This window comes from Gymnogyps californianus, unplaced genomic scaffold (genome assembly GCF_018139145.2).
Source record: "Gymnogyps californianus isolate 813 unplaced genomic scaffold, ASM1813914v2 HiC_scaffold_158, whole genome shotgun sequence".
NCBI classification, from domain to species: Eukaryota; Metazoa; Chordata; class Aves; order Accipitriformes; family Cathartidae; genus Gymnogyps; species Gymnogyps californianus.
The window spans coordinates 1-68111 of record NW_026114039.1 but is presented as its reverse complement, the minus strand read 5'-3'; the positions used below and the strand labels follow the sequence as shown (position 1 = coordinate 68111).

At 55.2% G+C, this 68111-nt stretch overlaps 3 protein-coding genes across 4 annotated transcripts in view; 2 read left to right on the top strand and 1 right to left on the bottom strand.

Moving 5' to 3' along the window:
* Positions 1-15182, bottom strand: part of ZNF541 (zinc finger protein 541) — a 16683-nt gene extending 1501 nt beyond the window's left edge. Inside the window, exons 1-16 of one of the 2 annotated variants that reach the window (XM_050913885.1) lie at positions 15082-15182; positions 14603-14984; positions 13119-13353; positions 10224-11901; positions 8769-8827; positions 7039-7198; positions 6296-6463; positions 5467-5794; positions 4530-4596; positions 3675-3817; positions 3085-3188; positions 2193-2268; positions 1601-1689; positions 972-1112; positions 346-362; positions 1-122 (exon numbers count right to left, since the gene is read on the bottom strand). The exon at positions 1-122 is cut by the window's left edge and continues 40 nt beyond it. In XM_050913885.1, coding sequence (XP_050769842.1) covers positions 1-122; positions 346-362; positions 972-1112; positions 1601-1689; positions 2193-2268; positions 3085-3188; positions 3675-3817; positions 4530-4596; positions 5467-5794; positions 6296-6463; positions 7039-7198; positions 8769-8827; positions 10224-11901; positions 13119-13353; positions 14603-14900 — 3685 coding nt within the window. In that variant the 5' untranslated portion in view covers positions 14901-14984; positions 15082-15182. Of the gene's footprint in view, positions 143-345; positions 363-971; positions 1113-1600; positions 1690-2192; positions 2269-3084; positions 3189-3674; positions 3818-4529; positions 4597-5466; positions 5795-6295; positions 6464-7038; positions 7199-8768; positions 8828-10223; positions 11902-13118; positions 13354-14602; positions 14985-15081 lie in introns of both variants that reach the window. The other variant, XM_050913887.1, reaches the window with a different exon arrangement.
* A 25155-nt stretch (positions 15183-40337) lies between these two features.
* Positions 40338-55525, top strand: BICRA (BRD4 interacting chromatin remodeling complex associated protein). The gene is made up of 12 exons (XM_050913882.1): positions 40338-40378; positions 41213-41255; positions 41686-41751; positions 43251-45230; positions 50223-50415; positions 50759-50886; positions 51389-51514; positions 52084-52142; positions 52335-52483; positions 52905-52999; positions 53428-53530; positions 54138-55525. The coding sequence occupies exons 1-12, from the start codon at positions 40338-40340 to the stop codon at positions 55349-55351; spliced, it is 4197 nt and encodes a 1398-aa protein (XP_050769839.1). The 3' UTR covers positions 55352-55525.
* Positions 55526-61220: 5695 nt separating this feature from the next.
* On the top strand, positions 61221-67126 carry LOC127028063 (EH domain-containing protein 2-like; the record flags this gene model as incomplete). The annotated part of the gene is made up of 4 exons (XM_050913888.1): positions 61221-61680; positions 62422-62519; positions 64843-65255; positions 66962-67126. Coding segments are annotated over exons 1-4 (1074 nt in total), but the record flags the coding sequence as incomplete, so codon positions are not given.
* Between the last annotated feature and the right edge of the window lie 985 nt (positions 67127-68111).

Genomic DNA, 68111 nt, shown 5'->3' with positions numbered 1-68111 from the left:
CCTTTCCAGCCCGGTAGGGAGACTCATTCAGACCGCAGGATGGACTGCCTGTGCCGCGGCGCATCTTTTTATAACTCTTCCGCTTTATCTTCATGCTTTCCTTACGCAGAAGACGGCGCCTCCTCTTTGGCCTGCGAACAGCCTGTAAACCAGAGAGCCTTTATTAATTTTTCCTTCTCTTCAGAAAGGTGGATAGCTAAAGTAAAGAACTAGCTTGGAAAAAAAAATCTCTGAATGGCCCAGGCAATTAGAACGCGCTACATCCAGCACAAAAACGTATCAGCCCAGGTGAACTCCTTTGAACGCCACACAGCCAAAAAAACACTTTCATTCGACTGCGAGGACGGGCTGCAAACCCAGACCTTGAGAGAAAAACCCTATTATTTATACTACCCTAAGCGGAACAGCACTTCCCTCTACAAAAGTCTATACGACAGGTTTAAAGGGTAGAATTACTAAGTGCTGGAGACACATGGTTACCTACTTTCTACCACCGGGGAGAAAAAAAAAAAAGACAAAAAAAAAAGTATTTCCATGAACCAAATTCCTGTTTATTGGCAAGGAACGTTTCGGCAAGCCCCGTGCAGAGCCACGTCACCAGCCGTTCCTTTTATGGAGCGCTGGGATGTGACAGAATATCCCCAAAAATCATCAGCATCGAGTTTAATGCGAACAGGATTATTAATGTTAGTAAGCCGTTGGGAATTATCTTATTTAAATCAGCAAGGGTGCCAGCACGTTAAGAACAAATACTGTCTGTAACGAGTAAAAGCACGTTGTAGTAATGGTGCTAACTACGGCATACTGCTTTGTTGTTTCAGAGTTATTCCACTGAATAAGTTTATCAAAGCAGCAGCGGAATAAAACCAGCAGCTCTCCCTGGGCAGCATCTGCTGCACCTTTCCCAGAGCACCAGAAGGTGTTTTCCTTGAGGAGCGGCATCTCGCACAAATCCCCAGCAGTTTTTCTACCTTTTCTTCAGTCTCTTCCACCTCATCCTTGTCTCTCTTGACCTTTTTTCCTATTACTTGAGCTCGACTGCAGCCAAATTTAATTTTTTTTTTCCAGATATAGTAATATTCAACACACTGGGACACATTCTTAGTCTGAATCTATTGTGAGAAAAACAGAAGCAATCTATAATGGAAATACTGTCGTAAAACGTTTAAGGCACAGACACACAACAAATCCATCCAGCACAGTCTTTCTTTCCCCCATTCTCTCCGGTTATTGCACTGCAACGTGCCATGGAAGCTCCAGCATACGTACGGGTGAGATCAGACAGAAAACAAACCTTCCTCTTCCGAAAAGGCTGTAAAGGAGCGCTGGAAGGGCACAACTGTACGTTTCACACAGGCGGTCAGCGTAACGTTTCATTATTATTTTACTCTCTCTGGTATTTTGTACCAGAGATATTAAATATTCTGTTGTAATTACACCTTAGGGCAAATAACGCCTTGTACCCGTGTCTTTTTAGCGTTAAGAAGCAAACACTAGGTTTCAAAGAGCGGGACTCCAACACACAATTCAAAATATGACTTCCCGGGTTAAAACTGTCAACACTAACAGCCCGAGATCCACCTCGCTCCGAGGGCTTTACCTTCTTCTGTATCAGGTAAAAATCCTTCTTGTGTACACAAAAAGCCTTTTTAAACAACTCCTTCTCGAGAGGCGTCCAAGTATCTGAACCTAGCAATAAACAGCAACACACAAATTATTAGATCGCTCACAGCCTAAGGGAAATCGGCACAATTTATTATTCACGTATCGACATCTCTCCTCCTTCAGAAAGCGATTACCAAACACAGCCGTGAATTCGTTAGCAGTAGTCGTGATTACTGCCAGCAGATAAGCCCCGCACGCTGTAAAGCACGGGCACAACCGAAAGGAAGAGCGTACGGCAACGAGTATTTGGCATTGCCACACTGCAGCGTGCTTCTCCCGTTGGGTGTCACTGCAGGGCAGCGCACGTTAAAGCAGCGGGCTGAAACGCAAGAACAAGGCATTCCCCGCGTCAAAAAGCACCGCAAACAGATTCAAACGGAAGTGCTTTGCTACTGCTTTCCCCGCCCCAAAGAACACGACTCGCTGCTCACACGTTTTTTTAGAATAAATTCTTCAAATCAGAACACAGAAATGCAGTGTCTGTCACAGCATTCCAGGTGAAGGAACAAGCTCTACTTCCAGTTTACCTGTGTAATGATAATTAGCCAGAGGATGGGATTCAGATTTCTGAGGCCCCCCAAAAAGCAGCATCTCCAGAGCCTCCTGCAAGATTTAATGTAAAAAGACTTTAGATTTCCCTCCGACGAGGGGCAAAAAGGTAAACTCTTGCTTTCAGCTATTCTGCTACTTCAGTGCTTCAGTCCACTGTAGGAAGATTTTGCCCACAGCGCTGCTGCTAAGCACCGAGCGCTTCGGGATCACCTCAGCCCACTGAAGTTTCGGGAAGTATTTCCTCAATCCCCACCAAAGCGTTTTAAGAAAACAGAACCTCAGGAGATCTCCGGGGACCAAGCTGCGGGACCCCATCTGCCACCACCTCCAGGAGAAGATTTCTCTCTGCTGGAGTCATTTTCGGCTCGTCCCTGCCGCAGCAGACGTGCTCGTAGAGCCTCCTCGTGGAGACGCAGCGTACGCCCAGCCCTCCGCTATATTTGAGTGTTGTTAAACCCCTTCTTCAAAGACGATGGAGCAAAGCAGACCCACTCGGGGCTTAACCGGGACCAGGCTGGAGGCGTCTGCTCAGCAAGGAGCGCCTAGGGATGCTGCAGTTGTCAAGCACAGGACGTTTATCTAGAGCAGACCTCGGGTTTTATCTAATATGGCAATTCCTTCCCTCCTGGCATTCGGGGTAGTAGTACTTCTATTCTCTAAATCGCCACGTAACTTACAAGAGGCAAACAAAGCTCTTATTTATACACCAGGACAGGGTCTGCAACAGGCAGCAAGAACTCTGCACGTTTAGCAAAAAGACCAGACTCCAGCCCGCAGAACAGAAAACTCCGAGCAACTCCCAGCTCACACCGGTAACAAAGGCTGTCCTAGTCCATTATTAATTATGGCCAAATAGCTGCTTCTTACCAGAACATTGCCTCGTGCTTCGTGCAGGCAATGCAAGGCTAGCTCCAGGTTCGTTCCTCCGCCCGGCATGACGCTGGAGCAGGCCATGTTGAGCAGTTCTGTTACTACAAACGCAACGAAAAACAACAGAAAGTCAGTTTCTGTCAGGAGAGGGGAAAAGGCGCGACAGGAGGCAGAGGGAACACAGAACAAGTGCAACAGACAGACTGGAGACCAGGAAAAGGCACAGAAAAAAAAGTCAGATGTCCCAACTATCCGGGTATCGCTGTCTCTACCTTAAGAGCAGCTCTGGGACCGACAACTCCAGAGACAAATCTCCCCTCTTCCAAGGCCGCTGCAGGTGAGGTGGGACAGCTACAAATGCCCCTGACCACTTGGCACGGAAGATGCTACTGAGAGCGTAACAGTTACTACTTGTTCCCTGTTCTACCAGAACCGAGCAATCTCCTGCCCTCTAACGCTAGCACGTGGGAAGGCGGTCAAGAAAAGACGGGAGAGAACCTGAACGCACAAAAAGCTGCTGTGAAAAGGTGGACTTTTTGAACCCTAGTATCTCGGGGGTGGCCTTGGAAGGAAAGCGTTAAAGAAACCTCTGTCCTGTGTTTCCGGGTTAGTGGCGATGTCTCCCCAGGGCTTCCACACCAAGGACGCCGGCTGTTCATCCTTTTCCGAATGCGATCTATCCCGGAGGTTTGGTAGCTCTGCCTGAAACCGACTGCCAACGTTGATGTGTCTAAAGTCGTAAGAAACAGGAGGTGAGGAAGGCAAGTTGTGAACAGATGCATCACGATAGCACGCAGCTGCATGCACACACGCTTAGAAAGAGGGGATATGTCATGAGCTGAAATAAATACGGTACGTATATAACATACATTTCCCAGCAAAGCATTACTAGCCCTCCTCCTCTAACAACTTTCACAGTCACTTCTCAGCACTAACAGCATCACCGCGCCACCCCTGGAATCCTTCTGTCCCCAATCAATCCAGAAAGTTTCTTCTCCCTTCCTCAAAACCTGGCAAAATATGTGAGGTTCGCTTTGAGACTCATAGCGAGCAGCAAAAGAGAAGGCTGCGACAAAAAAGGATGTCCGAACACCGCGTAGAATGAGGAGGGGCAGGCATCTTTCTTTATGACACCAGCCTAATTCATAAATGAAGCCGGTATTTCACCACGACAGCACTGGGCGTCTTGTTGCAACTTCATTCTGGCCAGCACGTGGTACCATCCGGCCAAAAACCGCTATTAATCTCACCAGCAATGCAGGACAGCGAGAGAATCGGCCCAAGCGACAAGGACCGTGGGAGGGAGATGGTCAGTGTCAACCTCGACGGCCTGTACAGCCCAGGCGCTTGAACCAACCACACACCGACTCCCGAACTGCCGTTCCCTCATCACCCGTTTTCCAAACGTTTGCTGTTATTCTAACTGCTATGCCATAACTCACGGCTGAATGCTGATTTTGGCGTTATCCGTCATCAGGCACAATCCAAAGTCCCCGCTGTCCATTCTGCCTGAAAGACATAAAAAACCGCTCGAGATAAAAATCATTCTGCCGAGACCGTCCTTCAGCCTTCCTCCGCATCCTCATCCTCGCAAACTGCTAACTATTCTCTTTGAATTCCCCTCATTCCGGTGAAATTGCTCATTTTGACTTTTTCACTTGCAAGCTCTCGAGATGGACCATCGGGATACGATTTCACAGCTGCATCTGACCACGGGTCAGAAGTCAGCCACGCAGGGATCGAGCAGTTCCGTTTTTTGGAGGTTTTTTTGATAAGCGCAAGCCAGCATCAGAGCAAAACCCTGGCCGGCTGTTTACATCCCCTTGTCCACAACAGGAATCGCTAAGTAGAGGTCACTTACTTCTGTTTTTTAAAGCCTTCTCTGGAAGGCCCGAGCAGCGCTGGGGTCTGCCCGTGTTTGTGGGCACAACCCCTGAACTCGGCCGCGGTTGCCGAGTAACTACAGACGACAAACCCTCGAGCAGAAGCCGAACCCAGAGGAAAACTCCTCTCGGTGGGCTCCTGCCTCCGACGCGCGGGTGCCCGCTGTAGCACCTTCTGCGGTTTTACGACAGGATTGTTATTACGTGGTTTTAATACTTGGACTAAGATAAATTTGTACCGCAAACGCACACAATAAAATCGGGTCAGCAGTTTACAAGTAACTTAAACTGCTACATGTCAGTGTCCGTATGTCCGCTGGCCTCTATATGATGCAGTAATTTATCCTACAGGAAGGTGGATACCATTTTAATTTATAGCCTATCTTGGAGAAAACGACTGCGGGTCAGTTTTCTCTTTCTGTAGTCTGTACGAGAGCCAGCTGGACTCCTTTCCAGTTCTATTATCTGTTGCGTGCAGACATTAGGATTTCATTACCTAACACAGCACTGAACAGCTGGTTGGGATCACCGCTAGCAGAGGAGGAGCAGAGAGTGCTGAAATAGAGGCCTGATCCTTCCCGCACGGGGCTGAGCATCGGAGGCGGCGTGTAAGGAGAGCACTGGAACAAGTCTCTCAGCAGATGATCCACCAGGAACACGGGCGAACGAAGGTTACTCTGGTAACACCCTCCCACCCCCGGCTGGGCTTCAGGGGCCGGCGGAGGTGGGATGAAAAGTGATTTTGGCCGCGTTTGCCTCTTTCTCTTTTTCTGGTGGAAGCTTTCCTTGAGGTCCTTCCCATCCGGGCTTTCCTTTTCAGTAACCTGGACAAATAATTCCAAACAAACCGTCACATCCCTGTTTATCACAGAAAAGCAGCGGAACAAGTTCAAGGCACTGGAAAACGTATAGAAGAAAGCTTGAAATTGCACAGGATTTTTGTCTGGTTTTCCTCTAGACTCTTGGTGTCACGACTTATTATTCCGAGCTCAATAACGAACACCAAATTCCAAAAGTCGCGTGCGGAGTGCAGTCAGAGAACCCTCTGCTCTAGTCCTTACATATTTCCCATGAATTACTCAGACGGACCCTGGAACCTTTACCAAGTCCATTACTGCAGCAATTACCACCAAGTCCATTACTGCAGCGTTATTTGAGATTAATTTGGGGGATTTAAGGCAGCCGTAACGCTAAGCTGCTGGCTAAGCCAGCGAAACTCGCACACTGGTGACCAGTTGCTCAAAGAAGAGATTCCAGCGAAGGCAGCTAACTAAGGTGTTTCTACTAAATCGTTAAAATACTCGAGGAACGCAATCGCCACCCACCTCGTTGCCTGCTTGCGAGTTCGTAGCCATCACCGGTACCGAGACAGGGATCACCAGAGGAGCCACTGTTACGTCCTCTAAAGGCATCGCGGGTTTTGAGGGACAGCTTCCATCTCCTGCTGCCTCGAGCGACAGGTCCTGAGCGTTTACGTCTCCTGCGTCGCACACCTTACCGCAAACACAAACATGAGGTGTATCTTCCGGCATCGGCCATCTGAGGACGTCAAAGCGCTTTGCAAACTATTCTTTCAAGTCGCTTCTGAACTGTTTCTCCCTTACATAAAATAACGATGATAATAAGAGCTGCTACACTGAGTAGGTTTCTCCAAGCACAACATAGCTCAGTGAGAACCCAGAACAGGAATCCTTATCGCACCAATCCCTTACTCTTATCTTTACAAAGCTGAGCTCCCAAGCTCACACTACCAGCTAGAACAGTCAGGCTTACGTTTTTCACTCGCGCTTCACAGCTGTGGAGTAAGAAACATTGCTGGAAATAGCAGCAGCTTGCAAAACAGTACAATTACTCAAGAACGTCCACGACGTAACACCCACTCAAAGGGCTTCAACAGCACCGCGATTCTGGATCCCACTCTTTTATTCACCTGAATTTTCAGGACAGAGCTTAAGTTGCTCCACAGCTTTTACCTCCAGACACTACAGGCAGGTTTTAAAGAATCCTCATGACCTTAATTCAAATTCCTGTTAAATAACAAGCACCGAAGGATTCCGTTTCCCTTTACCTGCTGTCCCTCCTTCCTTTGTGGTGAATGCCATTGTTCACCATGAAAATACCCGTGGCTCTCCAGACCGTTCTCGGTACAAAACAGCCGACCGCAGCTCTTGCGGAGAAAGCCGCTTTCACAGTTGCTGCCATCAGCAGGAGCAGCACCGGTCTTATTGCTAAGTGAAAAGTCGAGATAAAGGGATGGAAAATTAACATGATAAAGTTGAACTGCTTTTTTAAAACAATAATTTAATGACTATCAATGTTAGATCCACGCTCGCATTTCCTGCCGTAGAGCTCACTTCAGGTCTAGCTGGGAAACCTCTGCAGTTCATTTAGCAGCAAAAGATGCTAACTAGAGAAAAATCCCCAGTGGGACATCGATCTGCAGCATTATAGAGACGCAGCTTTCAGGAAGAGATGCAGTTAAGATACCTTCTCTTTTGAGCAGTTACATGAATTGTACCTACTAACGGACACGTACAAATATTATTTTCAAAGTTATACACATCACTTTTTAACTGCGACGCCGAAAAAGAATGCCCTGCGTTAAAAACTCCAGAAGCGTTTTCTTTCAATACCGTGCATTTCGTACGCCCTGGAATTTCACCTTGGGAAAGGTGACGTCGGAAGTCCTTGCACATCGATTTCTTTATCCACATGACGAAGAAAGCAAACGAAGTTAAAGCTTCCCAGCGCACCATACTTACGGCCTTGCCATTCCTATAGCCCGGCTAATCCTCAGAACCTCTTCTGACACGGAAACGGAGGGCCGGGCAGACTACCAAGGCCGGCTGGACCAGGTAATTATTTTCACGTGGCTCACCAGGAACCACGATTTTCATTTGTTGCCGAAGAATGATGAAATTCTCCTTTCTCAATGAGAGACAGCAGCTCCCTTACCTGCGATGGTTAGCAACACGGCAGGAAAGGCACCTCTTCCGAGGCTGTGTGGGGACTTCACTGCTGCTCAGGACGTAGATTATAAAAACCTCTTTTTTGCAGGGAGCAGCTTGCTTTCTCGCTTAGGAAACGGCAAGCTATCTAGGCTGGGCAGTTACTTACAGAGAAAATACCAGAGGCGTGCAGTCCCTGCACCAAAGGAAAGTGGCAATTACCAAAGAAGAGGGAAGTATGTGTATTTTCTTCAGCAGAGGGAACTGAGTCACAAACTCACTCTAAAAAAATAATTAATTGTAAAATTAGCTAATCACTTTTAAAACCTAAATTCAGGGCCTGCCTCCATGATTACAATGCAATAATACTCTTTACAGGCGGACTGCTCACCAGGAATGAGATTGAGAGTGAAGCCCGTGCCCGCCCCCAGTCACCTGGAAACCCTTTGACGAGGTGAATCCCTTAACACCATCCTAGATTTCTGTTTCTTTCCTTCCATGGTGAACTTTCAGTCTTTTATTGTTGTAACGTGTGAAAAGAACAAGCCTGGTCGTTCCTTATCACATCCTTAACAGTCTTCAACATTTCACTCAAGTTACCTCCCTGTCACGCTTCAGCCGCCCCATGATTTTTACGATTGTGAGTTAGAAATGAGGTTGAAAGTCTTGTGGTTCTAATTTAAACACCTATTAATTAGCACAATCTAAAGCTAGCCAAATGAAAAGGCTGTGTTAAATCTCAAACACCGTCCCCCCCCGCCCCGAGGGAAAAGAAATGTGCCTGACTAGGTGCTAAAACGCGCTCCAGAAAACAACCACCGCCCTCAACACTTCAGTGCAACCTGCTTACCACCCAGCTGGCAAGTTTTCTTCCTTTGCTGCGTTAGTGAGGCTGTAGATATTTCCACCCTGCAGGTAAAGAAACAATAATCAAAAGCAGATGTTATTCTGCCTGCAAGTAAAGCTTTAAAATATAGTCATTCCGTCTTTAAAAAAAAAAAAAAAAAAAGAGAAACGGAACGTCTGAGCTGTTTTCTCCGTGAAAATAACACTTTGCACTTGCACAGCAAAGCAACGCTCATTAACCAATCTCATAAATCTTGCCAGTCACTAATAAATACTCCTGGTAACACTTAGATACGTGCGTGCACACGGTAAGCACACGGGCAAACAGGAATCCCCGTCTACACAACGTGGCTATCAAACTGCATTATTGCCATCACAAGCTGTACGCAGGGGCGGCCACGCTCCGATTCCTCGGCCACGCGCGGTTCCCGTGCCGCATGCCCGGCTCCAGAGCTCCAGTGATGCGGGGAGGACGGGATCATCCCGATCCCCAGCTGCCGCAGGCATCGGCTCTGCTAACGCCACGCTGCCGGGTCAACAACAGGAACGTGGGAGCAGGAAGGGGATTTGCTCCTGCCCCACGTTATCATCCAGGGTCCCCAAAACCTCCTGGAGTTAAGAGGAATGCAAATCTAAGACTCCCCTAAGCCATTGGATTTCTCACCTCGACCGCCGAAGGCACAGAGAGCCTTTGTGAGGAGCCAGAAAGGAAACAGGAGGAACACAGACTGGGTTTAACCTCAGCGCGTTAGAAACTCCCTGTCCTGAGGGCTGCCGGTCCCCTTGGCCCGATGCATGAGGCGGCAGCAACCCCCTCGGGACAGGGCAAGGTGTGCGTGTAAGCCTGACACCCAACTAACAACTAAAAAAGCACTTAAACCAACCCCAAACTTTGGGGATATTTAGTCCCCAAAACAGCCGCAGCACATCCATCCGTAACACAAGCTTCCACGACTACCCTCAATTAACGTGTTTTGACCTTGACCTCCAGAGACTGATCTCTAAAGGCGAGAAGTTCGTTTAGGTTGACTCTCGATCTCCCTGCCCTCCCACGAGCAACGAGACGCCAATTATTTCCACTCGAGAAAGCTGTTCCCGTTCCACGGGCACCGAACTCGCTGAACGTTCAGGCGTTCGCAGCTTTGGATTATCACTGACCTGCGCGCAAGCCCGACCAAGAAGCCAGGTGAAAGGCTACGTATCACGTTACTAAATATCCCAAGACTTGATCTCGTTAAATTAGTTCTCAACCTTTGGCACTGGATTAATTAGTTAATGTTTTCAGAGCGCTCTGGATGTGTAAAGTGCCGTGTAAGCGCTAAGTACTGTTATTGGTGAATCTAGAGCTGTCAACACTAATAAAAAGCACTTAAAAGAGGGCAGGAAGACAGCAAACGGCTCCGAGATACGAACTCAAGTAACAGACAGCTAAACGTGAAGAGCCAGCAGGTTGACGTACTTGAATCCTGTTGAAAATGGTCAGCCTGCGCGTCGTCCCGGCCGCAGGAGCCGACGAGAAGGACGCCATGGCCACCTGGCTCGGGGGAGCCGCGCAGCTCAGCCCAAACGTCAGCTTCTCCCTGCGGACGGCAGGCAGACGCCAAGAACGGGCAGCACCCGCCGGCGCTTTCCCGCCTGTCTCCGCGCTACGATCTTTACTCTTCTCTTTTTTAAATGCAGAAGCCTTGTTTTCGAGCTGATTCGGCCTCCCAGAAGAGTGGCTTCCCACGGCACTTCCAGGCACCGCGTACTGGAGCTGACCAGGAACAGAGGAGTCTCTTAATCCCACGTATTCTTTCAAGGGTGCTGGCTGCGGTCCTTGTTTCTTCCCGTCTGATGGAACGCCCTGGAACTGGGGGACGGCCTTTTGGAGGTACGTGGAAGGCCCTCCATACTCCGTCGGCTGCGGGAGCTGGGGAGCCAAGGGGGGCGGCTGCTGCCAAAATCCCGCTTGGAAGGGGTTTGCCGCCAGGTGCTTGGCTTCGGGAGCTGCCAGCGGGGACGGAGCCAGCGCCTGGGCGTGAGACAGGACCTGCTGAGACTTGGCCATCACCTGGAAGAGGTGCTGCTGCATCTGCAGCGGCTCCGGGCACGCAGCAGGCTCCTGGGGTTTCGGGCAGAGCTGCCCGGTCTCGTTCTGCAGCGCACCGCGCTTCCGAACCTCTGGAAAACTCAACTCCCCAGCGTTCTCCCACGGGTGGGAGCGGTGGGTTTTTGCCGACTGAAAGGCTTCCTCGAAACAACCAAGGGCCGACTCGCTCGGCGCGTCCTCTTCCGCTTTAAAAGGTGCAACGGAGAAAGACAAAGCGTCCAGACACTCGTACGTGGGTGAGAACGTGCGGGAAGGTCCAGCTAACCCCTCCGAAACACCCTGCGCTGCGACAGGCGGCTTGAGAGCAAGGCAGACGCTATTCCTTTTGGGATTAGCACAAACCGGCACGTTTCTAATCCACTGAAAGTTACTGCTCGACTGGTTTGCAGGCAGCTTCTGCCCTCTGAAGGCAGGAAAACAAGGCAGGGCGCTGTTGGGACAATACTGCAGCCCCACGGGCTCCGAGGGGAGCTGGGCTTCTGAAATAAAAGACCTACTGGTCAGATTGGTAAGTACGTTCTCGCCCGGCACAATTCCGGAGACGTTGCCGGGGTTTATTACGGCACAGACGTTGGAAGAAGCGGCACTCTTTTGGCACGAGAGGCGATCCTTCGACATATTGTCACCCGCAGCCTCCGAAAGTCCACTGCTGTTAGACGCAAGGCAAGAGGCCTGGCTTGCTGGGGAGGAATCTGTCAAGGCAGCGCCCGCGTGCTCTGCGGAGGGCAAGGCAGCCAAGGGAAGCTTCTGATCTGCAAAGCCGTCCGCAACGCACCTCAGCAGGTCTCTTTTGGGTGGGAAAGAGCCTGACTCCGAGCGCGCAGTCAGTCTGTCCACCAATTTCCCGCTGCCTTGGATATACGGACCGGGAAGAAGCGGGGATTCCTCCCTGGCACGTTCCTTAGGAGCCTCCTTCAAGCCGCACAAGCTGTGCTGCAGTTCGTAATGCCGGCGCAGCGAACGGTGATCGCAGTAGCTCTTATTGCAGTCTCGTTCCGGGCACACGAAAGGTTTTATTTTCTGATGCGTCAACATGTGCCCGCTCCTGCGGTGATCAAGAGAAGAAAACACTGCGTATTAGCGTTGCCAACTGAAAAAGGAAGTTATTTTGCACCTAAGCTACTGCAGCTCTTGCGCTCCTTTTAGTTAGTACAGTTCCACTCAAGGCAGAGACGCTGCACAGGACGTAAATCAAAGCAGCATTTGGCCTCTATTCAGAAGAGGTTCACGAAAGTGCCCTCCAACTGCTTTATCCCACTGGGGCGCAGAACGATCCCGCTTGCTCTATCGCCACCGCTGGTGTCTCTCCAGAAACACAACTCAAAAAGGGATCCGAAATTCTCCCCAAATCCAGGAGGATCTCTGCAGGCTATCAGCCCCCCCCCGCGCTCAGCAAGGATGAAGGAAACCAGAACACAAGTCGAAAGGGATCTCAACCCAAGCTCTACCCGTGAGTGCGCACAGCGATGCCAGTCAGCACAAGCTAAAGGCTGGTTACAATTCTCTTTTGGTTTAGAGTAGAAAACGGCAGAGTAGAAATTGGTAGAGAGACAGAAGAAATCAGGCAGGCGCGTTACCTAAACCAACGGGAAACCGTCAGTAAAACTGCAGATTGTCACTTCGTAAAGGTACATTTTAGGACAGAATAGGTTTGTTGGCAACTGCTCCGGTCCGACACAAAGCAAAACAGTGTTTTACTGAGCCCCGGACTACCACCGCCAAAAGCCGGACCTACGGTAATCTGCCGGTGTTTCGAGAGCTTTTCAGAATGAGTAATAAAAGCTTTACAGCACCGGGAAGCGTAGGATGCCAGGCAGCGGTGGCATCAATAAGCAATCTTTTGCAACAGTTCCTAACAGAGCGGCTGCCAAAAATCAGAAGTTGACTCTCCAGTACAAACACCTTCCCCCACGCCAGTCACCAGACAGGAGAGGAGAAAAAAAAAAAAAAAAAAAAAAGACTAGCTGCTATTGTAGGGCTCGGTGTTACAGATTTTTCTGCAGCTGGACAGAAATACATATTTCTGAGGCTTTTCCTGCACCAGCCCGCTCTGGAAAATTCAAAGCGAATTTGCATCTGCTTGGGAAGTCGTTTTGTAACCTAACTCACCACATTCGCTAGCCTGAAAACACAACAAAGACTAACAAGCACCATAACTTCCGAAACTGGAAAACACAAGTACTGCAGGAGCCAATCTTATTTACATTTGGTAAACAAGGCCGCAGCAACCCTACACATTTGTAACGGCGAATGCCTACGTACAGGTGGTCCGGCCGTTTAAAGGCCTTGCTGCAGACGGTACAGACGTGTTCCCGTTTCTGGCTGTGAGTCAGGCAGTGTTTGCTGAGAGCGCTGGCACTGCCGAACACCTTCCCGCAGCGGCTGCAGCCCGGCAGCGAGGTCCCAGGAGAGCCGAGGGGACGCTTTCCTCTCCCCGCAGATCCGCCGCCGCCTCCTTCAGCCTCCTCCGGTCCCGTCGGCGTGGGAAGCCCCGGTTCTGAAGGGAGGGAGAAAGCGATATCATCCTCAGGTTACTCTTGCGATGACACGCTCCTCACTTATTAGCTCTAATAAAAATGTCTCTTTTTATAACGATGGAGGGCTCAGGCCCGTGGGCTTTGATGACTGAATATGCGCAGAAAAACGAGTATGGAAGTCTCACAAACCTGCTCCACCTCTTAGGATTTGCAGCTCTGGAGCTACTTTATTTCTGGGGTCTCCACAAACACCTAAACCCACGTCCCACCCTCACACAGCTTACAGCCTTTGCCATTTTGAACCTCGTTGTAAGGCTTTTTACCATTTTCCCCTCTTCCTTCGGAAAAGAGGGAGGGAATGAGACAACTCCAAACCGCTTGGTTCAAGGTATTTTATCTGTAGCAATTTGACTAGGTGATAACCCAGGCACTTCCCGCTGGATTGGACTTTGGGAGACAATTCAAGGCTCCCCACCCACGAGTCAGGAATGAGCCTCTACAAGCTGTTATTAATTGGTGAATCAGTAGAAACGCAGGCCTCAATTGTCAGCAGAAAGTCTCATTTTCTCCTCCAAGTGCTGCTAGTTACAGATTTTCACTTGCTTTGTTTTCAAGCCACCCAAACAGGGCGTGCTTTTATATACATTAGCAATTAAGTTATCCATTCCCTCCAGAAGAGCGTTTTACTAAAGGCGCCCTCCTTTCAACGGCAGACCTAGAAAGAGCCCATTCTGCTTAATCCATTTTACAGAGAATTTCAACTGCGGAAAGGATTAAAGAGAATGTCTCTCCTCCGCTTCAGGGAAAGCCAGTAATATAGATGTTTGCAACATATTTAGCAAATCTATCATTTTAATGCCTTCGCATTTTCCGTTTCCAGCTGGAGGGCAGGTTGCAAGGACTCTTGGAAAAAAAAAAACAAACCAAAACACAAACATATTCCCGTCTAGGGTATAATTTTAAGAAAATAGGACAGAAGTGAGATTCCTGTGAAAGAGAAGTGTTATAATTATTATCATCTTCCACAGTCTTATCAATCTGAATGCCATTTTACAGGTAAAAGGCAACAAGAAACATTTTCAAAGCGCTGAACCTTACATGAACCTAAAACTGATTTAAAAAACCCCACATGTATCCACTTCTTTACCCCAAAGATCTTTCCACATAATGGACTCTGCCACCTACATAAAGCTACTAAAGATCTCCGGCTGCTCTGATCTGTGAGACACCCCTTAAAATAAGAGAGAACGCAGAGTCCAGTGCGCTCACCGTGCTGCGAGGGCCGTGAGTCAGGCTCATCGAGGAGCTGAACGGAGTCGCAGTCCTTCGCCGGGTACAGAGGGAGCGTGTTTAAATCGGCCTCCAGAGCGTGGCTGGCCGCATCCACGGCTGGAAGGCCAGTCACCACGTCCAAGCCGCTCAGCCCGGCGTACATCACGTCTTTCGCATTTAGGCACAAATCGTGGTTGAGGACCTCGCTACAGACCAGCCCCTGGCTTTCGGAAAACCCAGGGAGATGCATCTCCAAATGAACCGCGTTCTCGTCGCCGAAGGGGTACTGGTCCATGCCCACCGACAACCTTAGGGCCAGTTAAAGGTGGTCTCCTTCCCACCTAGAGCAAAACTCGAGGGCGTGAGGACAACGAGCCTCCTAAACAAAACGTAACAAGGAAAAGTTAAATAAATAAGATTTGATGCTACTCACCAAACCCTAACCAGTACCGCAACTGGCCCTATATCAACCATACCTTATAGGAGAAGGAGACAGAAGTATCCCGATTCCCGTTGCAAACACAAGGCATGCCCCTGCCTTCTGAAGCAGAGGAGGGCTGCCGAGACGCCGCAGGCAGGTTTGGAGAGCTGGGGAGACGAGGGGTTCTTCTTATAAAAAGCTGCACTAAGAAAAAGGGTTGAAGTGTTTCCCCTACCCTGGAATAGGCTGAGGGGCTGCCCCAGGGCGGAGGGGCAGAAAGAAGGCTGGAAGGAGGGAAAGGCTGCCCCAGGAGCGTCGGGTTGAGGGGGGGCTCTCCCTGAGGGAAACGCTGCTCCCGGCCTTGCAGGAGGCTGTGGGGCTATCCTAGAGCTGGGGTTGGGGGTAAGAGGGGCTCTCCCTGAGGGAAACACTGCTCCCAGCCTTGCAGGAGGCCATGGGGCTATCCTAGAGCTGGGGTTGGGGGTAAGAGGGGCTCTCCCTGAGGGAAATGCTGCTCCTGGCCATGCAGGAGGCTGTGGGGCCATCCTAGAGCTGGGGTTGAGGATGAGAGGGGCTCTCCTTGAGAGAAACGCTGCTCCCGGCCTTGCAGGAGGCTGCAGAGGGCCAGAGCTTGGGGGGGGGGAGGCTCTCCCTGAGGAGAGTGCGTGGGGAGGAGGGAGGCGGAGGCTGCCCCAGGGCCTCGGCCTCTCCTCGAGGGGAAGGAGGGGGGCTCCAGCGGCCCGTGTGGGGCTGCCCGGGAGCCTGAGAGGAGCTGGGGGGGGGGGGGGTCCCCTCACCGCCGCCGGCGCCACCAGCACTACCGCCGCCGCCACCTCACCCGTCGCCTCGCGCCCCGGCCCTTCCCGCCCGCCGGCGGCGGCGCATGCGCGCGCGCCCGCCCTCCTCCCCGGGCAGCTGCGCGCGGCGTCACGTGACGGGGGGGTGGGGGGGGGCTGTGGCGGGAAAAGGCGGGCGGGAGGCAGGAGGGAGGGGCGGCGGCGCCATTTTGTTGGAGGGGAGGGAGAGGGTAAGGGGTGAGAGATGTGTGGGTCAGGGGAAGGACAAGGACGTGCGGGGAAGAGGAGGAAGGAGAAAAGGTGTGTGGAGGGGGGGAATGGTGGGGGTGCGGGAGTGAGCTTGGGGGGGGGTAGTGAGGGGAATGGTGAGGGAGAGGAGGCTTGAAGGGAACATGAGGTGTGTGAGAGAGGCGGCCCCGGAGGGAGGTGAGTGGAAAGGGTTGCCTGTGAAATAAAGGTTTAAAGAAACTAGGGGATGGTAAGAGGGAGGTTTGGGTAGGAAATAAGGGGTTAGGGTGGTGGTGGGCATGGAGGGAGGTGTGTGTGAGTCTGTGGGGAAGGGGCTGGAAACGTGAGCTATGAGGCAAAACTCTGAGAAAGAAAAAGCGTAGGAAAGGGCTAGTCTGAGTATGCAGTTTTAGCTAAGCTTCAAGCAAAGAATGACCAAATGTGCCTCTTGCCTGGACATTTTGCAGGCTGGCTTCGGATAAATTATCTATCCAACTTGATTATTCCCATGTGAAATGGGAATGTTGCTTCATGGGGTAGCTGTTACTCTTCCATAACTGGTGGCCGTAAACCACCAAGAAACCCTGTGTTCAAAGTGAAAAAAGGTAGGGGTGTTGCAGCTCATCAGGATCTCTTTAAGCACCTGCTCCAAGCTATTCTCAGTACCTTTTTATTCCCCCCTGCTATTTCTTTAATGTTATGATTTTAAGGAAATTACTTAGGTTAATTTTAGCAGCATGTCCTGTCCCAGCAGAAGTGCTAGGCCATTCCTGCATCCATAAATTGTAACAATGCTTTAACTGTACCAGTGAAAAAGCTCTGTTATCAGTGTGATGGTCTTGGCCTGGCTGATGAAGCAGCCTTTGGGAGCCACCTGGATCCTAGCAAAGCAATTTGGGAGAGAAAAAAAAAAAAATCACCTGAAAGGAACTAAACGATGTTGTTTTAAACTGGAAGGGTGTCGCAGGGACTCCCGCTACCGCAGTCTAGCGGTTAAAGCAGGAATCGCCTGCAAGGAGATGAACAAACCTTTAAGTGTTTGGGTGTTATTACATAAAAATGGTATGTAATTCTGTTAGTCATCAGCTGTATATTTTAAGCAAACCTAAAAATAGCAGTGTTTGGGGGCTTCGTTTGTTACTATGCTTATGCCAAGTTCCTCTCCAGAGTGAACGTTCATGTCCACGTGGGTATCGTACTAATTAATTAGCGCGCTGCGTGATACGACTGGCGCTTTATTTCGTAAGAAGAGGGGTTTTACCGAACTTTGATTGGTGTGAGTGCGGTAGCGGTGGGTTACTTCGCTCTGCAGAAGGGTTTTGCCTGTGTTAAAGGCTGTCGTCCTGGGGAGGGTTTCTGGCCCTGGGGGAGCGCTGAAATGTGTCTGAACAGGGTGTGGGGGGGGGGTGCGACACCCCAACGCATCGCTGCCGTGAAATTCCTCGTGGATTCCCCTCATCCTTCATCATATTGGCCACGATGAAAGGGTTTGGGGTTGTTTTTTTTTTTTTGCTGTCCAAGGACCGCTTATTTGACTGTAAAGTTGCCGTCGCGAGAGACCAAAAAAAAAAGTCTTCCTTGCGACGACATTGCAGTTAACGCTTCCCGCTTGGAAATCAACCCCGTGTTTTGCGGGTGCTGTCGACAGCAACATCCTTCCAGGGAAGGAGCGCGTCCTGTCCCACGGGTTAGTCGAATTATCGCTTGCAGTGGCTTTCTGCCAAGTGGGGTTTGTTTTTCGTTTGGTTTTCAGTGCTCTGGGACTGGGGGAAAAAAAAAAAAGGAAATAGTCTAGCGCGAGGGTGCGTCGTGTTGCTTAAACGTTTTTCGTAAGCGCTACTGATGGTGGGGTTCATCTTGTTTTTTTCCCCCCCCTCTGATAAAACAGCCCGGAGTCCTGATCCTCTTCCAGCACCGTACCCGGTCGACGGCTCCCGGTGAGGCCCGGCGTTCCGGCAGAGCCACGGCGGCGAAGGAGAGCGGCGATGGACGACGGCGTTCGGCTGGGCTGGCGCCGCACTTTTATAGCGTAATGCACCAAAATAAACCCCCGCGAGGTCCCACCCAGGTACAAACAGAACGTATATCCAATTCAAATCCAGCCAATCCAGGGGTATAAACAAAGCCCCAAGCCCGGCCTCTCGCAGATTAATTACTCGCACTGGTCAATCACATTTAACCCGCCTAATCAGGGCGCGGGCAAGGCGCCTGGCCCTGCCTACCCCTGCCTGCACCTCGCCAATCGCGAGCGGAGCCTCCTCGCCGGCTCAACCAGTTTGTAACTGGGATGTCGAGGACCCTGGGCTGGGCCGAGCGCTGGGCTGCCCGGGCGCGCCGGCGGGGAGGCCGGGCCAGCGCCGCTTAGGGCTTCATCCCAACAAAAATCCAGCCTAAACCCGGCAAATGTGGAGGTTTTTTGGTTGTTTTTTTTCTTTTTTCCCAGCCTGCCTTGAGCAGGAAGCCCGTTTTAAGTGTTGCCTTTCAATACTGACGCTTGTTAAACACAATTTTCTTCTTTTTAAGTGAATATATAGAAAGATAACCCTTCGTCGTGTTTTAATAAGCATTCAGTCCCTGCAGCGCTGCCTCCAAACGCCCCTCTGCGTGCTTCGCTCTGCACCCGTGACTGAAAACACAGGATCAGGCCCGCAGCGGGACAGGGCTGGGACAAATAAGTGACGAGGAGCGGGTGCATCGCGGGCAAACCCGCTCCTCCCTTTCTGGTTTTATTCCAAGCCTTTTTATTTTCTCACCCAGGATTCAAGGAATTAGCTGGAGAAATTTATTTCGCGAAGGCGTGATTTACGCCGGCGGAATCTAAACCACAGATTTTTATGGGAGAAAGTTGTTAACTGACAACGTAAATCGGCTCGGTTACAGCTCCCGCCTCTCCTTTTGCTCCGTCAATAATACTTTTGGTGTCCTGTGCGTGCGTTTTTTGTCCGGGTGACGCAGTCCCGAGTGTATTAAAAGTCGTTGAGAGTGTTTAATTGGTTTATTTATCTATAAGAAAAAATAAAACCACTGGGTCCTCAGAACTGCCTGCGGGTCTTTGCCAGCCCAGTTTTGGGGGGGGTTTCTCTCTGCACCAGCTGTGGCTTTGCCATACTGAGCTTTTGGCAGAGCATCCCTCTAAAAATACTCAAAAAAAAAAAAAAAAAATTAAAAAAAAAAAAAAGAGAAATGGGTGCGTGCTGGCCCTGGGGATTTCTGGAGTCTCGATCCAATCGCGAGCACTGCCGGGTCGTCGTCTTTTTGCTGGGTTCAATCCATAAAACAATTAATCGTGCTTAAACACCTTTTCTCCCAGCAGGGCCCGATTCTGCCGCTAACAAACCATGGTGGGACCTGAGGGGGTGAGCTCCTTCCCCCCCACACACCCCCCCCAAAACGACGGGGCAGCAGACACCCCCCGGGGCGCAAGGCCCAGCAGGTAACCCCCCCCCCCCTCCTTGTTCGGTGGGGTTCACGCGCCAGCCCCCAGAGACCCCCCCCCCGTTAACCCTAAGATTTTTCTCCGTTTGACGCAGAAACGGGAGCGCTGACGCGGGCCCGGATGGGAGAGGATTGGGACGTCGGGGAGGTCTCCCCTCCGCAGCCCCCGGCTGCTGGTGCGTGTCCCCCCCCTCCCCTAAACTCGGTTCCCGGGCCCCAGCGTCCCCACCGGCCTTGCTTTACCCCCGGTCCGGGCTTTGCTGGGCCCGTTCCTAACAAGGCCGGGCCCGGGGCGAAGCTGGGTTTATTCGGGGCGGGGCGTGGGGGGGGGGGGGGCGGGGCGTATGCAAATTCCGGTGGTGGGGGGGGGCTGGCGGGGGTTTGGGGTTGGGGGGGGGGTGGAGGCGGTGTGCGTTTATTTTCGCCCGGGGTGCCCCCGCCGCTGCTGCCTGCCCCCCCCAGCGCTGCCCGCCGGCGGGTCGGTGAGGCCGCGGGCGGCGATCAGGCAGCGCGTTGAACCCCTATGTGTCGGTGCCTGGCGGGGTCCTGCCTCCGGAGCCCGTGCGGGGATGTCTGGGAGACCCCGCGCCGACTGCTGCTCAAACATCACGGTGAGTTTCTTACAATGCAGCAATTTCGCTTTAAATCGCTTAACTCCGCTACCTGCGGCGGCGGGCGGGGGGGGCTGCCCCCTCCCCGGGCACCGGCCCGGCCGCCTCTTTCCCCCTTCTTCTCCGCGCCCCGGCCCCGCCGCCCCCCGACAGCCTCCCGGTGCGGCGGCTGCGGGTCACGTCTCCGGAATACAATGTACCTCCCCAAAAGGAGACGTCGCCCTCCGCCCCCCCCCCACACACACCCCCCTACACCTCCACACACCCCCCCGGCCGAAAAGAGGGGGCGCCGGCAGCCCCCCCCCCCAACCACCACCAACCCCCCCCCCTTCCTCCCTCCGCCGGTTCCCGCTGCCTCCGGGAAGCGCCCTGCTCCTCCCCACCTCCTCCCGGGCGAGGCGGGGTGGGGGGGGGGCTCGGCGAGAGGCCGCCGGTTCGCGCTGCCGTGACTCGGTGTTGCTGTCTCGGTTGCAAAGCTGCCGCCGGCCTGGATGCCCCCCCCCCCCCCCCCCCTCGCCGCCCCGGTCCACTCCTCCTCCTCCTCCTCCTCCTCCTCCTCTTCGCGGGGAAGAGGCAGGGATGCCCTCGGCTGGGTCTGGAAGCGCAGGCACGGAAGGGAAAGCGGAAGGTTTGCGATGTCAGGATTAAAAACCTCCGCCGCCGGTGTCGCGACCGGTGTGAGAGCGAGCCCACGGCTCGGTGAGCCCAGACCTGCCGCCGGCGGCACGTCCTCCCCGGCTCCCCTCCTGGGAACCCGCAAACTTGTGCTCCGGCCTGCTGCTGTTGCGAACCAGAGCTCATCCCCTCGGCACCGATTTATTGAGGGGAAAACGCCGTGCGGGGGGGATGTTCCACTGGGAAAAGTAACTGCGTGGCTTTTGGTATCAAATGGGTGCCTTACGACGCGTTATAGCTCCCAAGTTTTTCCCCAGTGCATTAAAAATACATTAGCTGAATAAACTACAGTTCGTTGCTCTTCAAATTCTCCTCTAGTTTTCATTTGTCTGCCGCTCGCAGCTTAATTTCAAAATGTTATTTACCGTTTATATAGTGCTTTGGCTTTGCCTTTTTGCGTGAGTGATTCCGGGCTTGTGGTCGTGGTTTTGGTTTCTGTGGGCTCTGTAGTATTGATATTCAAATACAGCACAGCGGCTCTCCTCTCGGGGTGGTTTTTCCCTCCGTTTGTTTTTGGTAATTCTGTATATCCTGCCTGCCCTCATTTCTGGTGGATTTTTGGTGCTGTTTTAGCCTCCGGATGCCTGGACGTGCTGTTCACCATCCTAACTTTTCTCATTTCGCTGAAGAGTAGTAGTTGAACTTGGCAGAAGGTGTATTTGACCCAAAGGGAAATTGAGGCTGGAGGGGGGGCTTTGGGGTTTGTCTTTTCCCCCCAAGTTCAGGTGCGGCAGGACTCGATAGCGAGCGTGGACTCGTCCTCTGTGACAGGCTGTGGCCACAGTCGTGCTCTCAAATGGTCTTTCTGGGGCTGCGGTACCCACCGGAGCTGCTTGCGCCGTGCCGGGTGTGCGAGGAGGGTGCTGGGCTGCCGGGGTGCCGTGCCGAGGGGCGCCCCGTCGCTTGGGCTGGGCTCGGGATGAGTGTTTGACCCAATGATGTCATTTTTGTGCTGTTTCCTCATCCCCTGATGTCTGTGATGCTTTCTGTTTACATGTGAACACTAAAATATTTAACTTTTTTGCTGATAGTTCTTTGACACATAAACTAACTGTACTGATCTTTGAATTATTATTATTATTATTAATTATTTCTGGAACGAGAGGACAAGGTAACAGGGGCACCTTTACCCTGATTGTTATCCAAGACCGTTTGTTGTTTCACTTCAGAATGACAGGCAGGTGAACGATCCCGCTCAAAACGGGCGGGCAGCCGGTGTCGCACAGTAACGAATCTGTCGATTTTGACAAATCGCATCCTTTACTACCAGAACCCCCCCAGACCGATGCGACTGCTGGGACTGGTCAGCGTTGAGTTGCTGTCTCTCCATCCCGGGTTTCTTCCCTCCTTTTCTAGAAGGAGTAGTGGGGGGTGAGGAGGGAGAAGCAGCATTCTGGCTCCAGGAGGAAGAGAGGACTTGATCCCTCTTGGCTGTACCTGCAGCTCAGGCCCGGGTGGCATTTCCATGAACGCTCCTCGGCAGCGACCGAGCTCCTGCCTTTTGCCAAGCGCTATTTTGCTGCTTTGGTGCTGATCCACCGCCTTGTGCCAGCTGGGAGCGGGAAGTTCACCGCTGCTTTTCTTTTTTTTTTTTTTTTTTTTTCTTTTTCCTCCTGTGAATGGATTTCTCGTAGCAGGCAGCTAGGAACACTTGGACAAATCGACGCTAAAACATGGTAGCCTCGTTAGTTTATTTGGATCCGAATTATCGTAGCATCCCCTGTCTTAAAGCCAAACACGTTCTTTATTTCAGAGCGCTAGTATGTGAAATTTTAAGTGATGCGCCTGTCTGATCTCTCCCTGTCCCCTGCACACACGTACGCAGCCTGGCCAGGATCCCCCGAGTAAGAGTACGGAGGCTAGAAGTAAAGCCTGCTGTAGGATGTGTACATTTTTTTAGAGCTGGAGCTTTTCCCTAGAAAAAGCTATTTGTAGAGATTCACACTTCCCTCTTCCAAAATAGTCAGCGATTTAGATATTGGGGGAGAGATCCAGTGACCTGAAAGCGCACGATAACTGTTCTCCTCTTTCCCTTCAACAATGTATTTGACCAAGTCCTTTCTTCCCGTCACTTTAACAAAAACCAGAGGGGAAACCAGCTCCAGGGTCCGTCGTGTGCGAAAGAAGTACTTTGCACCAGAAAACCCTTTTTCGACAAATAAAGTAAACATCCTCTGTGCCTGCGAGCTGATGCCTCGCTCCTGGGATGTCTCCTTCTCCCCGAGACTCCTCGGCTTTACTGGGAGTCTCTGCAGACGAAAAGGATTCACTTCTGTGCCTCGCGTTGCAGGGGAAACCCTAAATAATAGCGCATCCGGCAGGGATTTAGTCCTTAAATATCTCGTGAAGTCTTTTTTTTGAGTAGAAAGACTGTTTCTGTAAGTCGCGGGGGGCATAGAGAGAGCGGCAACGTTTTACGTGGAGCTTTGGGGGGGGCTTTATGCCGGTTGTCTTGTGTAACGCGTTTCCCGTTGTGCGGATGAGGCTGGACTTTGAGAGCACTTTCCTCTTTTTTTCCCAAGGAAAACTTGAGGGGAACCGTTTGTGACTCGGCGTTTCTTTCCGCTTGGTTTTTCAGCGTGTGAGAGACTTAATGCTAACTTTAAGTCTCTGTAGGAAAGAGAAACATTCAGAATACAGCCTCAAAATCGTCACGTTAGCAGAGCAGGATTTTTCTCAGTAGTAGCTAAACTTCATTCTGTAGCGGAGTGGAATTTTTGATTTAAGAAATGGGCAGATTGCCATCGCAGGCGTGAGCCGCTCTCTTACCGCACTCTGACTTTTTACAGGTATTTTGGTGCGGAGCTTGATATTTCCCTATAAACCAGTGAGCTTTGAGCACGTGCTCTTCCGCTGTCTCTTTATTTTTATGTTTTTAACACCCTTTTCCTGCTCTTCCATCAGAATGGATGCATTAATGTCAAAACACATGGCTTTAAAATACAGGTGGGAGTGGCTTCGCATCCAGTCTCGGTCCTGTTCCGCTTGCCTTTCCCCTCTGACCATGATTCGGGTACTAAAAACAGGGTGGCTGGAGACTTGTCCCTTGATTCCCGGGCCCCGGGGGCTTGCGGAAGGTGAATCGGGGACTTCAGGGAGACGAGCTGTGAGACCACAGCCAGCTAATTGCGTTCCCTTAGTTGAGTTTATCAGGACTTCTTGATTAACAGCCCCGTAACGCTAAAAGTTAGCCAAGGGTAAGAATAAATGCCGTGTCAGTCCTCAGCGGGGCTGGGAATGGTTTCAGACCTGCTAACGGAGTTTGAGGCACGGGGGAGAGGGGAGGTTTCTGACGTTTTTCTGCCAGAATTCACCGGCAAAATAGCGACACGTGCCAAAAACCTCCGGTGCGAGCAGGGCTTGAGCCGTCCCCGTCGCGAGGACGGCGGCCGCGCGTCGGTAATCTTATTGGTGGTATCGGCAGAGCAAGTGATTGCTATGGAGACTGAGCTATCGTTTCATCTCTTGAGGTGGTCCTTCCAGCCCAGGCCTGTTGGCGAAGCCGAGCAGGGGGGGGAAAAGCTTTTGTTCTTCTTGCCCGTTTCATACCCGCTCCGTAAATAAGCGGAGGGCTGCGGCATCCAGAGCTGTCAGACGAGCACCTCTCGCCCATCCCGGCGTAAGCGGCCTCCACACGCGGCTCCTTCACGTTTCCCCTTTCCCCCAGCGCCGTCTGCCTCTCGCAGAGGGTTCCGTTTCTTCAAGTAATGGGGGAATTACGTTTCTGTTCCGATACGGAGCCTGAGGAGCGTTGTGATAAATCGGCCACGGGTGAGGCTGCGTCTTTCCCTGCTCGATAATAAAAGAAGCGACTTCCAGGAGCAAATTCTTCCCTTCGCCTGGTTGCGCGGGACTCTGCGTGTTCGTTTGAAGTCAGCTTCAGGGGCCACAAAAAGCCCCTCTTTGGAGGGGCTGCCGTGGCATCGAGGCAAACGCTCCCCACCTACGGGGACTTTCGGCTGTCCTCCTTGCCTTTGGGCCCAGACGCCCCGCTGACGTGCAGAAACCGTCGCTGCCTAGATCGTACCGGCACCCCAGCAAACCCCAAAATATCCCTCCGGTTTTATCCTGTTAGCAAAGACGCGGAAACAGCCACCCAAAGTTTCTTAATCGTGCTTGGGTTTTATACGTAGCGTGGAGTTGGGATGCTGTTTCGGTCTCTGTTACGGATTTGTCTTGAATATTGCTATTTGATAGCTGAAATATTTCAAAACCCTCAAACAGGGCCGTCAAAGCCACGGTTGTGCCAGAGCAAGCGCACGTGCGCGCTCCTGGAGCTGGCGGTGGTGCCTTCGTCCGAGCGGCAGCCTCGTCTTCCTCCGTCGGGGCCCTTTTATCCTCCTGACCAGCGGTGGCTGGGCAAGGACTTGCCAAAGCTTGAAAAATTCAGTTGCCTGTTTCCCGTAGGCCTGAGCTTATTAGGGTGGGAGATACCCTTGCTGTTCCTCGCGTTCCCCGTGCAGCGTAAAAACCGGAGCTTAAGAACAGTGAGGTGACTGGCTCCCGATAAATACGAAATGCCAAGGGCCGCCTCTGTTCAGGGCAGCTCTGTCCCCCTGCGAACTTCCTCACGTTTTGCCTTTGAGCCCCGGTTCCTCTGCCCGGCCCTTGCTCCTCGCCTTCTCCGGCAGCAAATTGACCTGATTTGGGTCGTTTTCATTGCTGTCCGGAGAGAACTGAGAATCGGCCGTGAAAACAAGACTCTCCTGTGGCTAATGGGAGCAGCCGCGGAGGCCGTAGGACGGGCTGGCTGCGGGCAGAGGGCGAAAATACTTTAGTTTACATTCAGTGCGTGTTTGAAAGTTGTTTCTGCTACCATAAGTAGTTGAAACATTCATTGTGGTTTTGACGAAAAGGTCATAGATCTGTGCATGATGCTGCATTCACCTGCAAAAAGCTCTTTTTTTTTTTTTTTCTTTTGCTCATTTCGGACAATGATTTCTCGGGCGTTTTTTGAAGAGAACGCTACGAAATCGTTGGAGAACTTAAGAAAACTGTCAATGTTGGGGTTTTTTATCAGTTGTCGTTAAAAGTGGTTGCCACTGAAGGCTTTGCAGTGGGGAGATGCTCCGGGTTCAGACCTGTTTCCTGATAGGACTGTGTGCAGCTGAGTGCCTTTCTCCTTTTTCTCTGATTTCTTTCTGAGAGTTGCTCCCCCTAAAAAGAGAAAACCAGCCAGCACCCCGCTACCCCATTAACTGGCCTGGTTTTGTGCATCTGCTGCTGTCAGAGGCATGGGACTCGTAAATCTGTGTTGTGGAAGAGGCCTTGCCTCCAGGTCGGAGGTGCGTGCAGCCGTGGGGAGGACCTGCCTTCCTCTCTGATTTACCTCTTCTGCGGACCGAGGTCGCACGTCCGCGAGGGCTGTCACACCTTTCCCTAGCAGGAAAATACCTTTGCGACACGCTGGACCGCAAAACGACGAGCGATATCTGTACGTTTGAACCAAAACAACCCGCGACGGCTGCTCGTTGTCTAGGTAAATCGGGAACGGCGTTTCTCCTCCGCACGGCAAGTGTTTGCCGAGCTCCTTTCCCGCATCCTCTTCTCCTCCTCCCTTCAGGCCCGGAAAGTTTCCCCCTCCTTCCCCGAAAAGCAAGCACTTTGCCTCCCATTGTATTCCTCCTCCTCCTCCTCCTCCCGCTGCGGTCGAGGGAATGCGAGTCTGGAAATGATTTCGAGCAAAAAAAGCTCCAAGTAAATCCTGTGCCGCGCAGGGGGAGGGGAGGGCGGGCGGGCGGCCCGGGATGGTGCGAGTCCCCGCCGCCGCGAGGAAAACGGTTCCCTGACCCAGAAATGGGACGTTTTCCGTCGACACCTCGGGACGGGGCGGCGCTGGGAGCGTCCTCAGCGCGGCGTTGTCTCGTCCCTCCTGCCCGTGCGAAGGGAAGAGTCGTCCCGTGCGTAAAAACAGATCGATGATGAACGAGTTACGGTGGTGCGAGATAGGAGGAGAACTTACTTCGGTGGACTTAATCGGGGTGTTTTTGGAGTAATAGTTAACCTAGAAACTGTACGCCGATATTTTTACTTTGTTTTTAACGGTGCTCCCATAGGAAGAAATGTCCGACGCTGTTCTTGAGCAGCCCTCACCTGCAGCTGCCGTCTGTCTGTGACTCGAGGGAGGCCAACAGCCAAAACCTGGGTTTTCCTCCTCTTTCTACCGCTCCCCAGGCAGTCTCGGTGGGGAAGCGGGGAGTCTCGCGCTCTCGGATTCTCCGCCTGTAAAAATGGAAACGGTGATAAAACGCTTCAAGCTTCGGGTGTGCAATTAGGAATCGGCTCTCTGTTGTTGAGGATAATTTCCCAGGGAAGGAGGATGTAAGTGCAAAATCGCTTGTTTGCGAGTCTCTTGCTTTCGCCGCTCAGGAGCGTCTACTAAAGGAGTTAGAAAATTGTTTTCCTTCCACACGTCATCTTTGTAGCTTAAAAAAAAAAGAAGAAATCCCTGAAGGAAGGTGCGTGGACTTTGGTTCCTCCAGGAGTCGGGGCAGGGGCCGTCCGGCTGTTCGTGTCTCGTCCCTGCGGGATGGAGAAGCAGGCACGACGCTCCTGCTATACCCACCCGAAACAGGGCTGGAGAGGAAACAGAAGCTTCTTGAACCTCGGCAGCTTGCCGCTGTGATTTGTTCGTCTTAGCCGTGAGAAATAAGAGACGCAGAGCGCCCCGAAACCGCTCAGAGCATTTAAAGATCGGGCTGACGCGTGGTTCATAGACGCCTGCGTCGCTGTGGTCCCGCATGCTGAAATAAACACAGAGCGTGGTATTTGTGTGGATGTTTGAAAGCTAATCGTAACGGAGACATCCTGAGAAGCGTACAAGAAGGGATTCGGCGGTGCAGCGAGAGACAAGTGTCTCCGGAGTTTCTTGCGAGAATACTTAATGTAAAAAAAGTGTAACCTCAGTCACCTCAAATTTGACTTGTTTACTCGAGATTCGTGGGATTGGAACTCCTGGAGTCTGTTCAAAAATGTGATAGTCACCCCTTATGTAATAAAAGATGGGGTTTTTTTCCCTGTCCGTTTTCAGTGAAGCCTAAGGAAATTGGGCACTCCAATTTCAGGGGAAGTTGGAAACCTAAATTCCTTGTGGGTGGAATTTTAAAAGTGCTGTAATCTCTACAATGGCTATAATATTACCAGTGTACTTCACAGCACAGGAGGAATTTGAGTTTAATTCACTGCAAAATGCTGCAGGCTCTTTAATGCTTCACGTTTCTGTGGTATTTGTCACAGAGCGCCATCGCTTTTTGAATTTTTTGCTAACTTCTAGATTATGGGAAAATGATGACAGGCAAAAACAATTATAACTTGTTTATTGTACTCCTGGGTTTACATTTCTAGATAGTCAGCTGGAATATAAGGTTTATAAATCAATGCCTCAGAAAACTTACAATTTAACTATCAGCTGCCGTAGCTGATAACAGAACTGCTAAAATCGTCAGCACAGTTATTCAGACTAAGCATCAATTTCCAGAATATGCAAACTGGGGTTTTTTTTGTTATAGGAACGGCAGAAGATGTTGCCGGGACCTACGGCCAGAGCGGGTGTGTGAATTAAGCTATATGGGGAGCTAATGTACGCACCCCTCTTTTGAGAACCGCTTGCTCATATTTAGGGCAGCATGCATTAACCGAGGACGGATTAGGCCAAGTAATTTTAGAAGATATAGGCAGGCTCGGTCCATTTCTGGGAAATTCGAAGGATCCTTCTCTGTCCTCTAGGCCCTGTACAATTAGATGCTCGAGATGTTTGAACTCTCTCGCTGCGCTGCAAGAGCTGCTGCTTTTCCTTACACGCAGCAAGCTTTATTGTGGGGAATTCCTGTCTTAACCCTTTAATTGAAAATAAGCGCCTTTCCAATCCTCGTATCGCCACTTTTCCCTGGCAGGGGAAAGTTCAAGTTCTCCTTGAAAGAGAGAGGCCCGCACACGCGTTAAAGCGACGCAGGTTGCTTTTGATGTCATCCGAAACAGTGACGCGGGCGATGACGGGCTATCGGGCACGGTTTGAAAAGAAACGTCGTGGTAGAAAATCAGCAAGGACGGCGATCCGGTAAATGATGAGAAAACCTAAAATCCCTCGGCTTTGAGCTGCGAGGGTTGCTTTGCCATACGACGACGATGCTGTATCGCTAATGCTGCGTATATTAAGAACGCCGCTGTGCGGGGAAGGTGGATTGTTTTCGCTCGCCAGCCCTTCTCTCGTTTACAAACGTGTCGTGATGGGCGGCAGGTCGGATAGGCGGGTCCCGTAACCTTTCAGAAAGCGGTCAGAGATGTTCGTATTCGGATGCGCCCAAAGCTCATTTACTGCTGTCAACTTTCAGGCAACCGAGTTGGCGGTGGGCGCCTGGCGTAGGATCCCTTTTGGTGCTGGAGAACGGCAACCGAGCTATTCCTGGTCTCCCCTCGCTGCGTGTTTCAACACTTCAGAGCAAAACAACGCTCACGCTGCTCCGCTTTTACCTGCTTGTTTTCCATTATGAATTGAAAGAAAACATTTAAACGCATCTCGCCTGGTTCGGTGGCGTGCCGGTGCTGCGGAGAGCTGCGGCGTGGGTGTTCGGAGGAGGGAGGTTTGGCTTCTTTAAGGGGGTCAGTTCTGCATCCCACCAGCCTTGTATCCATGACAGCACGCTGCATCCTCGGTGGCGGCACTCGCAGGCTAAATAATTTACTCGTACCTCACAGGAACAGAGATTAACATCAAGGGGAGATAATGTCCTATCACACAATCTCGGCTTTTGAGGGTTTTAAGGAATTCCAGAATCCAGGAATGCTCGATTTTAGGTGTTGGTTTTGAGCACAGATGATCAACAGTGGCACTCGAGTGCCTGGATTTCTGGTTCCTGGTCGAATTCTGTCTTGTCTTTTAGAACTTGCTCCTTAACACTTCAGATTGACCCGTTGCTGTTAAAAGCCCCACATGTAATGCTTTTTGGGGTTTTTTGGTTAGGTTATTGGGGGAGTTGGTGTAATAGTCCTCCTCTGTTTTGTTTTTTGTTTTTTTTTTTCCTTTACAGTATGACTGCGTAAAGCAAATATGTTCTGTAGCTCATCTCCTAGCCGTAATTGGCACAGAGTTGCTAAAAACAAGAGGTTAGTAAACTACGGGTGCTCTCCCCCTGTCCCTTGTCGTAGGGGGGTCCCTCCGAGGTCGCAGCCACGCGGTGGTAAGGCGAACGAGGGTTATTCGTACGGGGAGTAGTGGGATGGGATGGAAAAACCGGAGGGAAGACCAGGGCTGCTCCCGGGTAGGTCTTGAAGGCTTTTCCTGTTTTTGCTGAGGAATAGCGGTAATAAAAATCTCAACCTGGAGAGATGTGCTCCAAGCAGTGGATTTTGTTTGTGTTGTGGGCCAAAATGGCCTCTTAATTACCTCTTGCGTGGCTGTGGATGCTGTATGGAGCCCTAATTACGATGATTGTGCTAGGGTGTAAGCTGGACCTCGTTCGCTATTGCCCTTATTACTTCAAGCTGCCCATTAGGCATCATCTCCAAAAGTGTTCCAAAGAGAGTTTTCACTACTTGGGGAGACTTTCGTGTATAACCTTATCCTCTACTACGGTGGCGGTTGCCGTATAATTATGGTCGGAGAAGGATTTATGGAATTGCCTGGATCGAGTCAGTGGAAGACGTGTACCAAATGGTGAATATGAACTGCATTGGGTTAAGAAATTATTGGGAGAGTGGCAAAATGTAGGAACGCCAATTCAGAGTTTATCTGTTAAAAATAGACATTTGTCGTTGGTATGTTCAGAATCTGGGCTGTTGCCTTTTTTAAGTTTCTGCTAGGGGGAAAAAAAAAAAGAAATACGCGTAACTGTTTACATTTCAAATATTTATTAGTACCACGAACATCTACGTGTTTTAGTTCCTGTTTGGGGGTTTGTTTGCTTAGAAACATGAGCACCAGCTGGATTTCTGGAGGAATCCTTTCCTTAAATCCTGTCCGCCGCAGAAAGCGCGGCGAAAGCAGCTGGGAGAGGACACGGCATTCCTGCAGGTCCTCTGGCAGAGCCGGCATTGAAATGGAGATTTCCTCGATTCCCGGCAGGATTCTTGCAGACTCTGCAAATCCCTCAATGCAGGCCCTACGGGGAAATTATAATTTCCAGCTTTCTTCCCCGGAAGATGCTTTTGTTGTTGCGAGGTTTGCCCTTCTCACCCACCCAGCGCACCTTCTTTTCTGCATAACAGCTAAAGCTGCCGGGGTGCTGGAAGGAGGATGATACCGGCGAAATCGGGGCAGTTTCCCTTTTTCAGAGGCGTGCTTGTAATTCCTGTTGTTGCTAAGACAATTTATCAATGCGCCTTGAGCTGTCAAAAAATGGGTGGTTTAGGGTTTGGTTTTTTATTTCCTCCCCTTCTGGAGTAGAAGCTGCGTGTCCTCAGAGCTGGAAAAAGTCCAAAAGATCAATTAATGGTGATGTAAAGATAAATAGGGGTTTCCATCAGGAGAGGCCCCTGTGACAGTAAGTGAGCCCATCCTAGAACTTCTTCCAGTGTCTAAAAGCGCCGCAGCTGTGTGTTCCTGATTTAATTTTGGTTTTCATGGTTTACCTCCAGCTCTGGAGTTTATCCTGATATAAATGAAAATATCTCCGTTTCGGTAAAGTCCTGAGTATATCATCCCTCAGCAAGAGGAACTGTTAAAATCGATGGTGATTATTGTGGAGGTTTTCCGAGGGTCGCAGGGATAATTTGGCCACTGAAGCTGGAGGCAAACAAAACCTTACAAAACAAGCGATTCTGGGAATGAGAAACTTCAGCGGGCTCTCGTAGTTTTAGCAAGTTCTTTTCCCAGTTGCTTTCTTTTGCTGCTCTCTCGGGAGGTCGGTGATAAATTAACTATTGATGCCGTGAAAGAGAGCGCCGAGGAAATATTTGGTACTTCCCTCGCTGCCTTTGTTTTATGTAAATTCACTTGCAAGTGGGTTTGGATATCCTCCGCTCGCTCTTCCCTGATCCTTTTCCAGTTTGGTTTTCCTCGCTCAAAAAAACCCTCATGTTGTAAAGCATTGCTGATGTTCTTAGCAGAGCCCGGTCTTCAGCGGCTTCTCGCGTGTTTTTTATCAATGACCCCGGTAAGAGGAAGCCTGAGAAAATTTGAAGGAATAAAAGTAAACGTTAATAAAACCTAAAAACCGAAAAGAAAACATTTAATTGGTGTTGAGGATATAAACTTTGTGCGCTAGGCGTAATTTGATCTTGCTCTGCGGTAAGAGCACGAAACGCGGAGAGAATAAAAGGGGATTCTGTCTGGAAGGAAAAAGCCTTTGCTCAATATGAGCAAAACTTTCTGAAGTGACTGTGCGACTTAAGTAGCTTCTGAAGATTCTGTTTCTCAGAACAGCCAGATCCCCTTGAAAGTTGTTTTTAAGGCTTCTAAGTCACGTACGCGTATTTTAAAATTGGATTTGTTTTGTCTTAAGAGTATGGGTGGGGAAAAACACCCAGCCAAGGTGACTACACCTTAGCGGAGTATTAACGGATGAGGCTGCGACTGTAAGTAACTAATAAAAGCTCGGGCGCTGCTTGTTGAGGGCCTGAGAGCGGTGGCCGGTGTCAGGGATGGAGGGGATGTTTCTGGGTTGCCATCGAGGGACGTCCGGGGCTGCTTTTTCAGCTGGACTCTCTTTCCACGGTCGCATAGTAATCCCTTAGCAGAAGCAGTAGAAGACAATGCCTTGTAACGTAGGGCTTGGATGTCTCGCCACTCCTCCCCATCGGCAGGCGCTCTCTCCAGCACCACCTTGTTGTGAGCTGCGAGCGCTGGCTGCCCGGTGAGCTGAGGATGAGGACGTCCCCGGGTCACGCTACCGAGATGCCTCTGTTTCCCGTTCATCCTGGGGTGCTTCGCGCTGCGGTTCGTTTGCGAGGTCGTTAATAGCTGTGTAAATGAGATGTAAATGCTGCCACTTCATACATCTGGTTTAATAACGTTTACACCTCGCCCTGGTGTAAAAGGCTGCACAGAGTTTAAGACAGCGGAGGATTGGAGCCTGTTGTGGGGGGTTTTTTTGTGCGCTGCCTTATTCGTTTTCTGGTTCCACAGATCCCTTGTGCTCCCTGGTCCTCTTGCCCCATAAGCCAGGAGACATTGGCCTTGTGGGAAGGGGAAGGAACTGTGCAAGAGAACTTAATCATTGACTCGTTTCAGAAAGCTGGAGGAGAAACGCTCTGGCTTGTTGGATGTGGAGCTTCAGCGAAGCCTGTGGAAACCAAATTTCACAAAACTGTTTCTGTGTTTTACCTCGCCTGTCTTTAAATGGTGACTTACTGCTGTTATCCTGTGAACGTTCTCAAGACCTTTTTTTTGCCCCCCCCCCCCAGACCAAAACGGGCTACGAAATACAACAACTGTGTGAACGGAGGTTCACGTGTGTGTCCGTACCTCTCGGTGTCGCTCGGGGTGCCGGCAGGACGTGAGCAGCATTGCACTTGGCCGGGGAAACCTGCCTTCCCAGCCTCCTCCTGCAACAGCTGGGCTCATCGTAATGAACGTTAATTTAACCGAAAGCGGCCCGTTTGCTCAGGCGTTCTGACTACAGCATGCATTCTGTACAGAGATTTGCTATATCTTTGTTAGAACCACGAAAAAATACTTTCCTTGATGTCGATCCAGCTCCTGTTTTAAAGGTCGTAGTTGGTGTCAGAGGGAACCACGGGTAAGTCGCCCGGAGCTGCTTTGTGCTGGAGATTTTCACTGTCTGTCGCCGGGCTATTGCGGGTGTCAGTAAACGCGGAGTATTTATTGTCTCGAAGCAGAGATGAAACGCGGTGGAGCTAAATTCTCCAGACGTGAAAGCGTTTTTGCTTTCACATCGAGAACAGCACGTCAGGCACCGTGCCCTTTTAAACACCTAATGTTTTTGAAGCAAAGGGGCAGAATTGTGGATGCGGCTGGGCTGGAGACGCCGGATCCAGCCCCTCCGGAGGATGTTCTGCTGTCTCGGTCAAGCCCGCAGGTCAGCCCAGGCCAGCTAGGATTGCTTTGTATCAAGCTTTTTTTTGAAGCTTCTTTTAGCTACTGGTGAACCTGTAAAGGAAGAAGAAGGGAAAAGCCTTTCTGCTAGATAGTCTGTTAATTTTTGGCTCGGAAAGCAAGGAGGAAAATGGGTTTTCCAATTATTTTGTCAACCGTTTTCAGCCATGGTTCTGACACTGAGCGAAGCGATACAGGGCTCCGAGTGGAAACGATCTTGTCTGGGTGCCGCTGGAGCGGAGAGGCGGCTGGCCGGTGGGTTTAATTAATTACGATCTTGTGTAGGATGGTTTCCTAACGACGTGGCCAAGGTGCGAGCCGGTCGCTTATGTGTCCTCGATGGTTCTCCTGTGATTTGTAGACGAACGGGGTTAGCTGTTACTTGTGTTTGCCTTTGCAATGCCGTTGATATCTACTTCTAAAAACTGCTGCTGCTCGTTAGTAGGATGAGACCTTTTTTTCACCCGAATACTGTGAACTGAATCACTCCTGGGCTCGGAAGCCTGTTTTCCCCGAGTCATGCAAAGGTAATTTGTGGCTTGAAGCCAACGGCAGCTCCGTTTTGGTGCCAGCCCCGGTGATTTACCTGTGCTGGGGCAGGTCTGAGGCTGGCAGCTGGCAACCTCGTTCAGCTCCTTGTCTTTTGGGCAGTCCGGGGCGTCCTCAGCTTTCCGGAGAGTTATCTCAAACGTTCCTGGTGTAATACAAAATATATTCTAATCATTATCTCTAATTACAAAGGGAAGCTAAATCACAGAGGAATAACGATTGTAGTGTCTTAAATATGATAAAACAAAGAATAATTAACGGTTAAGGAGCAGGCTGCAGATAGGACTCCGAAGGGCCCGTATTCCCGTCACCACGTTCAATTCTTGCCCTGTCGCCCGTTAGCCGTTGCCTCCCTTGGGCGCAGGGCAGCGGCGGTGAAACCGTGCCGGCGATCCTTCTGCTCCGTTACCTCCGCGGAGTCCCTCTCGCCATCCAGGACCGAGCTGTCCCGGCTCGTCCTTCGGCAGACGGGACGGCCGGGCGCGGAGACCGGCGAGGTACGGTCAGGACAAGGCTGGTCAGACTGAAAGCGAAACCGGGCTCTGCGGTCTCCTCCGTGGTGAGGGAAGTGACCCCAGGGCTGCAAGGCGAGGCCGGGCAGTTCTTACCACCGAACGCCCAAAGTTCGGGCACGTACGAGGAGGAAATTGCGCTTTAGAGACGACAAAGGTTCTTCTCTTTCCTGTTTGCAAACAGCGGGCTGGAAGTACTAAACCCCGTTCCCTTTTCTGGTGACCTCGCTCCGCAGGTCCTGCTCGGTCTGTGCCGCCGTCTTTCCTGGGTTTGACGGGGCGGGGGGGTTACTTTTCCTGACGAGACCTCACCGGGATAATCTGGGAATTGAGGGGTGCGGCTTGCCTCTGCTGCGGGAGAAGACAGACTGCTTGTAATCTCTTCAAAGTGCGTTTTCGGTCTCCTTTTCAAGAGCTTACCGGGATGTAAAGTTCGCTGTTTTCCTTCCCGTTACGTTTATGCCGGCGAAAGGCTTTTCCTTACAGCGTGCTACCGTTCCCAGCTTCGCGAGCGTGTGGCGTGCGAGATCTAAAAATAGGCTGACGTCGAGTGTTATCGTGTAATAAAATCAAGTCAGAACTACCGTTGGCACGAAGCATCCCCTGCGCGGAGCGGGGCGAGGATCCGCAGAAGACGCCGCGGCGTCTGATGTTGTTGCCGTCGGTTCGGCACGCAGAGCACAGCTGTTGCTGAAACGCTGAAACGCAGCTTTTGCCAAAAATACGTTCTTCCGCGTTCTCATAAACAAAATGGGGAAAAACGCCATCCAGCGTGAAAGCAAAATGGGGCTGTAAAACATCTCTGTGCGTTAGAAAGTTTCCTTGTGGCCTTTTTGCCGTGTTTTTCACTTGCTGGCAGGCACCGTGCTGCGAAGAGCAGCGATTTCTGGCTGCCTTTCTCCCCCTGCGTGTTTAGTTAGTTCCTGGGACGACGTAATTTTTAATGTCGAAGATTAAAATGCCTGTGGGATGATAACACTGAAGGCAGTTTTTTCCCTGTTGTTTTACAGCATTATACTAGGCTCTTGTAAATGGAAAGAAAAACGCTTCGCCGAAGGTGACTTGTCGGCTTTAGTGAGAGCGCCACGTGTTTTACCGGCTCCCTTTTTTTAAATTATTTACAAAGTGGGAGTAAGCAGAGTTGTAACCACGTACATGCGCGCGCATAAGATCCTAAATCTTCCAGGGGTGACACCAGAAACGTTTGATTGTGGTGTCAAGATGGGATCAAATGCTTAAAACAACTTCGGGGGAAGAGAATGGCAGGAGGGTTCGCGTGAAACACCCGGTCAGGTTGGCGGCTCCCCGGGTTTGAAAGAGGAGTGCATCTCGGAAAATACTTGGAACGTCTGTTGCAGTTTTCGGATGAATTAAATGGCACCGTAGGATTTTAATACGTACGGATACGCGTTTAATGCCATTAAAGAAACGAGCTTGTTTAAGATAGTTTGTCTAAGGATGTTCACCCGCCCAAGCGCGGTTCTGAAGTGCTGCAGTCGTGATTTTGATTTTACAGAGGAGGAAAGGACCCGAGAGCACACGAACGTTAAGTGCCGGGCACGGTCAGTAGTGGGAATAGGTCCAGGGCTTCGGAGTTCTTACCTCGTGACCCGTTTGCTGAATCACATTGTCTCTTCGTCCTACTACCAAATACTCTAAATATATCCACCGTGGACAGTGCTCTCTGTTGTAGAAAACGACCTTCCGCCTTGACAGGAGTGTTACGAGCGTGACTTGGGCATGAAATAATGTCAGTAAGTGCTTACGCTGACATTTGTTGTTGTTTTTTTTCTTTTTTTAAGTATTTTAGATTCCCGAACTTCTCTCAGCTTGCAGGTTTTCAGCTGGGCAACGCTCCTCGCAGAACGATGCAAGGATTTAAGTTTTGAAAGTGTTTCGAAGACTTAAAGCCCTCTGCGGAGTGTGCGTGGGCTGGTCGCTGCCAGGGAAAGTGGCGTCGTGTGTGCCGGCGAAATCATTCGTTTCTGAAGTGGAACGTAGCAAAAACAACAGGGAGAAAAATAAATTCTAGAAGTTTTGGGGGGGGGGGAACAAGGAGATGTGCATTTTTGTAGTCAAAGCAGTTTCATCCAGCTCTTCTGAAGCAAAGTAACGACAGGGTTTTTTTACATTTTAAAGGTGTAAAACCTGGCTCTTCGCAAATAAAATTACGCAAAGCTTGCTATGCGTACGTAGCAAACTGAATTGACTGGAACGCTTGCCGGCCTCGTGTATTTTGCGCTTCGAATTGCTGTGCTCCCTCTGAGCTTCGGCGCTCTCTCCGAAGCGGGGGTTACTTCAGCTTCAGCGTGCAGCTCGCGTGTTGCATGACGAAGGCCGAGGGTTGGGAGCCCGTCCTTCCGCCGGCGGTACGTGTCAGCGTCGTACGTAACTTCCCAGTTAAAGAACAATTCAAACTCATCGTCAGGATGTCAAGGACACCCATTTCTTATTTTCGTTGAAGAGCCTCAAATATGATTTCCCGGCTATAGAGTTACATTAACGCTCCCGTTCCACGGTGATCTCGTATCTCTGCTTACGATTTTAAAAGGGGGAGACCACACCATCTCATATCACGCCCACGAGGTTAAGAACATTTTCCCTCTGCTTCCCAGCTCAGTACTTGCAGAGGCTTAAAACTCTTGCAATATAGGTAAGTGTGTTTTCGGAGGTAGAAATAAATGAAAAATAATATATACCAAGTGCACGAGCCCGTGCTGGAGGCGGCGAGAGGGCGCCGTCCCCCCTGCAGTAAAGCTGCTGGAAGCGGCACGCTTGCTGGAGGTTGCGGGAGTTGATATTTCGAATGAAACCAACCTGGGGATGTTATTTTGTGGGTTAAAAAGGAGTGAAGACGGGCCGTCTCGCGTCACCGATTAATCACCCGTTTGGCGTTACTGGCATATTGTGGTTGCGTTCTACCCCAACAACAGGGGGGATGCGTCAAATCCAGCAGCGAAACGAATCCTTGAGCAAATCGGTTACTTCTCTCTTTCTTTTTGTTTTACTTCAAACGCGTTCTATCAGCTGACATCATAACTTCCCTGCTGTGCCTTCCCCTGCCCCGTGGTGATGCCGCTGCTCGCGGTTCGTGACATCACGCTCGTTCCTTTTCTGTAGCAAGAGAGCGTCGCCCTCAGACGCGGCCGGGGTGATGCTCGCCGTCAGCTCCTCCCTAGCGCCCTTTGCCCGGTGTGTACGGATAAAAGTGAGGCGGTTTCATTGCATATATTTAAGGAATATCACGTATTTGCAGTGGGAATTCAGACCGCTGGGGGTTTCGTCTGCTTTTGAATGCAGCTTTTTTTTTTTTTCATTATTATTTTTAAGATTCAGGCCCCCAGCTCTCCCTCCTGTCCGTCAGTTAGCGATAACGGACCTGATCCGCCTCAGCGCCGCACTGCTTCATAACTGTGGAAAATAATACAGAATATTCCAGGTCTAATTTAATAGCGTCTTGCCCTCGCTCCGCCTGAGTGTAATTCCCGTGCACCCAGCGAGCGCGGTTCAGGGTCAGGGTCCGCTCTTCTCGCAGCGGCGCCCGGCACGGCTGCCGGACATCATCGCTTTAGAAAGCGGTTTTAATTTCCTCCTCCTCGTCTGTAATCAGTATCGCCAAGTGACAAGGCAGAAATCCAGGTAGCAGCAAAGCGTCTCTTGATTCACGAATCCCCCCGAGGCTCCGTTGCAGGAGGGCTGTAGTGGAAAGCCAAAGATGGGAGGAAAACTTTATAAAACAGCAGCGGTTTTGGGATGATTTCTGCGGCGCTGAGCCAGGCTTTCTCGGCCTTCGGAATTACGGCGGTTTGCCCGGTGCGTGGTTAGAAATGCCGGCGTGCGTCCCGAGCCCGGCGGGCGATGCTCTGCTGCCTCCGGGATGCGATGTGTGCGCCCGCCAGGTAGGGGAAGATTTCAGGTGGAACTTGGAGAAAATCTTCTCCGTTTCGGTAGTTGCTTTGTTAAATATTCAGCAGAATGTCTGAAATAGAGGAAAAAAAATCAAACTACACAGTCTCCTTCTGTTCTGCACGTGGAGCGGTGTGCGCTCTTCAGGTTACGGTCTTCTCCGGAGTAATTAGTCGAGTTTCACCGGCGTATTTAGATTATTCATTTGCAGGTCCTGAAAATAGTTACAGCCGACAGACAACTGTTGAAGTCAGATTGTCCGAAACCATGAACTTCAGCCCATTAAAGGTGTGTGTATCCTGCAGTGAGTTTCCCCCTTTTTTTTCTTAATAGTCTACTGAGGTAGCTGACTTTTGGGGGTTTGGGGGTTCTTTTTTTTTCTCTCCTCCTCCTCCTTGATTTTTATTAGCTGAGTCTCGTTAGGGAGTTTCGTACCACTGCGCCTCCAAACCCTGCCCAGACCGCAGCTGTGGAGCAGATCTGAGGAAAAGAGGGGAAACACCAAAAAAACAAACCCGACCCAAACTCCCGCTATTTTCCAGACCCCGTCATAAAAAGGGTTTTGCGAGGAGGTGGCCTGGTGCCGGATCTCAGGTTATCGGCAGAAAAATCCTCAGTTCCACCTTCTGAAGCGAAATGCCTCCCAATGCATTCTGCCACAGTGAAAAGTTTAGGGAGTGAAAATGCATAAATGTGCGATTTGTAAATACGAGTTATTGCCGAGCCGTGCCTGCGGGTACCAGGATCTGGCTCGCGCCGCCTCCCGGTGCTCCCGACGTTGAGGGTCCGGGACCGTCCTACACCGGGCACAGCCGGCTAGGGTCACCGGTCCCCCTCAGTGGGGTGAAAACAAGCCAAAAACCTGCTGGTTTTGGGTTTCGGAGTGAAACCTAACCCCGGTTTGGGAGAACTGCCGGTGAAATCTATCCGGTGGAGGGACGAGCAACCGCGATGGAGGGACGGGAGCGGTGGAGGGTTGAGCGTGGTGGAGGGACAAGGCAGGTCCCTCGGCTGCTGGTTACGGGGCTCGGCTGACCACGCTTTTGGCTTCCCGGTTGTCTCACCCGTAACCGCTGCTCGAGGAACCGCGGTGGAGATGGGTGGTTTTGCCGCCGTCACCTTCTCCGGCAGAGAACGATATTGGAGGGGGCAACGGTTTTCCCGCTGATGGCCGTGACCTTGCACGGTGCTCCGGTCCATCCGGGCGATCCTCCTCCGGCCTCGGTTGGCCCCCGCGGCTGCAGGGCAGGTCGCCGGCCGACGGTGACCTGGGGTCCTCTTCTGCAGAGCTGTTCTCTTGGCTTGGTGGCCCCGGCCCGGCCCGGGCGCGGGATCGCTCCTTCCCACCTGCAGCGCCTTCGTGAACTTCTCGGGGGTTTCTGGCAGCGGGGTTGATGCCCTTCTGGCTGGTGGGCCCTCCTGTTGGGGTGTCCTCTGGTCCGGCCCCCCACCATCAGATAGCAGCAGGGTATCCGTCATCATCATCACTGGGGACAGGGCAGGGAAAAGCAAAGCGCGGTGTTTGGGGTGGAGGGAGCCAGGAGCAGCTCCCGACCCCCCTGCTCTCCTGACGGTAACGTGGTCTCTCTCCGCTCTTTGCAGTTGACATGGATGATGAAGACGGCCGGTGCCTGCTAGATGTAATTTGGTAAGTAGCGCCGCGCCGTGAGCTGGACGCCGCGGCGGTTCGTCGTCTCTCGTGCTGTTTTTGGGGAAGGCGAAGGGGTTTCTGCCACCCTCGGTCTGTAGGCGCAGCCCCGTCGGTCACCGGGGCTTCTCCAGTGCCGAGCTGGGTCCCCCAGAGCCAGAAATCATCCGAGGTGTGCTCCAGAGGGTCTGCAAACTTCCCAAACTTATAAACCCCTCCCGACGTATGTTTTTGTTTCCTCCTGTGAAGCTCGGAGGGCTCTGGGCTTCCCCAGGGCGGTGCCGGAGGAGGTTTTACACGACTTTACGCGAGGAAAGAACAGACTCTGTGCACCCCACGTTTCGCTTGGCCCGCTTATAATGGGAATAAATCCCATCGCTCCGATATTTTGCCAACAGCTATGACTTTTTCTGCGCTCCAACCCTTGCTGGCCGTCAGCGGCACCGGGCTGGGGATGCTCGTTAGCAGGTCCCCCAAATGATTTTTTGACAAACTGCCTGTCAACAGCCAACGCAGGCTGATTTTTCCAAAGGGGTGTAGTGTGGTTCTGAAACTGTTGGGAATTGGGGCTTTGCAGAATTAACAGGGGACAGGGAACAAGGCAGCGTTAGTGACCCAGGAGAAGAAAACTGACCTTCTCCGAGCACCTATACGTTAACTTCTAGCTGTCGTAAAGCATAGCCATTGAAGTATAAATCGGTGTACGTCATTAGTTACTGCGCTTACGAGCATTCAGAGTTATGTTACTGCGTTAATTAGAAACACGCGTTTCACTCCCGACTCAACGCGGGTCACGTGTTGCATCCCTAAACGGTTTCGTGTGTTGTTTTGCAGCGATCCTCAGGCCTTGAACGATTTTTTACATGGATCCGAAAAGGTGAGCGACGACTTGTTTCTATTCACCAAAAACGTTAACGCAAACTTCCTTTTTTCCTTTCCTTTTTTTTTTTTTTTATAACCAATGAGTTTTTCTAAAGAAGGAAACCCCCAAGTTCAGGATCCTTTTAGTTTTTAGGACTTTTTAGGACCCCGGCCAAGCGCACCGGGCAGCTCTCGGACCGGCAGCTCCCGCCGCTGCCCGTGTGGAGCAGCCAGCCAGGGTTTTGGGGCACTTTGAGCCGAAATGGGGTGCCTGCCGGCAGGAGACGGGGACGGGGAGGGACGCTGCCCCACCGCTGCCCCCGGGTGAGAGCGCAGCGCTTTCCAGGGGCTGCCCGTCAGCACTCCGCTCTTTTTGGTTTTTTTTTTTTCTTTTTTTCTTTTTATACTATATCTAAAGAAAGTAAATAAAATCTTTTTAATTACAGATTGACAGTGATGATCTCCTGGACAACACAGGAGATGCAGCCAGTGCCTTTTTTGAAGGTGCTGGGGTATGTATTTTTTTAATTTATACTTGGGGAATGTCAGCTTAGAAACCTTTCTTTTTTTTTTTCTTCTTTTTTTTTTCTTCTTTTTTTTTTTTTTATTTTTTTGTTTCGCAGGCTTGTTTTTCATCTGTTTCCCAGGTCTAGCAAAAGAGGCAGGACGCAGGGATTATTCCCCAAGATTTATAGAGAAAGAGCTCCACCAGGTTCCCCGTATCTCGGGGGAGAAAAGTTGGTTCCACCTGCAGGTGTAAACTCTGCTTTTAACCTGGGCAAAGCTTTGAGGCTAGAAAATGGGGTGAAGAACGAGAAAGGGCTAACCGTGCTCTCACACCTCAAAGGCGGTAGAGATAACTTGGAAGAATGCTTAAAAAAGTCGGTGAGAAGAAAAATCCCCTTCCTCCTAGTTCCCCCTTTCCTTGCAGACTGCTGCCACAGCGAAGGTGAAATATGTGGAAGTAGATTCTCAAAATCCTCCTCTTTTTTTTTTTTTTTTTTTTTTTTTTCTTCTTTTCCCCCAAGAGCATGGGTTACTCTGCATGGATAACATTCAAGCATGAAGGTCTCTTTTTCCCACCCACCCCCTTTTTTTTCCCCCCCTCTATTTTCAGTTACATTGTAATAAGAGCCTTGATTTTGTTGTTGTTGGTTTTTTTCCCCCTCCGTTGCGCTTTATTTTTTTTACAAAGACTTTGGGTAAAGCTGCCGATGCTTTGTAACCAATAAATCTATCTAGGAGTTGAGGCTTACTTCTGCTTTGATTTTTACTTTTATTTTTTCTTTTAACTTTCTAGTAGATCTGTGTTTTACAAAACTTGCTGGCGCCGAGCTGGTGGGGTCCGAGGTTAGGCTGCATGGCGTTTTTTTGTTATTTTCATGGTTCTTCCCAGCGCAGCCTTTGCTGCGTGCGGGGTGCTTGCCCAGGGACGCCCTTCCCACGCCCTCGCTATAGGAGGGCCGCCTATAGCGACACGCTGCAGCGTGGGTCCCAGTTAACTCGGCTGCGGCTTGAACGTCTCTTGCAAGAAAAGGGATGGGTTTTCATGGAGTTTTTAGGCTTGTTTCCAGAATATGAAATTGCCGCTTCCCGTCCCGACAACAGCTTAATTTTTAAGAGTAAGAAAGGCAAGGGATGTGTTTTGAACTCTTATATTTGGGGGCATTGAAATGGCTTAACGCATGAAAACGTAAAGCTTTTAACCCGTCCTTGGGATGCCGTTAACTGGCTCTGCCCTCGGCCCCCTCCCTCACTGAAACCAAGGCGTTTGGTGTCCGTCTCGCCTGCTCTCAGACGATGCCGCGCGCTAATTTAGGCTCTCCCAGGGCTGCCAGAACGCTCGCTGCACGTAGCGAATCGAGGTGCGGAGTGCGTGAGGGCTCTCTTCGCCCGCTCCTCTCCGAGGTGGCTCACCAAAGCTGTCGAGCCGTTGGCTTGAAGCCCTCTTCCCCGCGCTTGAGCTCAATGCCTTCTTCTTTCTTCTCCCCTCTGACCGGCAATCTCCCAGCTGCACGTACAAGAGTCCTCCGGCAACCATCTGAGCACCGAGCAGAGCCAGCCCACGACCAGCGTGGACCTCGACTTTTTAGAAGATGACATCCTGGGGTCGCCGTCCAGCAGCGGGGCGAACCTGCAGAACTCGGACCAGCCCTGCGACATCCTCCAGCAGAGCCTGCAAGAGGCGAACATCACCGAGCAGACGCTGGAGGCGGAGGCCGAGCTGGACCTGGGCTCCTTCCAGCTTCCCACCCTTCAGCCGGTGGTGCAGACGGCTTCCGACGGCACCCCGCAGATCTTCTCCGGCGGGGCCGACCTGATCGGGCTGCAGCAACCCGCCGTCCTGACGCACCAAGCCCTGGTGCAGCAGTCGGTAGGAGCAGATGTTGTCAACAAGGCCATCAGCGTTCAGCCTTTCCTCCAGCAGGTCGGCTTGGGGAACGTCACCATCCAACCCATCTCCAACCTCCAGGGCTTGCCCAACGGCAGCCCCAGCGGGACGCTGGGGATCGGGCCGATTCAGGTGGTCGGGCAGCAAGTGATGGCCATCAACCAGTCGGCGCAGCAGATCATCGCCAAGCAGGTTCAGCCTTCCCAAGTGGCCACCATGCCCGTCGGCAGCTACATCACCCAGACGGCGCCCGAGCAGCAGCAGGTCACCCTCGCCTCCACGGGAGTCTCTCCGCAGAGCGCCGGCCTCGTCATCCAGAAGAACCTGCCGACGGTGGCCACCACGACGCTGAACGGGAACTCCATGTTCGGGAGCGTGTCGGGGACTCAAGGCTCCCAGCCGCTCACCGTCACTTCGAACTTGAGCAGCCCCTTGGTGCAGGCCCAAAACGTCATCATTCACAGGACGCCCACCCCGATTCAGCCCAAACCCGCCGGGGTCCTCCAGCAGAAACTCTACCAGATCACCCCCAAGCCCTTCGGTTCCAACAACACCACCCTGACCATCCAGAACGAAGCCGCCCTGCAGCAGCAGAAGGCCCAGCAGAACCTGACCTTCATGGCCGGCAAACCCGGGCAGAACGTGGTGCTGTCGGGCTTCCCCCAAGGGCTTCCAGCCAACGTCTTCAAGCAGCCGCCGCCGCAGCAGCAAGCCCTCAGCAAGCCCATGAGCGTCCACTTGCTGAACCAGGGCAGCAGCATCGTCATCCCCGCCCAGCACGTCCCGCAGGCCATGTTGCAGGGCCAGAACCAGTTCCTCCTCCCCGGGCAGCTGGCGGGCGCCTCCGCCGTGCAGATACCCCAGCAGCTCTCCGCCCTGCAGGCCAACATGGGAGGGCAGATCCTGACCACCTCCCACCCCGGCGGGCAAGCCCATATCATAACGAGCCAAGGGCCGGGCGGGCAGCTGATAACCAACCAAGCCTTGCCGGCCCAGATCCTCACCAACCAGAACATCGCCAGCCAGCTGAACCTGGGCCAGGTACTCACCTCGCAGAACGCCCACGGCACCGCTCACATACTCTCGGCTCCCATCCAGCTCCAGCCCGGCCAGGTGGGTCAGCCGGCTCTTTTCCAGATGCCCGTTTCGCTGGCGGGCAGCTTGACCACGCAGAGCCAACCCTCCGTGGCCGCCTCGCTGGGCCAGACGGGGCAGACGGTGATCCAGGGGGTGACGTTGCCCAACCAGGTCGCCATGCTCAACGCCACCGAGAACCTCGGCCAAGCGGTGAGCATCCAAGCCTCCGCCACCACCAGCAGCCAAAGCCCCGGCCTCGTCCAGCCGCAGCCCGCCTCCGGCGCCAGCCTGCTGCCCAGCGCCGACCAGTCCTCCATCCTCACCGTCCAAACCGCCTCCCAGCCGCCCGCCCCGCTCCAGCTCAACGTCCCGCCGCCCCCGCCGCCTCCGCCGCCCGCCCAGCAGCCCGTGACTTCCCAGCCCAGCCCCAGCTTAGCCTCCAGCCCGGAGAAGATCATCCTGGGGCAGGCAGCCGCCGGAGCCATCATCAACCAGGACTCCATGCAGATGTTCCTACAGCAGGCAAGTAGAGCCCCTCGGGGTGGTGGCCGCGGTGTTTGCAGCCCCTTGGGTGTGTGGAGACCGACACCGAGCGCGGCGGGCTCCGGAGAACCCCACTTGCGGGCGTGCTTTACACACCGTACGCGCTAGAAGTGCTCCTGCATAGCCTTAATTCTTTACGTGTTGTCTTCCCGCCGTAGGGCAATTCCCTTCCTCAGTAGGTATTTAAATTTAAAGTTGCCGGGAGCCAGGAGCGGGGCTCAGGGCCGCTCTGCGTGTAGTCGAGTGCCATCACCTTACCTTTGGAAGGAGGAGCTGGTGATGGGTCCGTCCAGGTCACCAAAGCCACCACCGCAGCACGGAGGGATCGGCGTGGACCCGGTGTCCGCCTCGTCCCCGTGCTCCGTCTGCGGCTCGGGGTTGAGCTCAGCCCGCGGCGTCGGTCCTGCTTTCCCGCTCGGGGTTTTCTACCTTCGTTAGCTCGAGTCGGACCTTGAAAAATAATCGGGCGGCTCTAGAAGCAATGACAGCGGCCGGGCGGGCAGCAACACGCAGCGTCTCGTTGCAAGAGTCCCCGCTGCGGACGCGTTGGGTGCCACCCGCCCGTGTACCAGCGCGAGGAGGTCGAGGTCGGTCCAGCGAGGGCTGCGGACGTCTCATCTGGTCTTACCTACGTTGGTAAAGGGTTCGGTGACGTTTTAGACGCCAGGTTTGAGCCGTTGTGGGTTTTCTTTATTCTTAAACTCATATTTATAAAGGTGGGTGCTGGCCCATAACCTGCCAAAGTCCCTGAATTATCAGAGAAAGAAATGGGACGAGAGCGAGCGCGCTCTATTATTTTATTATTATTATTTCAGTAGTGGGAAGCTTTAAAGTTCTCATTTGAACTTCTTTGGCATAATGAGTAGCACGGATACGTCTTTCTAGGTATTTGGGCTTGATGTTGGCAGTCACCTCCCGGTATTTCATGCATAATTAAAACTGGGCATCTGCCTGTGGCTAAAGGGTTACAGTTCGAGCCCTCACCGGGGGTTTAAGAAACTTGGGATCCCCCTCGAGATTCGGAAACAGCGAGAACCCTTCCCAGAAATAGAGAGAACCCTTCCTGCCGTCGGGAGAAGCCGATGCGTGGCACTTGGCACGGGCGGTGCACCCCGGCTCCGCCAGTTTTTGTCTCTTTATTTGCCATTTAATGCCGGTTTCGATGCCGGGTAGAGTATTAACGCTTAGTCGTACCGGTGCAGGGGTTCTCCTGCCTGTCACCGTCGGCTTTTTGCCGGGATGTACCTCAATCTGCGATGGCGCTAAATGTCGCTGCGGTTGCGTTATCGGACCGCGGTCGGACGCGACGGGTCCCGGCGCCTTCCCCTGCAAAGTCCCTCTCCCACCTCCAGAGAGAGCTGTTTTCCTCGCCGGCCATACCAGCACCGTCCTGCCTCTCCTGGAAGACACGGTGCCCACGTCCGGGCCGAAAGCAGCTGTGGTTTGCTCTTCGGCAGCCGCCTCGCGGCGTTGCCGGTGAAGTAGGTGTAGCGATGCCGGGAAGAGCGTGGGGATGGATGCGGCAAGAGGCAGGCAAAGGAGGAGGACCCATAAACGTGGTCACTGCCCCGGGTGCATCGCCCGTGTGCGGAGCACGCTCTCCTACGGAAAACTGATCTGGCAGCGGAAAACTGTGCTGGAGTGCATCGTGCGTGCTACAGCAGAGGGTTCGGGTGACGTCAGACGTCTCCCGACGTTTATTTTTGCCCTGCTGGTCTTTAAAGCTTCCAAGCTCTTCCTCCGGTCTGGTTTTCTCTGCTGGATCTACACGTAGCCAGCGAAAGGGCCGCGGTTTTGCTTTCGAAGCGAAGCAGCCGGGTTTGCTCCGCTCTCCTTGGCGGAAAGGAGAGGGGAGAAGTGCTCTGAGCACGGCAGGATGCTCCCTCCGCCACCCGGCACCTCAGCGCCCAGAATTAAGTAGACTCCGGTAATTTATCGCTTGGCGAAGGCGAGCTGCTGCCGCTACCGGGCCAGCCATTCGGGGATTTTCAGCCCTTACACCCCAAAACCACAACTCACAGCCCCGGGCGTGGAGGACGGGCGAGCTGTGGCCGAAGTCGGGGGGCTGCGGGAGTCCCCTCTCTGCTGCCCGGAGGTGGGGATGCTGCCCAGCTCCCCTCCGGCCGGGCTGCAGCTCTCCTCCCCCTGCCAGCCACCCCGCCGTCCGTCCCTCTGTCCGTCCGTCTCCCCTCCGAGCTCCGGCTGCTCCCGCTCGCTTGCCTGCAGGTCCTCACTAACCCTGAAAGCTGCTGCCGCCCTGTGTTGCTTTTTCTTCTCCTCTCCCTTCACGCTCGCCAGCCGCTGCCTGGTATGTTTTTGTCCCTGCCAGAGGCTTCCTTACTTTTTTTTCCCCCTCCCCAATTCTTTATATTTCCATAGCCATCGGTAGTTACGAAGTACTATAATTGCTATTAATCAGAGGGATGTTTTGAGGCACAGCGAGAACGCAGCTCCCGGGGTGACTCTTTCCCCAGAAATTTAAATAGCGGGATGCTGAGTGGGCACTCACAGCAGCGAGGGCCGTTAGGGCCGTCCTCGTTAAGCCCTGGCCGGCGTTAGCTGCTCCAGCAGCGCGCTGGGGAGCCGGTGGCCACGGACCCCCTTCCCCAGGGGAGCGACAGCCTCAGCTTTGCATCGGCTGCGGTGGGGAAGTAGGGCAGGGTATGTCCAAGCGTTGCTCCAGCCAGTCCTGGGGGCAGTGGTAAGGGTGTTTTTGGGGGGAAGAAGACTAGAAAATGCTTCTTTCCCCGGTCTCACGGGGAGGAGCTGCAGGCTGGACGGGCTCAGCACCCCTCTGCCCGCGGCCGCCGCCGGTCCCTGCCTCGGCTGACGCGGCCGCAGCGTGGAGCTGCTTTTGGAAGCCCAGGCGAAGCTGGGGTAGGTGCCCTCCTGCGGTTTTCCCTTATCCTGACCCTAAAAATGCTTTTAAAAGCGATGCTGGGCAAGTGCGGCGGCACCGGCGCCGTGCCCTCCAGCATCCCTGGGTGGGACGGGGGGCTGCCCCCGCGGCGTCGCCCAGCGGGGCGTAGGGAGGGTGCTAGGGCCGACCGGGCGAGAGCAGGAGCTCGTTTTCCCGGCGCTTTGTTACCGCAGGGGGCAGAGACGCTCTACGAGCGATTTGCGAAGCCGCTTTCAGAGCGGTATGCGCTGCCCGCGCGGGTTGGCCGTCGTGTTTGACGGAGCCGAGAAACCCGTGGGCACCTTCGAGGGCAGAACTCCTTCCTGAGCTTTGACTAACTTCTTCCTCTTTCCTTCTCTGTTTCAGTTACCTGCAGGGCAGCAGAAGCTCCCTGGAGCCTCCCCGTCCCCTTCGCTACCTCATCCTCCCCTGGGGGAGAGCCCGCAGCTCCCGGCCGCCCACCTCTCCCAAATGCAGTCCCCCCACCCCTCCCGGCCCCCCTCCCAGCCCCAGCCCCTCTCCCGCCCCCCCTCCCGGCCCCACTCGCGTCCCCCCTCCCAGCCGCAGACCCTCTCCCGGCCCCCCTCCGAGCCGCTCTCCCGTTCCTGCACCCCCCAGGCACCCATGCCCAGCCTCTACGTCATCCAGAACCAGCTGGCCTCGTCCCCCCTCGGCGGGGGGCAGCACCCCCTGCGCCCACCCTCCCAGCCCCAGCCGCCCTTCCAGCCGCCGCCGGCGCAGGCGGAAGCCGCCCCGGCGCAGCTCCAGGTCCAGCTCCCGGCGCCGGCGGAGGTCCAGCACGCCCACTCCCCCCACTTCCAGCTGCAGTTTCCATCCCAGGGCCAGATCAAACCTCCCACTCCCACCCACGCTCTCCACCTAACCGCGGAGCAGCAGAGGAGCTTTCCGATGGTCCCGAGCCAATTCCAAACCCTCCCGGCCATCCCCAACCCCGCTCCTCAGCAGAAGCAAATACTGGACAGGTTCCAGCAGGTAAATAAGTACCGTCGAGGGTCTCACGCCGGGCGTAGCTAGCGTGGCAAAGCGCGGCCAGGAGCCGAGGGATTAAAGGCGAAATCGGAAGCAAAACCCGTCTGGTTCCTCCCAGGCGGGTCCCCGGCGGCTTCTGCCGTAGAGCTGAACCGGGTGCCGCTTCCTCGGCGCAGCCCCGTTGTTCTTCGGGGGTTTTTGGGGTGCCGAGCGGGTTTGTGCCGTGGGTTACGTCTGGCTCTGCCGCCTGTCGCCGCGGGAATGCACGTGCATACCTTAACGTATAGCGCTTGTAGGAGAGGCGTCTTCCACGGATGCGATTTATGTATTGGTCTGTAAATAAGACGACGAGAAGGCGTTTGCCACAACAGAAATAAGTGTGCCCCGTTCTCCCGTGACAAGCATCCCCCGAGACCTGTCTGGTCCGGGGTCGAATCCTGCCCGAGTTTGTGATTTGGGGAGGGGGGGGTGGTGCAGGCGTTGAGGCTGGGGCCGTGGGATGCAGGTATTCCCACGGGGATGCTCGGGGACCGGTCCAGCCCTCGTTAACGGTGCTTCGCCGATGGAGGGGGCGGGTCAGGGACTTCCCAGTGAAGTACCCGAGAAAACCAGGCTTCTAAAATTAAACTCAAGTTATTTATTTTATATTCGCTTGGCGAGGGGGGGGGGAGAGGAACGGGGAATGAAAAGGGCAATGCTTGAGCTTGGTTTTATTTAACTGCCTGTTAACTTAAAGCCAGCTCCCCTTATAAGGACCCGATTTGCTTTTTTCGAGTGCACGGGGCCTGTTCCCGTGGTTTCAACCCTGGGCACCGGCGGGGCTGGAGGCCGGGAGCTCGGCGGGCGCCTTTTTGGGTTTTTGGTTTTTTTTTTTGGCTCCTCTGGTACATGTCTCCCAGTGCCGAGGTTGGGGGGCACGGACGGGCCCAGCGCAGCAAACGCTCCCTTCCCTCCTCGGGCCTTTGTGCTGAAGCGATGGCGCTCGCGGATTAAAAAGCGATGGGTTTAGGGCACGTTTTCAACTTCTGGGGTTTTTGTTTTGTTTCTTTTTTTTTTTTTTTTTTTTTTTTAATCCCGCGCAGGTGCCGCAGGGGATCATCCTGCAAACGAAGCAGCAGCCTCCCACCAGCCAGGCTTCCCCCGCGCTCGGCCAGTTCAGCAGCCCGTCCTCCTCCGTCCTGGTGAGCGGCCAGGGGCAGCCGGTGACGACGACAACGCCGACGCCAGCCCCCGCGCACAGCCACGCGCCCGCCGCCCTCCCGCCTTCCACCACAGGTTCGTGCCGCTGGCTCCCGCTCTCGGGCAGGGGGAAAAAAAAAAAAACCGAACAAACAGGGGAGGGCATCCCGGCACGCGAGCGTCACGTCGCCCTCGTTTCGGGAGAGCTCAGCCGCTGAAGCGACGCTTCACGTGCGAGGAAAGGGCGGTGGGGTGAAAGCTGTCAGCGCAGGGAGCCGGGGTCGGGGCGACGGAACTCTGCCGCTCGTTTGCGCCCGGTTTTTTTAATAAAGCTCGGTCTTGCGGGGTGAAACGCGCTGGGGGGAATCCAGGACGATGTTATTTGTTATCTAGGCTTGAACCTGAACACGAAACCCCCATTTGTTTTACGTTTTGCTAGGTATTACCGCCCCGGTTCCTGCAGAGAGTAAAACCTTCTCCAGCGTTTCCACCCCGATTTCTGCTGGGAAAGGGGCTGCGGCCCAGGGGAAGTCCGGAACGCCTCTTGCCATACAGCAGCCAGTTCAGGTGAGGAAGCATTTTTCATGGTTTTCCCCTTTATTTCAAAGTTTTCCACCTTGAGAGCAAACAAATCTGTCAGCGTTCCCCTCCGTTTTATCAAAAAGGAAGAATTAATTTCTAGAAATGTTTTTTTTTTCCACTTTTGAAGTGCTGTGAACCTCTGAAGACGATACAAAATGAACCATTCCCTCCAATATTAGCGAAGCTTTTGGGGAGGCAGGCTTCGTCGTTCCTCCTCTTCAAGAGAACTGATTACTTAGCGATGATTTAACGGGATGTCAGGGCTGTTGATGTAGATTTCTGGAAGTACAAACTAGAAAATTCTATTTCTATGCGAAAATACGTCTTAGACTTGGGTATTTACACCTGAGCAGCGAGGGAGCCGCCTGCGAGCTCCTTCGCCACCGACCAACGTTGTCTTGGCAGGCCTGTTTTGGCGATCAATTGTTATTTGGTGAAATCACTCCGGGATTCCAAATAAAGCGATTTCTTTTCGTTTCTTCCGCAGACTAAGCCTGGCGTGATCAGTTCTGTCTCAGGCCTGAACCTGGGGAAGGGTCCCTTGCAGATCCAGGTCGTTGGGAAAGGATTATCGCAGCTCGTGCCCTCGGTCCCCGTGCAAAGCCAGCAGCTGGTGAGCGTGCACGGATGTGCGCGGGGGATTTGAAAGGAAGAGTCTGCGGAGAGCTCTTCCGAGGAACGATCTTGCGAGGACTGGCGACCGTCACGCTTTGTCGCTGCAAGAAATGAGGTTGATTCGCAGGTGGTTTGCGCATCCCATTCGTGTGGGAACTCTAAATATACCAAAATATAAATACGTAGATTTGGTATATTTATACATTGGTATATTTGGTGTATATATACCAATTTATATATTATATACGTGTACTCTAAATACGCTGAAAGCTGTTTTGTCAGAGGGAGCAGACGCCTTCCTCCGTACTTAAAACCCGTGGCAATCCGCGCTTTCTCCTTTTGGCTCTTTCCTCTAATTCTGAACCAATTCGATCCGTTTTCCTTCTCCCTAGAGCGGTTGCCAGTCTCCACAATGTCGCTCCTCCATCTCGATTCCCTCAAAAAGAGGAGGAATTCCCTCCGGCGCGGGCTGGGGCCAGCCGCCGGCGCGGTTAAACCCGGCGCGGGTTAAACCCGGTGCGCGGCGGCGGCGGCCCCTCTCACCCCTGTCCTTTCTTCTCCCACCAGTACGACAGCAAGCTCGGCCTGAAGAAAGCCCCGACACTACAGCCCAGCAAGGAAGCTTGGTGAGTGCATCGGGGCGGGGGGGGAGAAGTTAAAACGTCAGAGAACGGCGTGCTGCCGCGGCTCCCTTCGTTACCGTACTCTATTTCCGTGGCCCTTCTTCCGCTCCGTGCCGTTAACCCTGGAAACGGGGAATTTTGCCTGTCAGCTCCTGCCCCCCCACCAGCGGTTTTCCCTCTTCTCCTTCCTTCCAGCTTCCTGGAGCAGCTGCACAAACACCAGGGAGCGGTCCTGCATCCCGACTACAAGACGTCGTTCCGCTCCTTCGACGATGCCTTGCAGCGGCTCCTGCCCTACCACGTCTACCAGGGGATGCTGCCCTCTGCTCAAGACTACAGGAAGGGTAAGTCCTCCCAGGGAGCGGCACGCAGCTCTCCGGGGCCACTAAAACGCGAGGATAGTGGATCGAGCTTTAAAAAAAAGTGGGTGTTTTAGCACTAAACAAAGCGGAGAACCTATCTGTGCCTTCGCTCTAGAAAAACGTAACTTCCCGAGGCGATACAGCTGAAGTTTTCCAGGGTTTCTGACCCGGAATAGTTCAAAGCTGCGTTAAAGTTTTGTCACAGCCTCTGTATGTTTTGGGAAATCATTCAAACAGATCTCAGCAGATTCTTAACAATCCCAGCAGTGAAAAATGGCACAGAACCCCTCTTTTCAGGGTCTCCCCCGGGTGAGGCCAGTGCAAAAGTTAATAACAAAGAGCCACCGGCCCCGTGCCTTGTGACGCAAACTTTCTTTTCTCCCCATCCTCCTCTTCCTCGCAGTGGACGAGGAGTTTGAAGTGGTGTCTACCCAGCTGCTAAAGCGCACGCAAGCGATGCTGAACAAGTACCGCCTGCTGCTCTTGGAGGAGTCTCGGGTGAGTCCCGGCGTCCTGCCCTCTCCGGTCTCACCGGTTGGGGCTGGAAGCGCGATTTATTTCTCCCAGCGCGGGCCGCTTGGATCCGTCGGCGGCTTTTCGGGTTCCGCTTCGGCGCCGCGTGGGCTACGGGTTCTGTCCTGCCGCGGCGGAGTCGGTGGGGGCTCAGCCCCTGGATTTTTTTTTGCAGAGGTGGGAAAGCTTTCCTCGCCCTGCCGTCGGCTCGGGCCGGTCTTTGCAAGCAATTGGTGTTTGTCTTGCCGCGAATTCGGCGGAAGGGCAGCTCTGCGTTGGGCCTTCGTCGCTCTTTATGAACGGGAGCGGGAAAAATCTGGAAGAACAGTAGCCGGTGTTGAGGTGGTGATGTGTAACCGCTCTTCCTCCCCGTCCCTCTCCTCTCCCTCCTCCTTTCTGTTCCTCGTCCGCAGAGAGTCAGTCCTTCGGCGGAGATGGTGATGATCGACCGCATGTTTATACAGGAAGAGAAGACCATGTTAGCGCTTGACAAGCAACTGGCAAAGGAGAAACCAGGTGGGAGAGGACTTATTGCCGTGGTTTGTCCACCTTTGATAACCGTATGCTTGGCTTTTGACGTCTTCCTCCTCTTCAGAGGCCGGGCGTGAGGTCTCTGGACCCTGCGGTGCTCAGGGCGGGACAGTGTCAGCCTGTTCCGCCGGGGGCAGCGGGGATTTGGGGGGGAAAAGCTGTTGAAAATAAGAGCGAGCGTTACCTGCTGCCGCTTGCACTCTTCCCCGCTCGCTCCTCTACGTTAGAGATCTTGGTGGCCAAAGTCTTATTTAACGCAAAGCGCGTGCGGTGTTCAGGCTCCTGACAAGTTGCTCTGTGTTCCTGGTTGCTCTGGAGGTTCTGTATTAAAGGTTTTGTGTTCAGTTACTGCGTTCTTCAAGCAAGATAAGGGGCGAACTCCGTAAGAAGTGGAACTTCTCGGAGGGAAGAGGGGCCGAGAGGCGTAAGGGGTGGGGAATACGTCCCGGCACGAGCAGGCAAATTTGCAAAATACATATTTTGCGATAATACTGTTGTAATAATAATAATTAAAAAAAAAAAAAAAAAAATTTTAATAAAGGGATAGCGTTTCGTGCTCGCGCTAACGCCTGACGCGGTGTTTCCCTTCCAGACGAGTACGTCTCCTCCTCCTCCCGCTCGCAGAGCCTCTCCTCCTCGGCGGCCCTGGCCTCCGTCTCCAGCGCGGCGCCGGCCCCCGAGAGCCTGAAGGTTCCCCCCGTGCCGACGGCCCCCCCCATCCACCCCACCAAGCTGGTGATCAAGCACAGCGGGGGCTCCCCGTCCGTCACCTGGGCCAAGGCTTCGCCCTCCCTGGACGGGGACGAGGACGCCTTGCCCTCCAGGAGCAAGCCCCCCATCAAAACCTACGAGGCGCGCAGTCGCATCGGCCTCAAGCTGAAGATCAAGCAGGAGGCCGGGCTCAGCAAAGTGGTCCACAACACCGCCTTGGACCCCGTCCACCAGCCGCCCCCCGTCTGCCGAGTCATCAAAGGACCCGACCCCCACGCCTCCGGCACCGGCAGCGCCGCCGCCGCCGCCTCCTCCGCCGCCGCCGGGCAGATGAACGGGACCGTCGACCACGTAACCTCGGCTCCCGCCGAGAAGAAACCCATCGTGACCTACTGCCGGCTCCCTCTTCGCAAGACCTACCGCGAGAACGTGGACGCTTTCGTGGCCGAGAAGCCCGCCGACGCCTGCCCCAAGGGGAGCGCCCCGAAGGCCGACAAACTCCCCGGCGCCCTCGTCATCAAGCAGGAGGACGGATCCAGGAGCGTGATCACCTCCCACAAGAGCCAGGGCAGCCCCTCGACGGCCGCCGCGGAGAAGAGCCGGCCGGAGGAGAGCTCCAAGCTCCTCTTCTTCAACCGGAGCGACGCCCGCTCCCTTGTCCTGCAGGACAGCCCGGCCCCGCAGAAGACCGACGACTCCACCAGTGGCCTTATGAAGGAGCTTGCGGAAGTCGAGGACGAGTTTTACCGCGGGATGATAAAACCGGAGCCCCCCGACCAGGGCTCGGGCTCGGAACTCGCCTGGGAGGTGCCGCTGCCCCCGGCCAAGCGTAGGAAGTCGGAATCCTTCGAGGTGGACAACGCCAGCTTCTCCAGCGACAGTCCCCAGGACGACTCCCTCAACGAGCACCTCCAGAGCGCCATCGACAGCATCCTCAACCTGCAGCAACCTCAGACTGGGGGCCAGAACGTCCGGACGCCTTCCTCCTCCTACAACTCCTCTTCCTCCCCCTTCTCCTCGCCCGTCCACCGTACGGACGCCTACCTTGCCCCTAATCACAACGGTGGCCTTGGAGCAAGGACGTTGAACAGATAACAGAGAACCAAACGCAACGGCAGCGGGACACTGAGCGAGGACCGGAGAGGAAGGAGAAGGAGAAGCTCTTGCTGGTTGGATGCGGTTGAGCCCCGCGGCGGTGCCGCCTCCCAGAGACCCGACGGGCCGGGCCTGGGACGGGAGCGGCGGGGAACGAAGGGCGTCCCGGGGATGCTTCGCGCCCCCCCCCCCAGTGTTTATAGAGATGGACGGGGGGGGTGGGGGGGTTTGGTGGTGTTTTCTTTCTTTTTTTTTTTTGGGATGTTGTAGAGCGGAGGCCGGATTTACGGATCCGCCCGACCCTCGCGGCGAGTGCGACGCGAACCGAGCGCCCCCCGGGGCGGGGAGGGGGCGGACTGGTGGGGGGGGGGGCCCCGTTAGGTATTGTCGGCTGTGTAATTTAGATTCTGTAACAAATTGCTAATATGAATATCTGATCGGTCTATTCTCTCTTTCCCCACCCCGCCACCCCTGCTCCCACCCCGGCCGGCCCTAAGCTCGGAGCAGGTCGGGCGAATCAAAGCGGTGGGAGGCCAAAGAGGACTCTGCAGTCGTTGCCCCGGGGGGGCAAAATTTATCCTTTTTAAGTTATTTCAGATACCGCGCGGGCTTGTGGACCCTCGGGGCCGGGCAGCAAGGGGCAAAAAAAAAAAAAAAAGAAAAGGAAAGCAAGGAAACGCAAACACTAAATCGCTCAAAAGGAAAAGCAAAGTTTACAGTGAGTTTTATGCCTGGAGGAGAAGCAAATTCCTCGGGGGCTGGCGGAGGCGGGTGGGATCTGGCAGGGGAGGGGAGGAACGGGGACCGGGGAAGGGGGGGGACACACTCTGGTTTTGCTTCTCCCCGTCACCCCTCGGCTCTGCCTCGGCTCTTCCAGCTTGACGCTAAAAATGCCAGGAAGGACGAGTGTTCGAAGGGCGGGCGGGGGGAAAAGAGCCATTAGACGCCGCGAGCGCGCCCTCGCGAAAAAAAAAACCATGAATTATTTTGTCCGAAGCTCTCGGGAGGCTCCGTCCGTTCCCGCTCTGCCTTAGGGCGTCCCTGCCCAAACGCTGCCAGCGAGGACGCCGGGTATTTTTTCCCTTTTTCCCTGTGTTTTGCGCCTGCGGAGCCGCCCGTCCTGCCTGCGTGTGTCCCTCCTTCCCGGCTTTTTTTCCCTCCGCCTCCCTTTCCCCCCCCCCTTTTTTTTTTTAATTATTTTTTTTTTTTTCCCTTTTCGGAGGCAATAAGTTAACCGTGACTTTCAAGTGCCATCGGGTGCGCGTGCCACTCTCCCCGCTCCTTCGAAGCCTTGACCCGTTCCCCGGCCGGCTCCGCCAGCCCGTATGCATACATATACATACATCTGCATATATATATGTGATCGGCGAGCGCCAGCGGGTGCGTGTGTATATATGTGTGTATATATATGTACGTATATATACAGCAGCGGGGGGGGGGGGGTGTTGTGCGTGTACAGGGGCAGCTTCCCGCGCTTCGGAGAACCCCGGGAAAACGGGATTTTGGGGGCGAAACGCTGCAGATCCGGGGCGGAACGAACGGCAGAGACCTCGGGGATCCCCCTTCCCGTAACGGGGGGGAGAGGGTCGGAGCGGGGACCCCGGGCGGGAACGGGGAAAGAACGAGCAGCATCTTGAACGTCAGCTTTTTCGGGGAGGGGGGGTATTTTTTTTTTTATTATTATTTTTTTTTTCCTCTCTCTCGAAGCGATTCCCCGCTCCGGTGACAGGGAGCCTCTGTGTGCAGTGTTTGGCGGTGTAAACAGGGAGGGATCACCCTTGGAAACAGAAAACATCCTTCCTCTCCGGCCGGCGTCAGCTTCCCTTCCTCCAAAACCCAACAAACAACAAAAAAAAAAAAAACCCCAAACCCCCCCAAAACTGAAGTTTGAAAGGCCGGGGCAGAGCCCCCCCCCCGCGGGATTGGGGTTTGGGGTTTTTCAGGGTGGAAAAAAACCTGGGAACAGAGCAAAGCTGGAGTTTTGCTCCCTTCCCTCTCCAGATCCGTCTCCCGCCGGAACGCCCGGAGCGTGCGTGGCATCGCCGGGACGGCGCTCCGGCGGGACGAGGCTGGAGCGGAGCCAGGGGAGCAGCCTGCGGCCGCTCCCTGGGAGCCTCCTGGGGCTGGGATTTGTTTCTTTTTTTTTTTTTTTTCCCCCTCCCCAACCTTCTTTTTTTATTTTTTTTTTTTTTTTTTTTCCCCCAAGAAGGAACCATAAATCTGCTTTTCCCGAGCCTGGGAACGGGCGGCGAGCAACGCTCGGCATTCCTGCGCGCTTGCTCACCGTGCGCTGGCTCACCAACGCCCGGCCTCGGCCGCCCAAACCCTCCCGCTGTCGGCCGAATCCTCCTCTTTAATCCAGAAATTCCCGCTGGTTTTTATTTATCCCGGTCTCTTGGAAAAAGCCCGATTCCCTCCCCGCCGTCCCGCGTCGCTCCCAAACGGAGCGGATGACTTTTGGGAATGCCGGGAGCCACCACGCGCTTCCCCGCTCCCTCTTCTCCTCTTTTTTTCCCCCAAAACAACAAGAAAGGCCTTAGAGCATCCGCCGGCGGGGAGCGGGATTCATCCGGAGGGAAGGGGCTTGGGCGGGTGGGATCCGGCGCTCCCCGGGAATTAGGGGGGGGGGGGGTGACTCGCCCCTCGGTGCGGGGCAGCTGCCGATGCTGGGGACCCCCCCCTTTTTTTTTGCTCATCCCTCGGCTGGGGAGAGCAAACCCGAGGTAAAAAAAAAAAGAAATGAATTTTTTTATTATTATTATTATTATTTTTATTTTATTTTTCCTGCCCCATTGGAGACGCGGGGGCGGGCGCCGCCGAGCGGCCGGACCCCCCAGCCCCCGGCACGAGCGGCTCGGCGCGGGTGGCTCGGGGTAGCAATAATGGGCGACGATTCCCAGGCTAAACTATTCGGCGTTTTCTTTTTTTATATATACATATATATATATAAAAAAAATGTATATTAAATTGTTTGGGGTTTTTTGTTTAGTGTCTAATTATTTTTTTTTTTTTAATCGAGAAGGAAGCGCGGATTGGGATCGTTAGCTCCTTTATTTTTCCTTTCTCTGCGAGACGGATCCGCCGGAAAACCCGAGATTTTCCCTTTTCACCCCAAAAAGGGCCGTTCGGCGCCGCCGGGGAGGGGGGGGGGCACCGCGGCTCGCCAGCGTCCCCCAATTTTGGGGAGAAAAAATCCAGGTTTGGCCGTTGGGATCTTGCGTTGCCCTGGGGGGGGGGGGGGGCTCAGCCCTTCCCTACCCGTTCTAATCCGCATTTTGGGGGGGGACACACACGCCACACACACTCTGCTGCCTGGGGGGGTTAATCCCCGTTCTTGGGGAGGCAAAAGATGGATTGGGGGGGCCCCCCCCCTCCCCAAATCCCCCCCCCCCTTCCCCGTCCTTGCCCCCGGAGCGGTGCGGGGAGCACCGACCCCCCCCCTTAAATGAGTCTTGACGCCCCCCCAGTCCCCCTCCCGCCCCGCCGGTACCAGTGAACGCTATCACAGTTCGAAACAAAATATAGTACTATAAAAATAATTTTGTACTGTATTTATTGTGTATAACGATTTTTTTAAAGAATTATGTACATTTAGTACTTCTGTGTAAATTAAATCGCTCTTCTTTTTAAAAACTGCGCCCGCCTCGCTGGTCCCTCTCTGCTTTCGGCAGCCCCGGCCCCAAACCTCACCCCCAAAAAAAAACCAACCCAAAACCCCCTCTCCTGCGGCAGGAAAAGGATCGGAATCGGGTAAAACGGCAAAAACCGGCTGCTGAGCCCCAAGGGCGGAGGAAGGCTCCCGGGTTTGGGGGGACCCGGAGCCACCGTCGGCCTTTCGGGGTGAATTCCGAGGGGTTTGGGAGTTTGCGGGGTTTCTGTCGGGGTCTTCCGCTCCCGCACGAAGGCGGCGGCGTTTGATGCCGAAAGGGGAAGGAGAGCGGGGCTGGGAGCCGGGTCCCACCCGCGAGTGGGGCTGGGGGGGGCTCGGGGGGGGGGATCTGGGATCCGGATCCCGACCCACGAGTGGGGCTGGGGGCTCGGGGAGGAGACCTGGGATCCAGATCCCGACCCACGAGCAAGAGTGGGGGCTCGGGGACGGGATCTGGGACCCGGATCCCAGCTTGTGAGCAGGGCTGGGGGCTCGGGAGATGACCAGGGACCCTTCTCCCACCCACGAGCGGGGCTGGGGTCTCAGGGAGGAGACCCGGGATCTGGATCCCAACCCACGAGCAGGGCTGGGGGCTCAGGGTGGAGACCCGGGATCCAGATCCCGACCCATGAGCAGGAGTAGGGGCTCGGGGATGGGATCTGGGACCCGGATCCCAGCTTGTGAGCAGGGCTGGGGGCTCAGGGAGACAATGAGGAACCCCAATCCCGACCCACGAGCGGGGCTGGGGTCTCGGGGAGACGACCCGGGATCTGGATCCCGATCCATGAGCAGGGCTGGGGCTCAGGGTGGAGACCCGGGATCCAGATCCCGACCCATGAGCAAGAGTAGGGGCTCGGGGATGGGATCTGGGACCCGGATCCCAGCTTGTGAGCAGGGCTGGGGCTCGGGGAGATGACCAGGGACCCTTCTCCCACCCACGAGCGGGGCTGGGGTCTCGGGGAGGAGACCCGGGATCTGGATCCCAACCCACGAGCGGGGCTGGGGTCTCGGGGTGGAGACCCGGGATCCAGATCCTGACCCGTGAGCGAGAGTGGGGGCTCGGGACCTGGGACCCGGATCCCGACCCACGAGCGGGGCTGGGGTCTCGGGGAGACAACGAGGAACCCCAATCCCAACCCACGAGTGGGGCTGGGGGCTTGGGGGGCACCACCAGCATCGTGCCAGGAAACAGGATGGGAAGCCGGGGGCGGGGGGGGGGGAGCGACCAGCAGAGACGGGACCAGGAGAATCCCACAATCCTGGGAAATCCCAGATGGAGCGAAACCCTCCGGACCCCGACCTCGGTGGGTCGGTGTCAGGGAGAGGGGCTGGGGGTCTCGGGGCGGGGGGCTTCACCGCATCCCGGCGGGATGAGGCGTGTGTCCGGCACAGGCCTGTCCGGCCTGGGAACGGCGGTGGCCGGCTCTCGCGAGCCCTCCCCGGCCCGGCCCCTTCCCAGCCCCAGCGCCGCTATTAATTTATTCTTTTTTTTTTTTTTTTTGCTTTTATGGCTCGGTCTCAGGCCCGGCTGCCTCCGCTCCCCCCCCTCGGCTCCCTGCGCCCTGATAATTTATGTTAATATATTCCCCCCCCAGCCCCGCAGCCCCAGCCCTTTTCTCCCGGCCGCCTCCGGCCTCCCGCTCAGATCTTCTGCGGGACCTTCGGCATCGCCGGGAAGGGATTTTTCCTCCCTTTTTTTTTTTTTTTTTAAAAAAAAACAACCAAAAACAAACCAAAAAAAAACAAAACAAAAAAGAGCGAGAAAGGGGAGAAAAAGAAGAAGGAAAGAAACAAATCGCTTCGGCCGGGAGCAGCATTTCGCTCTGGAAAGCGGCGCCGGCAGCTCCGCTCCCCCCAGGGACCCCGCGACAGCCTTTCGCCCCTTTTTTTTGGGGGGGGGGACAGAAAAAGGCCGTTTCCCCACCAGGAAGAGAAGAAAACCCCCCCGGCCCTGTGAGCCGCAGCCCCGAGCCTCGCCGGGAAGGCGAACAACAACAAAACCCCCCCCAAAACCTCCTTTTTCCGCTCGATTTTGTGGCGTTTCTCCTCCAAGGAACCCAGGCCGGGGTGGGGGGGGGGGTCCCACCGAGCACCCACAGCACCCCGTGGCACCCCATGGCTCAACTCTCCAGCTGAGCCGGGCAGATCCAGCCGTCCCCTGCGCCGCCAGCAACACCCACCCACCCCACCACCACCACCGCCACCCCAGGACACCCATTTTGGGGTGCCTCCCCCCCCCCCCCTCCTCCAACTTCTCACCCCCTCCCTTCCCCGCCGCCGGGATGTTCAGCTGGATGCGGAAGAACGAGAAGAAGAGCCCCGAGGTGGTCCGCACCGTCACCGAGGGGCTGAAGACCCTCTACAAGAAGAAACTTCTGCCGGTGGAGGAGTTCTACCGCTTCCACGATTTCCACTCGCCGGCGCTGGAAGATGCCGATTTCGACAACAAACCGATGGTGTTGGTGGTGGGGCAATATTCCACCGGGAAAACCACCTTCATCCGTTACCTGCTGGAGCAGGAGATCCCCGGCAGCCGCATCGGACCCGAGCCCACCACCGACTCCTTCGTGGCCATCATGCACGGGGAGACGGAGGGGATCACGCCGGGCAACGCCCTCATCGTCGATCCCAAAAAACCTTTCCGGAAACTCAATCCTTTCGGGAATACTTTCCTCAATCGGTGAGTGAGGCCCCCCGACACCCCACCGCCGTCGCACACCCCTACCCCACCCTGCCCCGTTCCGCTGGCACCCCCCAAATCGAGCCTTGCCAGAGCAAAGCCCCCCAAAAACGAGGCGCAAGCCCCCCCCCCATCCCATCCCCGGGATTTCACTCTCCAATTCTCCGATTTTTCCCCATTTTTTGATATTTTCTGTCATATCCCCCAAAATGTGGGGGGCAGCGGGGCCCCCCCATGCCCACGGCAGCAGCTCCCCCCCCTCCCCTCAGCCCCGGGGATTTTGGGGGCTTGGGGAGGGTCCCGTTTGGGGTCACCCCTTGGGAAAGGGAAGGGGGGGGGGTTTCGCTCCCTGCCCCACGGCGGGGGGGGGGCCGGGAAAGGAGGGGGGGGATGAGCCAGGCGTCAGGAATGCGGCCCCGGAGCCTGCCAAGGCCCCGCTGTCCCGGAGCCGCCCCCCCCCCCCCCCCCCGCCCCGGGGCCGCCTCGGAAAGACGCCGTCAGGGCTGGCAGATGCTCTGACACCGGGGGGGCCCCCCCCCCCCCCCCCCCCCCCAGAACACGAGTGGGGACACGAGTGGGTGCTGCCCACCTTCTCCCCCCTCGCTCCCGCGGATTCCCCCCCCCGCAGCTCCTGAGGAGTGGGGGGGGGGGTTCAGTGGGGATCCGGAGGTGGGGGGGGGGGGGGGGGTCCGGTGGGGGGGGGCCCGGCGGGGGGGCACTAACGGGGCTCCTCCCACGCAGGTTCATGTGCGCCCACCTCCCCAACCAGGTGCTGGAGAGCATCAGCCTCATCGACACCCCCGGCATCCTCTCGGGGGCCAAGCAGCGCGTCAGCCGGGGTAAGGGCCCCCCCCGCGAGCGGGACACGCGTGGGTGGGGGTGCGGGCCCCCCCACGCTTCCCCCTGCGGGGTCGGGGTTGGAGGTGGGGGGGGCGCGAGTGGGGCTTCGAGCAAGCGTGGGGTGCAAGGTGCAGCGGGGTGTGGGTGGCGCAGTGGGGTGCTGCGGGGGGGGGGGCAAAAGGGTAAGGGGGTGCAAAGCGGGGGGGTGTGGAAGGCGCAGCGGGGGGCGAACGGGGGGGGGCAAAACGAAATGGGGGGTGTGCAAAAGGGAGTGGGGTGTCGATGGGGGTGCCAAGCGGGAGCGGGCGCAGGTGGGGGTGCAAAGCGTAAGGGGGTGAAAACGGGGGGGTGCAAAGCGCCGCGGGGCGCGGGTGGGGGGGTGCGAGCTTTAACGGGGGGGGTGCAAAGCGCAGCGGGGTGCAGGCAGGAGGTGCAACAGGCAGCGGGGTGCCGACGGGGGTGCAAGGCACAGCGGGGTGCAGACGGGGGGGGTGCGAGGTGTAACGGGGTGCAGACGGGGGGGGTGCGAGCACAGCGGGGTGCCAGAGGTGGGGGGGGGGGGGTGCCAACTGTAACGGGGTGCCAACGGAGGTTGCAAAACACGGCGGGGTGCTGCTGGGTGGTGCAAGGCGCAGTGGGTGCCAAGGGTGGGGTAGAGCGGAGGGGGGGGTGCCAGCGGGTGGGGCGAGGCACCGGCGACGGGTGCCAAAGGCGACGCAATGGGTGCTGCCAAGGGTGGGGGGGGTGTGCCAGCGCTCCTCCCGCCCCCCCCCTCTCCCCCCCGCTGCCCCCCAGGGCTGGGATGAGCAACGAGGGGGTCCCGTGGGGCGGGGGGGGGGGGGGGGGGGAAGTGTCTGGGACCCCTTTCTGGAGCTTGGGGGGCTCCCCCCGCATCCCGGGGCCGCTGCCAATTTTCCAGGCCGGCTGTCCCGCTGTGGAGGCCGTGCCCCCCCCCCAGACCCCCCCTCTCTTCCTTCCCCACCCCAAAACCCTCGGCCTCTGCCAAGAGCCCTGGCACCGGCTCCTGAAATGGCCCCATGGCGGGGGGGGGGGGGGGGGGGGGGGCTTGGCTGGAGGAGACCCCCCCTCCCCCGGGCAGGGGGGGCTGGGAAAGGGGGGGGGACACACGACGACACGACTGGAAAAAGGGGGGGTCAGGGCTGGGCTGGGGCTGGGTTGGGGCCAAATTCCTGGCCCGGCGCTCCCCGCTGCGGTATGCACGGGGGGCCGGGGGGGGGGGGCCACGGGTGGGGCCGGGGTCAAGGCCGGGGTCAAGGACGAGGATGGGGTCAAGGTCAGGGGCAGGGGCAGGGATGGGGACGGGAACGGGGACAGAGAGACCTTTCCCAGGGCTCGCCGCTTTTGCCTTTTTTGGTGCTTTTTTCCAGGCTCTTGGGGCCTCCGGCTGCCGGGGGGGGGCAGGGGGGGCCGGGGGGGAGCGGGGCCCTCGCAGAGGGGTGGGGGGGGGCAGGGGTGCAGGGAAGGGGGGGCCGAGCAAGACCCCGTTGGCAGGACCCCACGCCAGGCAGGGACAGCAGGGGCTGGGGTGGGGGTTAGGGGTGGGGTTGGGATTAGGGTTCGGTTTTGGGGTTACGGTTGGGTTTTGGGGTTAGGGTTGGGATTAGGGTTCAGTTTGAGGTTAGGGTTGGGATTAGGGTTGGGTTTGGGGGTTATGGTTGAGATTAGGGTTGGGTTTTGGGGTTAGGGTTGGGATTAGGGTTGGGTTTTGGGGTTACGGTTGAGATTAGGGTTGGGTTTGAGGTTAGGGTTGGGATTAGGGTTGGGTTTGGGGTTAGGGTTAAGATTAGGGTTCGGTTTGAGGTTAGGGTTGGGATTAGGGTTGGGTTTTGGGGTTAGGGTTGAGATTAGGGTTCGGTTTGAGGTTGGGGTTGGGATTAGGGTTGGGTTTGTGGTTGGGGTTAGGATTAGGGCTGGGTTTTGGGGTTAGGGTTGAGATTAGGGTTGAGGTTGGGGTTTGGGTTAGGTTTGAGGTTAGGGTTGGGGTTAGGATCGGGTTTTGGGGTTAGAGTTTGGGGTTAGGGTTGAGATTGGGGTTAGGCTTGAGGTTGGGGTTAGAGTTTGGGTTGGGGCTAGGGTTGAGATTGGGGTTGGGATTAGGTTTAGGGTTTAGGTTGATCTCAGGGTTGGGTTTTGGGGGCCAGGTTTGGGTTCCCCTCCATGCAGACCCCTCCGGGGGCAGCAGGGGTTCATCTGCACCCTGAGCGTGGCAGCACCCCCTTTCCCGGGGTCCCTCAACCCCACGGGCAGCCCAGCCCAGCCCCGGGGGAGCCCCCAATTCCCCCTTTCCCCCTCCCCTCCCAGGCTATGACTTCCCGGCCGTGCTGCAGTGGTTCGCCGAGCGCGTGGACCTCATCATCCTCCTCTTCGACGCCCACAAGCTGGAGATCTCGGATGAGTTCTCCGAGGCCATCCGAGCCCTCAAGGGCAACGAGGACAAGATCCGGGTGGTCCTGAACAAGGCCGACATGGTGGAGACGCAGCAGCTGATGCGCGTCTACGGGGCGCTGATGTGGTCCCTGGGGAAGGTGTTCAACACCCCCGAGGTGCTGCGCGTCTTCATCGGGTCCTTCTGGTCCGAACCGCTCCTCATCGCCGACAACCGGCAGCTCTTTGAGTTGGAGGAGCAGGACTTGTTCCAGGACATCCAGAACCTGCCCCGGAATGCCGCCCTGAGGAAGCTCAATGACCTCGTCAAGCGAGCGCGGCTCGTCAGGGTGAGTGCGGCCGACTGGGTGCATGGGTCCTCTCCATGGCTCCGGTCGGGCCAAGCGGGGACACCAGGACTCCTTGGAGCTCTCCGTGGCTCCGATGGGGCCAAGGGGGGACACCAGGACTCCTTGGAGCTCTCCATGGATCCGGTGGGGCCAAGGGGGGACACCAGGACTCCTTGGAGCTCTCCATGTCTCCGGTGGGGCCAAGAGGGAACACCAGGACTCCTTGGAGCTCTCCATGGCTCTGGTGGGGCCAAGCGGGGACACCAGGACTCCTTGGAGCTCTCCATGTCTCCGGTGGGGCCAAGAGGGAACACCAGGACTCCTTGGAGCTCTCCATGGCTCTGGTGGGGCCAAGCGGGGACACCAGGACTCCTTGGAGCTCTCCATGTCTCCGGTGGGCCAAGGGGGGACACCAGGACTCCTTGGAGCTCTCCATGTCTCCGGTGGGGCCAAGGGGGGACACCAGGACTCCTTGGAGCTCTCCCCGGCTCTGGGAGCAGGAGCGCTGAAGGTTTGGGGTCCCCTCCCTGGCCCCAGGAGGTGGCTCAGGGGTTCCCTCAGCCCCGGTGGCTCCTGGCCATCTCCAACAATGGCCCCGTTGCCAAAAGGGGGGGGGGGGGGACGTCATCGTGCCCCCCCCCCCCGCCCCATCCTGTGCCTGGCTTCCTCGTTAAGGGTTTCCCGTGAGGTAGCGCCTTCCGCCCCTGTGATTACAGAATAATTAACGCGCCCGCCCCAGCCCCCGCTCCCAGGCCAGGTCCCCCCCCCCCCCCCCATTTCGTTCTGAGACCCCCCCAGGATTGCGGGGGGCTGGTTTAGGGCTGGGGGGGGGGGGGGGGACAGGGAGGGAGCTGAAGCAGCCCTATACCCCAGCCCATCACCCTGGCGTCTGGCCACGGGGGTCTGGGGCAGGGGGGGGGCGGAAGGTGGGGTGGGGTGGGGGTGGGGGGTGTTGGCGTTATTCCCCGTCTCCCTCTTCCCCCCCCCTCCCCGCCACCGCCGCCACCGCCGGCCTTATCGCATCCGGCCACCTGCGGCCGCGGGCCTTTGTGCGGCGCATCCGCCGCCCGCGACGCCCCGGGACGGGGACTGGGATGGGGACTGGGACTGGGACTGGGACTGGGACTGGGACAGGGATGGGGACTGGGACGGGGACTGGGATGGGGACGGGGACTGGGACGGGGACTGGGACTGGGACTGGGACTGGGACTGGGACGGGGACTGGGACTGGGACAGGGATGGGGACTGGGACGGGGACTGGGATGGGGATGGGGACTGGGACTGGGACTGGGACTGGGACTGGGACAGGACCACCATGCATGCTGGGATGGGATGGGGACACGGGGACATGGGGATGGGGATGGGATGGGGACGGGGATGGGGACAGACTGGGGATGGAGACGGGACAGGGATGGGGCCAGGATGGGGCCATGTGGTGGGTGGGCACCCAACCCCCCCCACCCCCCCCACCCACCCCCCACCCCCCCACCCGTGGGACCCCCCCCCCCCCCAGTTCCGACTGTCCCACCCGAGGCTCTCGGCTGCAGAGGGGACCCAGGCATCTGTGTTCCCACGCTTCCCCTGTGCCGTGCCGTGCCGTGCCGTGCCGTGCCGTGCCGTCCGCTGCCGGTACCGCACCCAGCCCCCCCCCCCCCCCCGCCCCCCCCACCTTCCTGACCCCCCCTCCCCCCCCGCTTCGCCCCCAGGTCCACGCGCACATCATCAGCCGCCTGAAGAAGGAGATGCCCTCCGTCTTCGGGAAGGACAACAAGAAGAAGCAGCTCATCGCCAAACTGCCGCTCCTCTTCGCCCGCATCCAGCTGGAGCATCACATCCCGCCCGGAGACTTCCCCGACTGCGCCCGCATGCAGGTGGGGACCGGAGCCGGGGTTTGGGAGGGGGTGGGAATGACGACGCCCGTGCCAGGGGGGGATCCGGTGGGATGCTGAACTCCTGTGCCAGGGGATCCGGCGGGATGCTGAGCCCTGTGCCGGCGTTCTGTCAGGATGCTGACCTTCGTGCCAGGGAGTCCAGTGGGATGCTGAGCCCCATGCTGGGATGCTGACCCTTGTGGCGGGGGATCCATTGGGATGCTGAGCCCCGTGCTGGGAAGTCCGGTGGGATGCTGATCCCCGTGCCAGGATGCTGACCCTTGTGGCAGGGGGATCCAGTGGGATGCTGAGCCCCGTGCCGGGGGATGCAGGGGGATGCTGACCCCCGTGCCGGGGAGTCCGGTGGGATGCTGAGCCCCATGTTGGGATGCTGACCCTTGTGCCGGGGGGTCCAGTGGGATGCTGAGCCCCGTGCCGGGGTGTCCAGTGGGATGCTGAGCCCCGTGCCGGGGTGTCCAGTGGGATGCTGAGCCCCGTGCCGAGGAGTCTGATGGAATGCTGACCCCTGTGCCAGGGGATCCATTGGGATGCTGACTCCTGTGCCGGGGGGTCCGGTGGGATGCTGAGCCCCATGCTGGGATGCTGACCCCTGTGCTGGAGAGTCCAGTGGGATGCTGACCCCTGTGCCGGGATGCTGACCCTTGTGCCGGGGGTCCGGTGGGATGCTGAGCCCCGTGCTGGGATGCTGACCCCTGTGCTGGAGAGTCCAGTGGGATGCTGACCCCTGTGCCGGGGGGGTCCGGTGGGATGCTGACCCCTGTGCCGGGATGCTGACCCTTGTGCCGGGGTGTCCAGTGGGATGCTGAGCCCCGTGCCAAGGAGTCTGATGGAATGCTGACCCCTGTGCCAGGGGATCCAGTGGGATGCTGACTCGTGCCGGGGGGTCCGGTGGGATGCTGAGCCCTGTGCTGGGATGCTGACCCACATGTTGGGGGATCTGTCGGATGCTGAGCCCCCTCTCTGT

Excerpts from the sequence above, each read along its gene's own strand:
- BICRA (XM_050913882.1), top strand. The coding sequence starts at position 40,338 with ATGGATGATGAAGACGGCCGGTGCCTGCTAGATGTAATTTG. Across the intron at positions 41,752-43,250 it reads CCTTTTTTGAAGGTGCTGGG|CTGCACGTACAAGAGTCCTC; the intron begins GTATGTATTTTT and ends GCAATCTCCCAG. Across the intron at positions 53,531-54,137 it reads ACTGGCAAAGGAGAAACCAG|ACGAGTACGTCTCCTCCTCC; the intron begins GTGGGAGAGGAC and ends TTTCCCTTCCAG.